At 34.2% G+C, this 53,077-nt stretch overlaps 2 protein-coding genes across 2 annotated transcripts; both read right to left on the reverse strand.

The window, feature by feature from the left end:
• Window positions 1-4,150: 4,150 nt before the first annotated feature.
• LOC133182711 (TALPID3 protein-like) lies at window positions 4,151-24,111 on the reverse strand. The gene is made up of 21 exons (XM_061317560.1): window positions 24,000-24,111; window positions 17,064-17,278; window positions 15,713-15,785; window positions 15,249-15,509; window positions 14,730-14,895; window positions 14,426-14,533; window positions 13,993-14,210; window positions 13,003-13,218; window positions 12,208-12,422; window positions 11,358-11,500; window positions 10,577-10,803; window positions 10,085-10,331; window positions 9,712-9,869; window positions 9,385-9,584; window positions 8,248-8,468; window positions 7,859-7,947; window positions 7,511-7,694; window positions 6,554-7,150; window positions 5,907-6,080; window positions 5,622-5,747; window positions 4,151-5,222 (listed from the first exon to the last, which is right to left on the reverse strand). The coding sequence occupies exons 1-21, from the start codon at window positions 24,060-24,062 to the stop codon at window positions 4,906-4,908; spliced, it is 4,218 nt and encodes a 1,405-aa protein (XP_061173544.1). The 5' UTR covers window positions 24,063-24,111; the 3' UTR covers window positions 4,151-4,905.
• Window positions 24,112-44,904: 20,793 nt separating this feature from the next.
• On the reverse strand, window positions 44,905-47,575 carry LOC133182355 (probable E3 ubiquitin-protein ligase IRF2BPL). Its single transcript, XM_061317168.1, has one exon. It carries the CDS (start codon window positions 46,732-46,734, stop codon window positions 44,929-44,931), a length of 1,806 nt encoding a protein of 601 aa, XP_061173152.1. The 5' UTR covers window positions 46,735-47,575; the 3' UTR covers window positions 44,905-44,928.
• Between the last annotated feature and the right edge of the window lie 5,502 nt (window positions 47,576-53,077).

Consider the following 53,077-nt stretch of genomic DNA (forward strand, 5'->3'; position numbering starts at 1 on the left):
TTTAATTCTACGTTAAAGTAAAAATAAATCTTTAACCCCCCTCCCACTTATTTGTCTCATGATTTATATCCATTGCCCACAGAAAATTTCACGAGAGTGGGCTCCTCAAACTCACCCATGTATTAGCAATATTATTCTTCCGTAATTAGAGTTAGAAATTTCAGCATACTAGTATCTTGCAGTTTTAAACTGGACAGTTTTATAAATGGAATAATATCGACTTATCTTAGTGTGAGTTATCTCTCATATCAGAGGGTCAATGAACCTTAATTTAATTACGTGTCTGTCACTGTAAAGTTGAAAGGTTAACTTAAAAAAAAATATGTACTTGTAGGTATATATACGGTAGTTGGCAAAACTAAAAACTTTTGAAAGATATTTTAATATCTAAATTCTGTCTATATTTCTTACCAAATTCCTGAGTATTTGGAAAGAAACTTACTTAACAATACTGAAATGAAAATAAAGTTTGTTGAAAAATATAATTTTTAAACTGGATGGATCTTCATCAATTAGCTCACAATTATTGCTTATATTACACAAAGAGTATCTGTGCTTCACAAATTACACAGTCACGAGTGAGTTTAAGAAAAAAAAGAAGCCCTTTCACAATATTTGGTCTGGTGTGCGCTCTTTTGAGAGATAAGCAGCAACTAAAACGCAGGTCCAATTTTCAATATAAATAATATAAAAGTCAAATTTAAAAGGCCTCTCACTTGAACATTGTGCATTCAGTTTCTGGAGTGTTCGTTTGGTGAACTAGGGGTTGATCAGATATAATGGGCATCACAAAAGACATGATTATAATATTTTCCCCCCGACTATTTGAAAGAAGTGGGAATTAAAAAAAAAATCAGCCCTTGAATCGTGCACATTTAAGCCCGTTTTTAAAACGTACTTATTTTGATGCTGAAACTAAGCTAGATTATAAGTTATCGGTTTCTTGACTTAATCATAGGGTCTTGCTCCTGGTGTGTAAAGAGTATTTATTAAAAAATATATATACGAACTACTAAAACGTGTTGTTTTAGTAGTTCGTACATATTTTGTTTTACTGAATATTTTTCACACACCAGGAGCAAGCTCTGTGACTTAATATTCACTTGAGTTTATAAAGTTGTCTTTTCAGAGAATGTAGAAATATATATGTAGTTTTTCACATTTTACGTAGGCACGTGATTTGATGTTCCATTAGGTGGAACTATTAGTATCGCAATTTTCGCGCTGTTTTGTCTTATTTGCAAGGGAATAGACTTCGGGATTACCAGAATATAATGAATAAGTGAATTGTTTTATTGGTAGAGATAAACACAGACAAATATCACAGTTTCCGCCTCTTTTATTGCGTAGATGTAAACTTTGTATTTCCCAAAGTAGCGACGTCAATTAATTATAATTATCGTATTCTGATTGGTAGATTTTCTCTCCTACTGCTTACTACTTCACGAACGATTGATTTCATAACAAGTAATTAGTTAGTGCAGATTAATAACCTAGTATACATCGAATTGAATGCACTGTCTTCGAATTGAGTAAATACTAAGAATGTACATTAAAATAACAATACGTTGCTAAGGACATACGCAACGTGGTTTGAACTTTATTGTCTTTTTCCCTGGAATTGAGGAGTTCCAACACTAAAAAGAACTCTTTGCTACATTTTAATGTCTATATATGCTATTATACACTTCTTCTAAAACAAGTTTGGATAAACAAAACATTTTGAATGTATGTTTAGTAATTTTTGTAAATTTTTCTTTGAATTATTCAAGAATTTTTATCAATTGATATCTTTTCAAAACCCCTGGTAATGCACGCTGCTATTTTTTCTACGAACATCTGATGGCACTATAATCTTAAATTAAGAATATCTTGAAAAATTATCAGTAGGTAAGGTACGTTGTGTATATCCTTAAATGGAAATCCCGAATCAATATTGCTTTCGTACTGTCCCTTACTTACTGTCGGTTGCTTATAGCTGGTTGCTCAATCACTGCTATTTGGTCAATATTAGTTGCTCGTTGCTAAATGTAGTCCGAAAAATCTGACGTTTTCCTGGCTTTTTTACGATTTTGATATTTTACGTGCTATCAAAATCGTGAAAAAGGCTGGAAAACGTCAGATATTTCGGACTACGCTAAATGCTACAAGGTGCCAGGGCACAAAGTGAGAACAGGCCCGTAGAACACGGGGAGGGGGGGGGGAGGAGGAGAGGGGCTCTTTTTCTGCGTGATGTTACAATTTCATAGCGTTCAATAGTTACGGAAGTATTGACGTCATGCTTTTAATAGTGCCACTAGCATAACTGGTGCCCTATCGCGATCTCTGTACTTGAAATATGAGCCAAAAAAAATACTTGTATTTAAACAAACGAACAAATATTGAGCTTTCGATTTGTGTATGATAAAGCTGGTTAAATACTCAAATCACACTTGTGCGCATTTTGGTGCATTACGTTAAAGCTAAACGTCCACTGGACAAATTACGTTGAACCTCCTAAATGTTAAATAAAATATTAATCAATCGAGTGAATTTAACAACCTGGTATTCATTCTGACCCTTTGGGTTAGCATATTATAAACATTTTATTACTTTTGTTATCGCTGAAAAAAGAATTTAACCCATGGAAAGACGGCTTGATCTTATTTTTGCATGTCATTTTAGACTGTAGACTTGTATTTTGCTATGGCTATAGTAAATTTTCCTTTAGATGCTGGCCCTCCTACTTTTTGTTGCTGTAAGGTCGAGCACTGGCAAATTCAAGGATGTGGACGGTCGATTAGTTTGTTTTTTGCTTGTCGGAGTTTTTTTTTTGTTTAACCCCCCTCTCACTTTTGAACCCGTTGCTACGGGCTTGGAGAAGGGGAATAGTGTTTTTTTAATGCTACATAAATTCAGGGGTGTGAGCTCCTCAAACCCACCCGTGTATTAGCAATACAGACTATACTATGACAATAACATAACGAGCAACTGGAAACTAGCAATTACTGAACCAGTAAATTTACTGCCCCAAGTACCCCGTCACTCTGTTGTGGACACTTGTAATCGGAGGTAATGGGGTAGTCAGCGAACTGTTAAACATCCAATTCGTTAATCATTTATCGGTTAAAAAATGCTGACTACACTGACAAACCCTTATCTATACCCAGACAGAGACAGACGCAGTTATCAATTTATCATTAAATATTTGTGCAAACCACACGGCCTTGAAGATAAGTATTTCCATGGCCAATAGCACTATCAAGTACAAGAACGTGTCCAGGTTGTACTACTGCCCTCCGACATTTCATGGTCAGAAAAATACACTCGTGGCCTTTTCCAGCGTGACCATACGGAAAGTGAATATTGCAGTGATCGCAGAGGGAAAGAGAGAGGAGTGAGGACGGAAGGGACCCCCCCCCTTTTTTTTTAAAAAGATTTGAGGAGGGGGTATCCACTGTTGTGCAGAGAGCTTTGCAGTGACATACCTTGGCAAGTACATGTATATGCCCAACAATCCAACTTTTCCAATCCTTCTTAAGGCCAGTGGGTTTTTAGCGTCATCAGCCCAAAGGAAGCAAAGTGCACCGTTTCCAAAACTCCTACTTTGGAGGGATTAAATTATGAGAAGAATTTAGTTTTATAGGAGAAAGAGGACGTACAATGGCTTTTTACAATGATTTTTTTTGGCATCCTCCCTTGGTTAATGTACAATGTATACTGAATCCAGGAAGGTTTATACTTGTATGCTATAATGCCAGTCAGACTTGTTTACCCAATAACCAGCCCCTACTAGTATTTAGAGTTGTGGGCCCCCCACCTGTTATACTTGAATACATAGACAATATGACACATCAAGGACAGGTCCAAGTGTATAGTTCTATAACAAGGGTCATGGTTGTTTACAGCAATTGTACCATGTGTGGACAAAAACATCAAGTGGCAAGGTGTAAAGGTCTTGTAGAGTCAAATCAACATGTTGTGTTGAACTTAAAAATGTTGTTCAAACTATACTTTGCTGCTAATGACATTAATTTGCTTCTACCAATTAATAAACAGCTTGGGAAGGGCTATCTTCTCACAACTCATATGTTACCTAATCTGGTTTACATAATGAGACATATTCCAAAATGAGGTTGAAGAGATATCGTAAAAATAGTCTGTTAAGAGATTAATTGTTTTATATTTATTATAAATGGTCCAAAGAACAACTAGTACACTGTTCTACAGGATAGTAACTTTACATGAGATAACTACTAATTGTACTGGGGTATCTTTCACCTACATGTATAGCTCAATCTTTAACAGGAAAAGGTCACATAATAACTTGATAACATGATAAGTCAAGTTAAATACAATTAAAATACTATTACAAGCAAACTTCAATATCTGGAAGTACTGTTGAAAAGCTACAAGATATTTGTATTTTTGAAATATTCAGAGTTAAAATTCTAATTGATGATTTGGTCAGAATCACACTTTTATTAAATATAAAAATTTGAGATACTGTGTTCAGTTGTGTACTGATGGTTGCTTCCTCCTTAATCACATTCAGCAATACATTACATGTATTATGATGTACATTTCTTACCACTACAAAAGAATCTAACCAATTAAAAAAAAAACATAAAACACAAAAAAAACCTCTACAGTCTGGACGGATAATAATTTACACACATCACAGAAATCTGAGTGATTTGATCAGATCTGAATTTTCATACGGATATAATTACATTTATCTGCATTAAATATAGGTAAACTTTCTAAAATGTACAAATAAATAAAGTACATTGTAATTTGTAAAATAATAAATCAGGATATACAAAAAATATTGAGACTCTAGCATAAAACAGAATATATTAAGCAATTTGCATTCTAATTTACTTTTATAAATATTAATTCAGATTCCAAACACACAAAATAGAATTAGAGAAATTCAGAATCATCCATTGAGGGCAAGGTCACAGACATCTTCAGTGAATCAGAATCTGCGAGTCGTCGGAGTTCCGATTCGCTGAATGAGTTTGCAGCACCTCCTTCAGATTCAAATGAGTATGTCATTCCTAGAGATTTCTTGTCCTTGCTGAGACGGGTGGGACTAAGCTGTCTCTGGGGGTGCTCAGGGGAGGGAACTCTCCCAGTGGAGGACTGACTGAAGGTCTGGGAAAGATACCCAGATTGTAACAATTCTTCCATGTTCATTTGGTCTGGTGTAAAGGCTCGAGTTCCCTTGTCACTCAAACCTACCAAATAATTGATAATTAGAAACAGGTTACTCATTGGTCTCCCTTATCTGTGTTGTTTATTTTTTTTGTATACTTTTAAGTTATTGAAATATGGTTAAAATATTCAACTCAGTTTTTTTATAGTTATGGCTTAAAAACATTTCTGTATAATGTCCATTGGTGTTATCCAATGTGTGCAGAATTACATCAATACTGCCAGAATAAGATGCAATATACATGTAAATAGTAAGAACATGACACAGAGATACTGACTGCACTTATTCATGATTATGTACAGTTCTTGACCTATGTTTGCTGTAAATTTTGGAAATATCTTCAATAAGTACACATTCCGTACACTGAGAATCTTTCTCTCTAAATACAGTGTATAGTGTCAGTGATAATCAAACATCTTACTCTGTGAGCCCCTCTGTTCATCAGACCCAGGCAGTGGGTATGTCCTTGGTCCTGTCATGGTGACCGATTTATCTGGTAACCCTGGGGACTTGGTGGCTTGTGGGGGTTTCTTCAAGGCAGATTTCACTGTTAAGAGATATTTTTATTTAATGCTTCAATCAAATTTTCAAAAAGAGTTTCATATGTTTCACACGAAAATCTTTCTTGGCACATTACACTATTCTGTGGTTTGCTTTTTTAACTTTATCATTCAACAGTCTATTTTTCTTCCAAAATGACTTTTACCTGGAGACCTTCGTCCACTGGTCAGGCTCCCTCCTAGGGACACACCCCCTGGAGTCATGGTTCTGGTGGGGGTCCTTCTACTGGGGGTACCATGAGGAGGGGTCCTTGTTGTTTTCTTGGTTGTAGTGGTTGTAGTTTCCACAATATATCTTTCAACATCTCTGCCTTCAGAATCTAAACATGGAAAGGGGGACAAATTTTACAATCTTGAAAACTATCATAAGTACTGGAGAGGTTATCTATAATTCAAATTTTCGTTTTGTCCAAAGAATTTAAAATTTTCTTGCACATACATGTGCAATTACTAAGCTTGTTCAAAATATCATAGAAGAGAGTTATTTTGGTGAATGATAATTTTACAGATTCAAGTCAAAAAGTACATGTATACCATGTTATAAATGAGTTAATGATTGAAAGAAATCAGAGTTTTAATATCATCCTAAATTTATTAAAAACTTGTTATTTTTGATAATAAATTGATTTATCTAGATTCAATTGTAGCATATCCAAAATAAGCATTCTACCATAATTACCTACCATATGATAGTTAATGTAGATGTTTTCACCTAAAAATGGTGCTTTATACATATTGTTTCATTTTTACAAAAAATCTTCTAAAAACATGCAATGTTTGGTGATAGTCTCACCCATTTCATATGAAACTCTCATGGGAGACTTTCTTCCACTTTCTAAACTAGATCTGAGAGGAGATCGCCTGCCCTGTTGGTCCCTCTGCGGGGAATATCTCCCATCTCGCTGGTCTCTGTGTGGGGAATATCTCCCATCTCGCTGGTCTCTCTGTGGGGAATACCGCCCATCTCGCTGGTCTCTCTGTGGGGAATACCACCCATCTCGCTGATCCCTTTGTTGCCAATCTCTGTGAGGGGCATCTCTTCCTCTTCTTTCATAGCCACCATACCCTCTCTCTGGAGATGCTCTTCCTTTGCTTGGAGATCTTCTACCTCCCTCATCATATTCATGTCCTCTGTGGGGAGATTTTCTTCCAGAAGTTTCACGATAACCAGGGGACACTCTTCCTCTACTTGGAGACTGTCTTCCTGTCTGGTCAGGAGACGGAGATCGCAATTGTCTGCCGTAGTCATATTTCCCATAATCCCGTTCTGGGGAGGCATATTTCCCATAATCCCTTTCAGGAGAGGCATGTTGTCTGCGGTGCTTCTTTGGGCGGACTTCTCCCATACTCCTGTCAACTGAGGCCCTCAACTGGTTTATACTGAGGTCACCTACATGTAGATTTAGGAATTCAAAATATTTCTGTGGTTAGTTATTCATAAAACAAAATAATTGAGATGAAATGCAATGGTGGTTCAGCAGGAAATTTAAGGGAAAAAATTTGACAAAAAATCTCAGTACTGTTGTAGATAAAGTCTTAACATGTATAAATAGACAGGTTACTGTTTATCTAAAGTAAAAAACTGTGGTGGTAATGTCCAAGTATCAAAGGTTAATAATAGAATTATTTCATTGCTCTTTTAACTACCACAGACACAGGAATGGATAAACTCGTAGGTAGTATAATTTTATAATGGAATGAATAAAAATAGTACACATTTATACACTACATTTAGATAATGTCCCCTTACCAGTGCTGGTGCCTGTGTAGTCCAGTATATCCGAGACCTGTGCTGATGTCATGTCCAGCTGTCCAGGGTGGATAGGACCATGCTGTAGTCTCGACAGTAACAAAAGTACAGGGTCCTTTTCTGGAGCAATGGCTGGGTTGTATTGGAATTCTCCCTCACTAATGGGAAATTCTGTCGACTCATCCTATTTCACAAAATACATGTATTAATTTCTACTCAATATAATCTCAAATTTTGCAGTAAGCAAGTACAACCCTGTGTATGATGATCCTTTACCTGTTCATTTTAAACACAAAAAGAAAAATGAATAGTTGAATTCAGATATGAAAACCATGTTCCCATACTCACAGGAATTTCTGAGGTATCTTTGAGTGTGCTTGCCATACTCTGTTCAGCTCTCAGCCTCAAAGCTTTCTGTAAGGCCCGCTGTCTTGTTACTGTAATGATAGATATCAATTACAATCAAAGCGATTGCAAAATCATTTGTTGAGGACATAGTACTTATATCCCCCCATTCTTTTTCACAAATTTTTTATCAATATAAGAAAATCCTAATAGTCCAAATTGTCACAACCCCCACTTTTAACGAGGCCGAGTCTAATTCGAGTGTGCATGACTTTGGTGGAGTTTGGATTGCAGGAGCATATGCATGGTTTTAAATATAAATTGTAAGAACAGAAATGGATGTAAAATTTCTCTTACAGAGGGAAGAGTAAATAAGCATTACAAGAACCTACCTTCATCTATGGGAAAGTCTGCCACTTCTCCCTCGCTCTTGTTAAGAAGCCACTGTCCCTCTGACACACTCTGGTTAATGGTGTCCGAGATTGATGACTCCGAGACGCTCTCTGTAAGTGAGGGGGCGGGGCTAGGCTGACGGACAGGTGATTTTTTTCTCTTGGGAGAAGGAGATCTTCTGTCCTCCTGAGTTACATTGCTCTCTGGTGGTTGCATAATCCTATAACATATACATGTATAAACATAATTATATTTAATTATTTTTAATTTTTCCAAGGAATATGAATGATATTTTCCTTTATACATCATTAGAAATCTTGGTCATCACAAACTAAATAGGTGTTCCCAGAAAATCCTTATATATCATTATCGTTCACAGTTAAATGCCTGACAATTTAAAAAGTTTATAAAACTTCTCTAACAATATGTATATCCCTGAAACATATATCCAGTTGCAATGTGGACATATTTGACCAACCTATACTTGCCCTAACAGGATACACTAAAACCAATGGATGTTTGAAAATCCAACCAATGTCTCAGTAAATTTTTATGTTATAAATTTCTGTGTCCTTCAAATGACCTTGATTTATTGTCATGACACACTCTCCAACTGGTATTCAAAACAACTGTCATGACTCAAAAAATGAGCTTCAATAATGTTTCTCTACTACATTATTCAGAACCAACTTCCAGTTCATGTGACCTTGACCTTGTCAAAATGCCCTGAAGTCAGGGTCATGACTAACTTAACTTCCTGCTATGTATGAGGTATTTGTGCATGCAATTATGAATGCATTGACCAGATGAGAATTTTCAATCCTTCGTTAAATGATCTTTCTGAAAGAACATGAACATTAACAAGATTAAAAGTTGCACACAAAGAGAAAGACAGATGGAGAGACCAAAATGAATCTTCCTTTTGATCTTAGAGCTGAAAAAGCAAGTGTGCACTATTTTTCAAGAGCAAACAAACCCTATTTTTACCAACCTTCATTGAATATACATCTTAGTATCTTGCCAACTTACATAAATCTTAGAGCCAAAAAGCAAGTGTGCACTATTTTTCAAGAGCAAACAAACCCTATGTTGACCAACCTTCATTGAATATACATCTTAGTATCTTGCCAACTTACATAGGTGCTGGTTGGTCTGGTTCCATTTCATCCCTGTATTCTGGGTTTTCCTCTGGGCGGGGTGACTCTGGGTTTCCCCATGGCTGTGGATTTTTATCTGTCTCCTCAGTAACCTCCTCTGGTTTCTTAACAGCAGTCTCCTCCTGGACCATCTTGGGAGGTTCCACTTGCTTAACCTCAACAGGGGGAGATTCCACAGCCTAGAATGGTAAAGTTATAAAATCAATTCAATGATCTAATATTTTACACAGCATAAGTGTATAACACTTTCAGTACTACAAAATTAAACAATATCACCCATTCTTAATACCTCTGAGCTCTACCTACCTTAGAGGGAGATTCCACGGGTCTTGGAGTGGGTGGGGGAGGGGATATTGGCTTGATCTCTTGAGGGGGCTCCTCTTCAGGGATTGGAGTTGGTACAGGGGTTTCAATTTCATGCACTTCTGCTACTGACTCAGTAGTCACAGGGACAACCAATTTTTCTGTGAATTAAAATAGAATAAATACATCACTATGTTCTGTGATTTATGTCATTTCGATCCTGCCATATATGTTATTCATAACAATGACTTACATTTAACAAATAATCAGACATTGCTACTCATATTCTTTGTAATGTAATCTCAGTATGAAATCAAAATCAGTTTAAAATTCAGCACACAGCTGAATTGTTTTTTTTTATTGATAGCTGACGTACGTCTCAGGATTCTGAGCTCTTCACTGAGATCCAAAGATTCTGATATTTCTGACTCGGCCTCTTGCTGTGGTGGAAGTCTTACAGGCTGTGGGGGTGGTTCCACTCTCACCATCTCTTGCCTTGGGGAAGGTAGAGGGGAGAGCTCTGGTGTTACTGGAGGAGATACAACCCTGGTTGGAGAGGCTATGGGGGTGGCTTTTGGGGTAGGCTGGGGTGTCTCTATCTGGTCTGGGCTATACAAATACTCCTGTAAATAGAAAAATATCCATTAATTAACAGGTTTTAATACAAAAATGTTTATTGATATACAAGTTAATGCTTTAAGAAAATCAAATATATTAGTTATTCAGAACCATACATTCTTTAAACTGTTATATCAAGTTTAAGAAATAAAGGATTCCTTTCATATTCACAGTTTGCAATGTTTTTTTTGGACAAAATGTTCTGATATTTTCAAATTCTGTCAAAGACAGATATCACCTTTGTACTTACCCTTGGGGATGGTTCTGTGGTTCCCATTTTGTCCTCATCTACAGTGGCTGATAATTTGGGAACGACTCTCTGTTCTGTCTCCTTCTCATCCGATGGTCGCTGTCCCAACGCGGTGACCACTTTCTCCACCAGGACCTCACGGATCAAACTGTTGACAAGGTCAGTGTTCACTGGCTGACCAACGTCCACAAATAACTGCATGCCAGCTCTGCCAATCGAGTCCATCACTAACAGGTAATAAAAAGAGCTCTTTAAACAACATATGCATTTTTACAAAGTTTATGTTGAACTTTACTGTACTGTCTCTTAGGGAGCTTCAGGTAGTTATTTTGTAAAGTTTTCTGCACTATACAATGCCAATTCAAGTATTATTTTATTTTTTTCTATAATATATAGGTCCCACCCACAGCCAAGTTTATAAAAATTCTGAATTCAAGTTTTTACCCAATAGTTCCTTTCCACTGTGGGAACAGAATTCAAACTATTTCCAAATCTTAAGATCATACAACTACCGATACATTAAAAAAAAGTAAAGGTGCAGCATTGCAAAGAAAGGCTTATTAAAGAACAGTTTTAGAAAGAAATTCAACATTCAAATTTCATGATTCTTTTAAAATTTGGGCAAAGGAAAAAAGAAAAATTACATTTATTCTGTATCATCATCATCATTGTACAACAGCAAAATAAAATAATTCTGCAGGCTCAGCTAAGTTTTTTAAAAAAAAGAATTGCACGTTTGTTATAGCATATCATGGTGAAAGCATGAGAATCCGTCACTCACCAAACATAGACTGTTCCTTGTCCTCCACCTCACTCTGTATGGAGTCCTCATCCACAAAATGTGGAAGACCAGGAGGAGGTTCCTCTTCCACCTCAGTTGGACAGAGCTCAGAAATCATCTTTGCCAGCAACTCCTGCTGGAGCCTGTAAATACATGTAAGTACATATTTGATGACAACAATATTGCTTTGTAAAATCCTTATAAAGTCTATGCTGCTTATATATCAATTACATGATATAATTATTAAATATATTTGGCTGAACAATTTTATGTTGTATACCGTATTTCCTACTTCTTTGGAAGAAAACCTAAATCCTACCGTAAAACATGCTTATAACGAAGTGCCAGGGACGGACGATTTTCCTTCGTTATAAGCATAATTCGTTATATCCATAGCTAACAATATATTTCAAACTTACGGGGAATGAAAATCACTTTGCTGTAAGCGTCGATTTGTTATTAGCATGTTTGCTGTAAGCATGTTTTACTGTATAAATTTATGTGAAAAAATTCTCCTGATTTCCTGCAATAATTCTGAGGAAAAGATTTATTATTCTTCTTCAGAGCAATACAGTCAGTCTGATCGTTCTAGAGCTGTCATGTGAAGGAAGACAATTCTTGATGTCTACCTCACAACCAGGGTGACAACTGTGTTGTTCCCCTTTAGAAGACAATAAAATGTCAAGATAACTCAGACATTTTAATAATTATAAATGTGGGAATGGTAAACAATAAATTCTAATGCAAGCACCCCTGGGGTGACAACCCTACTCAGACCTGATAATTTGTGATGGCTCCCTTCTAAACAGTCGATAATTGTATAGTGCTACATCTTTAGACTCTGACTTACCATTCTTCAGCCCTCTTCTCCAGATCATCCCTTCTTCGAATGTCTTCTGCTAAAACATCAGACACAACTGGGGCATTGTAATCCAACAGCCTTTGCTGGGGGAACACAGGTTGTCTGGACTCAATTGGGGGTGGGGAGGGAGGGTGGTACCCTGGCAGGGCAATGCCAGGAGCATCCTCTGGGTTCAAGTCTCCAGAAACATCAGTGAGGGTCTCCTATAAGAATTAATTCTCAATCCATTAAAGGTAACCAATAAGTGTAGTGATCAGTAAGCATGTACTAAAGTTAGGATGTTGAATGATATTGTTAGATGACCTATCAATTTATCTTCTGGCAACTAACCTGTAACAATGTAAACTATTCAAACTAGAATTGACTTTCTAAGCAAGCAAAATCTTAAACTAGTCATACTACTGTTTATCTCTCTGAATAAATACATAAACCCAATAAATGCCCAGTCATGTAGATTTCATATTGAAAGCAATTTTGTATGTCAATAACTTACTCACAGCATCTGTATATTTTATTTAGTATTCAAACTACTTTGATTTAATGCTTACTATTCCCTAACAACCTCTTTGTAATTACATGTATTTAAAATCAATTATAACCTCCCCACAATTTCCAGTTTTGCAAGCACACTATCAGCTGTAGTAGGGGTGAGAAAAATAATCAAAATTTATTCATCCAAAGTCCTTTGAGAGGGACATTACAAGATTTGGAAAACATATGAATATGACAGAATCTATCAACAGGTTGAACTCTAATTAACAACTCTATAATTGTTCTTCAAACCTCATCTTCCTCTCTGTGGAAAGTGACCTCTAGCCTGCTTTTGCTGGGGGACCTCAGCTGTACCTCCCCATGTTGTGTGGAGGCTCGACTCAGACTCACATTGTCTTTCTCTGGGGACAAGGACCGGAGTTTGTCTGGTGATGGAGATCTTGGGCGGGATTTTGGAATCGGTGAAGTTTCTGATATGTCAGTGTCTATATCTACACTAGGTAGAACCTGTTAAAATAGAAATTATATTACATGTGCATATTTTGTTTCGATTTGCTAATCATCATACAGAGTAGCTTACTGTACCAAAAATAAAATACAAATGGATATACATGTAAATGCATTAAGTTTCTTTGTGAATAACAGTGACTCCATTTTAATTTTTGCATTAATTTTATCATTGTTGCTGTGACAGAAAGGTCTGTATGAAATCTAATACCAGTATTAACTGTCTAAGAATTATCCGAAATCTTAAACAGGTAATTTTTTCTCTTGTATTTAAAACATCATAACTTTACTGTGGGCATTTTTGATTAAAAGCATGGAATTTAAAATCTTACCGCTAGTTCTGAACAGGTAAGAAGAGATTCTCATATTAACTTCATAAAAAAAATGGGTAAAAATTTCAATTTGGCTCAACTTTTATCATTACAATCTGTACTTAGTTAAACCATAATTAATTTTCAGTGAAAGTTTTTAATTAATGGCACACAATTCAGATCTAGTGAGACAAATGGCTTAATGTGAATTACATGTACACTATATACTGTAAATGCATATATTTGGCATGTACAATATTTGACAGAAATTAATTTTTCAAGTTAGCATAGATCTGATTTAGTGCTCTCTGTATGTGCTAGATATAAACACATAATATATAAGACATTTAGTGATGTTTTTGATTTTACGAAAACTACTAAATGTAATACGTTTACAGTATGACCTGGTCCCCCATTTTCAAAGTGAGAGTATATTAATCATTTAAATTAATTTTTTTCATACCTGTTTGCTAAGTTCAGGTTCTGGAGGCTTCCTAAGGTCATCCACTACTGGAACAGATACGACAGCAACATTCTTCAGGGCTGACACTGGAGGCTGGGAGGCAGGGGTAGAGGTAGTGAGGGGCCCAGGAGGAGGTGGGGCAGAGTAGGTTAGTCCACTGTCTATTCGAGGACCACCAAGGGGCACTGCCATGGGTACCAACTGTCCTGGTATGGGAGCTGATTACAAAGAATTTATTTGGTCACTCAAATTAACATAAGTGTGCATTTATCAGTTATATTTCTTACATAAAATCTTCAAGCAGTTTCAATAATACCAAATAATGAAATGAGGAGGAAAGAAAATATAGAATTATGGTGGTCACATCCAAAAATTTTCAAAGATAGAACATGTTACTGTCAGGTTTGATTTTAAAATTTTTCCACAAACATACCATGCTCTGCTGAGGTAACAGGGATGTATGTACCATGGGTAGGACTGAAGTAAAACTGTTTTATCCCTGGGGTAGTCTGGGTCTTAGATGACTTGACCAAATGAGCAGCTTAAAATAACAATGAAAACCATAATCAGAATCCACATATGTATCAATGAACATCCTCATATTATCAATGTAAAACTTGTGCTTACTAATTCTTGTTCAAAAGGCCTTTGCTATCTGTGAAGTGTTGTTTCAATTAAAATTTTCTTTGTTGCCACTAGTTCTAAGCCAACTCTTTTTGTCCTTATTTACAACTTACTGGACATATCAGGTGCCCCAGCAGGCCTGTCTGGCTTTGGTTTGGGTACATTCTGGTAATGTAGGTATGGATCTTTGACTGTGGTTCTCTTGTTTTGATAAGAGGCTTTCCCATAAACTTTAGTCATGTATTCCTCATCCTCAAAGACAGACCTTATCTTTGGCTGCTGTAAAAGAAAAGCCCCGTGTACCATAATGCTCACCTGAATCATACTGGCATTATCTAACAATTAATCAAAAAATAAATCCCCTACAGTGACCAAGATTTAGCTCTAAGGTCATAACTCATTTTTTTGTAATTAAATGATCCCATTTTTTTTTTCAAAGCTGTAGAAAGACAATAATTGGCTGACCCAGACACCATCAGCAAATCTCAGTGGCTAATTATTAATCATCTATATATGTCTCATTCAGGACCTTTTAATACATACAATGTTCAAAATGAAAGAAACTGATTATATATATATATATTACTGTACCCTTAATTTTACTCCTTTGCAAAACTTTTCCCTTAAATTACCTTTGCAGTGGGTGGTTTAAATATTGTAGTGGTTGATGGTTTAATTTCTTTCCCTTTCACAGCCTTACTGGGTGGTGGACCAAAGCTAGGACCCTTAATTTTGCTGAGCCCAGTGTCAATCTTTGCCCCCACTCTGCCCCTTGCTGTAGCCCTCTGGGTGTATGGGGCAGATTTTTGCTGTCCAATGGTGTTGGGCTTGATCAGAACTGGGGCTTCCTTTTTCTGTAGTTCAGCCAAAATCACATCATCTGTAACTTCTCTCTGATAAATATAGAGCAAAAAATAGAGTTTCTTCAGATAAGCTGAAAATAAAACTTTACATTACATGTAGAGTTATAAATAAAAACATTTTATGCAATGTTGTTATTTTACATACACATATTTGGATGATATACAGATACACCATAGTTTCTTATGATTCATCACCTTCACAATAAATATAACTGTACATATCATATACAGACCTCCACCTGGGAATGCAGAAGAGCTATCTTTTTGTCTACCATTTTCCTGATTCTCAGCATATCTGCATTATTCCTTTGGTGAAAGAAAAATTGAAAACAATGATTGCTACTTAAATAATAGCGATGTTTATTTAGAATCGCATAATCATTTACTGGATTTTTTTTTTCTCAAAAAAAAAAACAAAAACAAAATTGAGGTCTAGTACCTCAAGAACATTAACTCCATCAGGCTTACTATTATTGAATCATTTTGATCAAGTGAATGTTCTAAAGCTGACAAAATAGGATATTATTATCTATATATTGTTTAAAAACAACTTGAAGAAACTGACTTGACAGGTGTCATCAACACATTTTAAATATATATTAAACTGATCTTTCTAATTTTTCCTTGAAGGTGTACACATGTCAATAACAATCAACTGCTTATATAAAATGCCTATAAATTAATTTATTCAAACTCTGGCCCCCTGTGCAAAACAATGCCTTATATACTGCAATAATAAATCAGAATTCACATTTGAATTATAATTAAAAAAAATACTGTAAACCAACTATTACTCGCGTCATCTTTTATTTGCGATTCGTCAGTTTGAAATCAATCCGTGACAATTAATTTTTGCGACTGAGGAAACATTCTTTACAAATACATAGCAAAATATTTGGTTCACAGCGATTAATATTCGCGAGTTTAAGTAGGTTGCGAAACTTGTTGATATTTCTCCCACACAATAAAAGTTGGTTTACAGTATGTGAATCCTGACTGATTTATTATGTATTGGATGTTACCATACTGAAGAACTCTTAAATATCTAATGCAAATACAGTGTACAATGTATTTGGTTGAAAGAAATCTTTTGAAGAAAATAATGAATCAATCACTGGCTATGTTGCTGCTACAGAAGGTTTCCTGCTATGGGTAATGAAAAGCTAGCTATGTTACAGCTAAAGAAGGTTTCCTGCTATGGGTAATGAAAAGATAGCTATGCTACAGCTACAGAAGCTTTCCTGCTATGAGTAATGAAAAGCTAGCTATGTTACAGTTACAGAAGGTTTCCTGCTATGGGTAATGAAAAGATAGCTATGCTACAGCTACAGAAGCTTTCCTGCTATGAGTAATGAAAAACTAGCTATGTTACAGCTACAGAAGGTTTCCGCTATGGGTAATGAAAAGCTAGCTAGGTTACAGCTACAGAATGTTGCTTGCTATGGCTAATGAAAAGCTAGTTATGTTACAGCTAGAAAAGGTTTCCTGCTATGAGTAATGAAAAGCTGCATGTAGCTATGTTACAGCTACAGAAGATTTCCTGGCAATTCCTGTTGAGGTAACAAGAAGTTTCAGTGCTCATACCCCTCTTGGTAAAGATTCTCCATCAAGGCATAGACCTCGGCCTCCTGCCTTGTCCTAAACACAGCCTCCAGATTGGCCTCCAATGTGACTCTGTTCTCCTTCACTTGCTGGAGGATCTGGGCAGCATCCCAGTAACTAGAAGGGACCGGTACCTCATGTTTACCAGGGCCTGGCATGGACTTGTATGGACTCCTCAGTTCCTTCTGTGGGGGTAGCTATCAAAAAGGAATTTTTAGTTGTAAAAGTAAGATTATTCACAAGCCAGCTGTGGATATAAACCACACATAATATAAAACAAATATTAGGCCACTCCATGTAAAAATAAAGGGTTCTAAACAAACCAATTACAACTTAGTATTATATGTAAAGTAATGCGAAACCTTAGATTTGTGGATTACATTATGGAAAGAAAGATGAGTGTTTAAAAAAGTTCATCATTTGGGGGGCGGGGGGACTTTATGATAGGATATCATCCAAAGTCACTTCAATTCAGAAATGCAGTCTTAAGAAAATATATTCATGACCATGACATCATAAAATGATAATGACCTTCTGTCATTTAATACTGAAAAATTCACACCATTTTTCATTAAAAGGAAATAAATTTTCTGAATGTATTTTAAAAGTAAAAAAACATCATGTGTCAGATCTTCTTTGAATGCAACATTCTAGGTGGATTAGGTAACCAGGTCTCTGATGAGACTGTAGCTCTACTAGTGAGTACTTGCGAGTACTTGGTGTACATGTATCTTAGTATAGTCTACTTGTGTACCAAGTCTTACTGAAATCTGACTGAAAATGTAGGAGTAGCATTTGAAAGAATTTTACAGAAATTTAAATTTTTATATTTGGCAAAACTGAATTATGCATCTTAGTGTAGTCTGCTTGTGTACCAAGTCTTACTGAAATTGGACAAAAACTGCAGCATTTTTAAAAGGATTTCAGAGAGATTAATTTTTAGAAACCATGGCAACACTGGTTGTAAAAATCAAAATCCATCATAAAAATTATGTATCTTTGTATAGTGTGCCAGTGCACCAAGTCTTCTTGAAATTGGACCAGAACTGTAAGAGGAGTAGGGTAGTAACCATGGCAACACCATTTGTAGAAATAAAAAACAGTAAAAAAGAGAATTATGTATCTTAATATAGTATAATTGTGTTATAATCTGAAGTCTTACTTACATCTGACCAAAACTGTAGAATTATGTATCTTTAGTATAAGTGTACTTCTGCACCAAGTCTTATTGAAATTGGACCTTAACTGTAGGAGTAGTGTCTTGAAAAATTATTTACAGACAGACATTCAGACGACAGACATCTTACTATCACATAAACTCTTTTGGTCTCTGAGCAGTAGAGCAAAAATTTTGCCTGCACAACTGAATTTGGATCAAAGAGCTTGAAAATTCACTCAAAAAATATTTTTCAAAAAAAACAGAGCTTTCATTGTTTTGTTTTTTTTAAAGATACAATTATACCACTGAAAGGAGACCAAAACCCTGTGCAGATTATGTCATCTGAGTGAATAGACACAATGTTATGAATAGGATGTAATATTTTTCCTCTAATAATGCCTGCACTGAATGAATGACAACTTGATTCCCTGCATTGATGCAGACTTCCTCCAGATGTAAGCGGTAGAACCACAGAGAACTTCCTCAGCTACTGTAGTGTTTGGCATGTGGCACGTGACCAGGTGTAATTTCGATGCTGTTCTCATTTTCTGGGTGCAGCCTCTGGTTTGTATAACTGTGCAAAGCACTTTAACAACAAACAAGTTCACTTATTCATTACACATATTGTTAAAATGTTCATAATTTTAAGTACTTGGCCTTAAGAGGTATACTTGAAAAGGATTGTTTGAATAATGTACGAAGAAAATCCAGATAAATAGTTACATGTACTGGTACATTGTATATACAGTATATGTATCAAATTAAAATCATGTTTCTATACATTGGTTGTGTATAAAAAGGCACGAATCTCGCCTGTACGTGTTTTGTAAATGAAACATGATATCATGCCAAGTTATTGGAAAATAGTCCAGAGAAACGATCACAGATATTTGATAGTCTTAACAGTTGAAATTGAAAACACATCACCTCACTATCAGATAAGATGATAGTGAAATATCAGTCTCTTGAACTTACTTTCCAAATTATTCAGTTCATTGATAAAAACCATCATTTCCGACTCAATAACTGTGTCTATAATTAGTGAGGAAAGTGACTGAAGTGAAAAGATATTTTACATATACAAAGAAAATCTAACTGGACATGACAACCAATCAAATTACATAAAAATGAATGCAAAGAGAAAGAATCGATCTTCTGCTTCACCATGCTGTTTAATCTCCTAATAAACATGTCAGTCAACATCTAGTGGAATCAGACCTTTTATAGCAGAATAATACATTATCTGAATGTTTTAAAAGCAGGTTAAAAATCAGTATATATCCAATCACTATGTTTAATAGGAGCCTGCAGCACCTGGTGCATGAAAACTTATATAAGAAAATCAATATTCATTGATGTTTTCACCATGATATAATCAGATATACTTTCCAACCTTTAAGAATCAAGAGGAAGTTACATCTTTAAATTCATGGAAATTTTAAAAAATTGCTTTTCAATTTTCAAAAATCATAATGTTCCAATATTATTAGTCATTGAGCATTCTTTTTTCATATAACCGCATTAACATTATACCCTGTCAAAATTAGTATACATACTCCCTCTCATGACTCACTGACAGATATATCTCGAAGAAATGTTTCAGTAGTATGACCCAACTCTAGTTCTCCAGAAAGTTTTAATTAATTACGGTATCAATCAATATCTGCTATGAAGAAGCAGCTGATCTATAGCTTACTACTAATGAAAATTTGGGATGGATGAACACACATTGTCATTCAAAGTCTTTCAAAATTTTAGAATAATGATGACATATCTGCATCTAGTAATGATGCAAATATTCTAGTATGTTAGATATATCAAAATAAAACAACTATTCCTTCCTTTTTGGAAGCCAACTTTGCTTTAAAAGAAAGCAGCAGGATCGAGTACCGGTAAAAACAACACAAAATTACAATAATTATGTTCAGTAAATTCAGGATTTAATACTTCAGTTGGTCCACATGCACCTGGTTAAATATCCCAACTAACTTATTCTGCAATATTTAATGTACATCATACATGTATGTATGTCATATCTCATTGTTGGTTCACTTTAAATTTTTGACAACATTGATTAGTTACTATTATGGGCAGGACATTGATTTATGTTAACCTCGGTTTACTCAGTGGACCAGCCCTTAGTATGCTCTGAGCATGACTTCTGTGTGTGCATTTTTGTGAAAAACTCTTGCTTTTTAAATTCTGAAAATCTATGTTTTTATTTCACAGTTAAAGAACTAGGGACATTTTTGATGGTGTATCCTGCATTTAACCAAGCATCCTAAAAATGCTAGCTGAGGGTTTCTGATCCGCTACTCTCCTCACAAACCCTTGGCCTATGGTGTTAAAAAAAAGTTGGAATTTTTTTCTCGAGTTGTGATTGGAGTTGATTGATATCTTTCAACAAATCAACAATTGCTCTTCGTAATTCTTTTTGTAGATGATGATATATGCTTTCGAGATACATCGTGAGTTAGTAAACAAAGATCTGTAAGATAACATGTCATTCTATAAATAGCTATGGCATCATCCAATCTTAAGTTGATGTGCAAATAATTTGATCAGAAATCTATATTGCAGATGTAGATTTGCACCCTAAATAACAAACATTGCTCGATCCCGTCTCGTTAGTTATTCTCTAAACACTTTAATTTTTAAATCTGCTTTCTATTTCTGTCAATGATGCAATCTGTGCATTAGATCACATGATGTAAATATGCAGTCCCGACTTTGACAGAACCATAGGCCACGGGTTTGTGAGGAGAGTATCAGAAACCCTTGGCTAGCAATGATGTTAACCAAGAAGTTTTAATAAAACCATTCTAATAATAGCTAATGATAGCATCATAAATCTGAAGGTCCAAGTCATGTTATTGCAAATATTGAAATAAGTTACTACACACTGTTCACCATTTCAGGCCTTATGATCATTAAACAACTGAAAATACATGTCACTAAAAATGCGGCACCTAAGTCAACTGGCTCTAGTTGAATCATCCAAGCAAGTTTGGTCCAGATAAGCAGCTACCAAGTAATGGACAAGAGCCATTTATGCAGAGAATGTGTCAGTTGCAGGACATGAAGCAACCAAGGTAGCATTCATTGTTGCATCATTCATGCAAATATGGTCAAGGTAGGGCTGACAGTAACTAACTTGAGAATGGACCTGCATCTGGCCAAGGCCATTCATCCAGAAAAAAAGGGTCAGATGCAATATCCAAAGCATGACTTGTAGTAAGCATCCCAGAATGCATCATCCATGCAGGTTTGGTCACCACTGGGCTTATATATAGTTGCTAGGGAATGGACTTTTACCAGAGACAACAATGGGGGTATAGAATATGCTCTCCTTTACTTCTTTGAGGTCATATGAACTTATAGTTATATGAGTGTCTTCTGTTATATCATATAGTTTTTATCAGTAGTCTATTAAACATTGTTGTTAGATTTTTATTTAACATATTAATGATTCTTCATGTTTTGTACAATTAAGCAGTACTTAATAACATCAAAAAGTACTACCATAATATAAGACACCATAAATAGCATCAGTCAGAGCATTAAAAAGACCTCCTATCTCAAATTAAATGCTTCCTATCCTTTTCCAGGAAATATTTCCCTAACTCTGAAGTGTACTAGTGAATTATACTTTATGTAAATGACTTTCATTAAGCTAAAAGCCTACTCTCCATTTTGATTCGCCTTTTATGCGATATTAACGGTATGTAAGTTTCATAGATCTATTTGAGTAAAATTACATGAAAAAGGTTATATACTGTTTAATGACCATTAAAACACTTTAATAGATCTACAAGACATCCTTGAATTTTAAACAACACTGTACCATCCAGTTTGAAGACTTATTGCTGGAAGATAAAGGTTGAGGTGCAGTGGCAGATTACTTATAATTTTAAAAACAAGAAGCCCAAAGGCCTTAACAGTCACCTGAGTATAATACAACCCTTTAAAAGAGCCATAGAATCATAATTTAATAAGAATATAATAATAAAACAAAATAACTGATAAAGATATGTTGCCCAATAACGAAAGAAAAAGGATGATCAAGGACCTTCCATCATTTTGCAAAAATGTGAATAGAAAAAAAAGTTTAGTTTTGGGGTCTTTAGCATGATTATCAAACATCAGTACGTGCTCATTCAATATGTTTACTTATGTTCCAATCAACTTATCGCCCATAGACTTCAAAACAAGACAATTAAAGAAAAAGTATTGATGTTTGCATATTTTCACAAAGTACTTGCATTAGCCTTGTTCTTGTGAGGATCTATACATTCCTGTGTAAAATGTAACAGTGGTCTCCCCTTGATCCCAGTAATCCTCAATACATTAAACTCTAGAATCTTTATGTATTACATGAGGAAGCTATCATATCAATATGACATATTTTAACTCTATTTTGTACATTTTAACAATGCACAACAATGTGTTATTGATGAACACTCTTGTCACCTGGCCCTGGATTGTTTTAACAAAGTCTAATATCACTGCTGTATATGTGGGTGTAATGAATCCCTACGTACTAGATTGATCAATATCATTCTGTATATATGCTGAAAAATGCAGCAAGCATTAGTGTTACATCTAAAGATAATACAGGAATAGTCAAATTGTTTGCCTGCTACCCACACAAATCCAGAATAGAACATGTTAAACCAATAGTGTCTGTTTCACCTAAGGCATACTTTTTATTTCCTTGTCTAGAGGGTGGTAGGTGGAAAGGACTTTTAATTCTAGGAATATTCTACAGACAGAGAATGATGACCCTATTTTACTTATATAACTTTCAAATATGTGTACATAAAGGGAAAAAAAATAGCTATGTGATTCTGTGACAAGAATCAAATTTGATGATATTATGCTTTCATGAAAATTAGCTGAATCTGACTTGTTAACAAGAGGCCCATGGGTCACAACACTCACCTGAGTCACCTTGGCATTCCTTTTCTTCAGAACATAGTCCCACCCAAGCTCCTAGGGCCATGATTTGAACAAACTTGAATGTACACTACATTTATGAAAAGATTTTTTCTTTGGTTCTCATTTGCCAGACATTTTCCCATAAAGTTGGTAATGCTATAGAGGGAAAACAGTACTTTTTGCTGCTTGACCCCAGATTGAAGGGAAATAACTCTTGTATTACGGTAATTTGAAAGTCGTCTATGGAATGCAGATGATTTGAACTTTTGTTGGATTTAAAATATCCTTTAGTTATTTTAAAATTCATTTGTATCATATATTGATTGATTTTTATGATCATAAAATAATAAAATCAGTTGACATTTTTATTGCTTTATGAGTAAAATCATGGAGTGTAAATATTGTAGGGAGTCTATAGAACAGCCCACTTCAGTAATAAAAATAGACAATTTTCAGCTGTTTTAGGTAATAAACAACATTTAGAACTGCAGAAGATAAAACATTGATATAGTCTAAATAAGTATAACATTTTGAAGTTGTATATTCTAATAATTATTATTGATTAGGAGGAGGGATACATTTAACAGGAAGAGTGGGGATGAAGGGCAATTATATAATTTTAATTCATGTGCCTGTATTTATACCTATACTTAGAACCAGGTAGGGTTATACTGACTGTGAAATAAAAATATATTATCTCTTTTTTGGTGTCTATGAGGATAACCATGAAAGCATTCTTTCATAAAGCCACTTATGCAAAATACTATCACATCTCCCAGTGTCCTTATCATCTCTTAGACCCTTATTTCTTAAATACATACCAAGTAAGGATCCAGTGGGGACGGTCCATGAAGTTGCTCCATCTTCATTTTATCATGTTTCATATCCTAGTTAAATTATAAAGAATATCAATGAGAGTTCTACAATAAGAAGTTTTAAGAAATATTTCACAATTTAATATCTTGTCATTTATACTGTGTATAGATCTACATAATGTAAAAACTAAATAAATAACTGAACATGTAGAAAATGATATATAAACCAGTATAAGATTCCACTATTATTTAACAAATTATAACAAAATGAAGCACATGAGAGTTTGAGTGCATTATCTGTAACAGCTGTTAATTTCATCATGACAGGGGTTTTATTCTGTTTTGATATCAATATACTGTAAACTAACTTTTACTTGCGTGCAAGAAATATCTGAGAGTTTCGCAACCTACTTCAACTCGCGAATATTAATTGCCGCAAATCATTTATTTTGCTTTGACTTTGTAGAGGATGATTCATTAGTCACGAAAATTACTTGTTATGGATTGATTTCAAACTGATGAATTGCGAATAAATGATGATGCGAATAATAGTTGGTTTTCTGTATATGAAAACAAAATGTGTTCCTAAAACATTTTATTCATGGTCATTTCATTTTCAGTTTCTTCTCTAAATATCACTTTAACCTAAAGAGAAGCTTTTTTGTATGAGACTGGAAGAATTTTTAGAATCAAAAGCTTTTCTTTAAGAGGTCTTTTTTTTTTAATTTGTCCAGCACCTGAATTGAGATTGGCTTTATAAGATACCATTTGCTTACGTCATTTCAAAAGCTATACTGAGCATTGACCTTACGGGAGTGAAATCTACTATCTGTTTCTTCTTTAATTATTGGGGGAACACAGACATTACCATCCTATAAGCTCTTCAATACATATTTAAATGACACAGATTAATGCTATAGTTGAAACTCGAAGTCAGCTGATATTAAATTCTAACCATGTCATTTGAAAACATTTCTGACAAGGAAAAGTACAAAAATAAATCAGGGTCAACTTTTTATAGACTAGCTGCCCTCATAAATAAAGAGTGTTTTTAATGTGTATTTATTGAAAAACAATTTATGTGAACAACCTGCACTTTTTTTCCCTCCTGTTCTTTTAATACTTTTTCTCCATCCTAAAATAAAACAATCATTATAATTTAAAAAAAAGAAAGGTATAAAAAGATGAGACTTTGTTCACAGAACATAAAAGCCCAATACAGACCTCCTAAAAAACATGTACTTGCATTGTAAAATGTGGTGCAGAAATGTGAAGTTAAGGTCATATAGAAGGTCAAGGTCACAAGAAAATATCTTACCAACATATATATTTGAAATCATACAAAGAAATATATCCTTCACAATTCAAGAAATATGAGATTAAAACATCCAAAATCAGGAAACATGTCAAGAGTAAACAATGACACCTTTTCAATGTTATTAACCATATGTATTGATGCATGCGGTTAAAGAAAAATATCTTGCATAAAGAATACATTTTCCATTTCTCCACAGAGGGGCATTTAATATGCAATGCAATCTAGCATACTAAATATAGAAGTAATTTAGTTCATTTTTGAACAGCCAAATCACCAAATTTTTAAAAATGCTTGCTTTTTCATCTGTTTTTTGCAAAAACCCTTTTAAAGTAGGCAAGATACCTCAACTATTTTTTTGAGGGTGAAAGTTGGGGGGGGGGGGGGGGCTTGAAAGGACCAATAATATGGGTACTTTAACTCAATAAAGGGATTAAATTAAGAGTAGTGTCCCTTTTCAGTGACATAATCAGTAAACAACAAAAGTATGAGTGAATGACATTTGCACAGATGAGAAAATCATTTAATTTTAATTGATCTTGGTGGGTTTGTTAACTATTATTGGTCTTCAACAAAACAAAACACTTATTTTACTAACTTAAAGGTTTGTTACTGACTGTCCATAGAAATATTATGGTTTGTTCAAAGCTTCTCCTCATCACCTACCATGGACTTGCACAACCCATAAATTCTATGTACAGTCAGTAACAAACCTTGTTATTGATAGTGATTTAAAAAAAAAAATTATGACCTTTTGTATTATTTATTGAACTCTCCTCGTAAATAAAATTCGAGTTGTCTGCCTTGAGGATGTTGCGTTTAATGACCTACTGTGACTGCCATTTGAGTTTATGTACTTTATAGCCCTGGTAATGACACAAAATATATAAAGAAACTTGGTCAATTGTCAACAAAAGATACTTCATTAAAATTAATTCCATTTATCTATGCTTCAAAAATAACTTGCCCCAGGCAGTGTGCTGTTTTGTATTCCGACATGGTATTTGCATCTGACATAATTTGTACTGACGGGGCTGGGCATGATATTGTGATATATCTTTGATGAAAATGAGATCAAATATTAACCAAATATGACCTGACAATTGAAGCACATCTCAATAAATCAGTTCGTAATTGAATATTTGAATAAACTAGGTGTTTCCTTGTTTTAATTGATCAATAGTTAATTGGATTTTTAATGTTTAATTTAATCACATCACATGTTTTCTAGAATTGCATCCATACACAGGATAGGCTTGGGGTAAAAAGCTGAGTGGAGTGGAGTGGAGTGGAGTCTTGTGGAGTCATGGAGTGGAGTCTGTATCACAACAGTACAGACAGTTTGAGAACGAAACAATTTCTTTTGCATACAATCTCTCCCCTGCAATGTCATTTTGGCTTTGTGTAACATGAATGAAACAAGAAACAAAAGAAATCTATGCAGAATGACCTTTAAATGTCAAAGTGAAACAGAGAATCATCTTAAAACAAAGACTAGGTAATACATTAACAACATCTAAACTAAGCTCAGATATATGACCCTGCTCGCCTATCCAAAACAGACAAATCTAGTAAGAGGTGTTGACAGCTTCATAGGGTTTTTAAAGATAGAGAGTAAACAACTGCACTGCAGAACTGATGACAACAATTGAATTACAAGGGCACATATTTATTTGGTTTTAATTACTATTAAAGTGCAAGCTACCCTCTTTTTTGATATTTGAAGGTTACTATTTCTTCTAATTTGTTGTGTATTAATTTAACACACACATGTATCTCCCTTTTTCTGGTTAAATTAGGGAAAATGTTACAGAATCTAGGTGTATAGCCTAATGTATTTGTCAATTAGAAGTCTATCAAAGTTAAATGTCCAGGATTAATTATAAGACATAAAAAGGAAAATATTTATCGAAATATACTCAACAACTCGTTTTTTTTTGTTTTTTTTTTAAAGTACACACTGTGCGTTTTAAACAATGATGCATTATTTACTCTTAAAGTTTTTACCTAAAGTTTGTTTCTTGGGGAGGGGGCTGTGTTATAAATTTCACCAATATTTGAACAAAGAAAAGCTTATTTTATTGATCAGTGATTCAAAACAGAAATTATATATATGATAAGTAATATAACTACATTTTTAAAAAATATTACTGGTATTACATCCTTATTGTTGAGTTATTGCTTTCTTTGTACTTTGCTGATCAATGTCTATCAACAAGTACTTGTATCACTGATGCAGCTGTTTGATATAAACAATGGTGAAGACTTTTTGATAGAATTAATTTAATTGGAATATGGGAACTTTAAAAGAATGTCGATCCCCATAATGATGTGCTGAAATATATTTGGTTCCTCAGTTTTTAATAAAGACGACTCAAACAAGATGCTGTCAAAATGATTCTTTTAATAAAATAACATGGTTTGCTACGATGGACAAAATTTTCAATTTTTTTTTTATCTTTTATATCATTACATTAAATTTTTTTAAAATTTTGTTTTTGATGTTGCTGAGGCTGTAAATATTTTCCTTGGTGGGTACATTATATACCCTATTACTTGTATTATCCCCTCGCAACAGAGTTGAAGGGGATATAGTAACATGCTTTTGTGTGTGTTAGTTAGTGAGGGTGTTAGACGGAAGTGACGTAAATTGCGTCGGGACTGATGTCGAATAAAGATAATAAATGGATGCTCCGCTTTGCGGTACCCTTGATTAACTTAACTTTTATTTTTAAAAAATCCATACAACATTTACATTTTTGTTTTACAAAACTTAATATGAGTTACGACTAAGACCAAACACTTTAGATGATGTTATTTCTCATTTTGTGTAACTACATGTATATACGTATCTCCCTTTTTGGTGTGGGGGCAGGGGTGGTATCGGTAAATTGCAGGAAACACTACAGAAGCTTAGATGTAGAGTCATGGCAGTTGAAATTTAAAAAAATTATTCTTGTCACTGAACACAATTCCCCCTCCTTTCTTCTCTCATTTCTGTATGCCCCAGCTATAGCTGATGTCTGTGATCACTGATCAGACTCTTGGAAACTTCCTGATTTCAGAATAAATATGTTACAATTAGTCAGAAAATTGTTCATGTTGTATAAACCATATTGACAATGAAGTGAATAAATGACTGAGTAAATGAAAAAAAATCATGACCTTCAAATGTCAACTCATCAATGGGAAAAGCTTTTTGTTTTGGGTAACAGAGACTAAGTGACCCACATCCACTCCTATCCCAACAGGCGAGAAGTCTTGACAGATTTAATTACTGCACTAGAAATGCTTACTCAGTCATTGCTTGTAAAAACAAATTTGCTTTAAAATGAAGTGAACTAAATATAACTGGTTTTGCTTTTGTCAGAAAAAAAGAATCTAAATTTATAGCTGGGCATAGTTAACAATTTGGAATCTATATAAGAATTACAGTAAAAAATATAATCACACATTTAATACACAATAAATTTTTCAAGTTCGACAGTACCGGGTCACATACATATGTACCTATATACTATAGGTCTCTGTTGTAACCTAATAAAAATTTCATCATTATTCAGGAATGTCCTGGGTTATACTTTTAACAACAAACATGGGCTGTAGTGAAAAGAGCATTTAACAATGGCACCGCAAAGCGGAGCATCCCCTGCAAAGAGCATATCTATAAATCAAGACAGCATTCGACATCTCTACCAAAGCAAATTACACAAGGACAAACTTACAAACACACTAGAACACACACAAGCGAGTTACTATATCCCCTCCAACTCCGTTGCGAGGGGATAATAGCTGATAAGACATATAAGTAACTTATTTTGCAACACATCTTTACGATCAGATAATTGAGACCTGATTCTTCAATGGACGATAAAATCTCTGGATATTTCAAACCATGGGCATTTTTGTAGGAAACTTCTTAGACATTCTTTGAAACAGGGCAAATAATGCTTATAAGACATCTTGGGTCCGTTTCACAAAAGAACTTATGACTAAGACCAAAATATAATATTGAGATAACTTTCTTTTTAACATTGATTTGAAAATGATTTTAATCCTTTTAAAATTAATTTACATAGATATTTTTATGCAAGCAATTTTTAACAGAGTCATTGATTTTGCAAGATTATATTATCATCTAAAGTGTTTGGTCTTAGTAATAAGTTCTTTTGTAAAACATGCCCTTAAGTAGTAAATGTTGCAGGATTTTTTGAAAATAAAACTTATAGGTACCATATATACCCGCTAAGGTAAATACTGACAGCCTCAGCAACATCAAAAACAAAATAAAATGAATTTAATGTAATGATATTAAAAAAAAAACATTGAAAAATTTTGTCCGTTGCAGTCCATGTAACTTAATTATTTTAATAACTGAATGAAGTTGACAGCATCTTGCTCGAGTCTTCTTTATAAAACAATATTAATGAGTAACCAAATATATTTCAGCACATCATTATGGGGGTCGACATTCTTTTAAAGTTCTCATCCTCCAATTATATTAATTCTGTCAGGAAGTCTTCATTTTTGTTTATAACAAATAGCTGCATTAGTGATGCTTGTACTGGTTGATAGACTGCACGTGAAACATTGATCAGCAAAGTACAAAGAAAGCAATAACTCAACAGTAAGGATGTAATAAAATGTTTTAAATATATTTTAGTATTACTTATCATATATATAATTTCTGTTCTGAGTCACATTTATAAAATAAAAAGAGTTTCTTTGTTCAAATATTGGTGAAACTAATTATAGGTAGGAATTAACACTGCCCCCTCCCCAAGAAACAAAGGTAAAAATTTTAAGAGTTAATAATGCATCATCATTTAAAATGCACAATGTGTACTTCAAAAATATGAAAAATAACTACATGAGCTGTTGAGTTTATTTCCATAAATATTTTCCTTTTTATGTCTTATACTATTAATTAATCCTTGACATTTAACTTTGATAGACCCAATTGACAAATACATGTAGGCTATACACCTAGATTCTGTAGCATTTTCCCCAATTTAACCAGAAAAAGGTATATGTGTATGTTTACTTAATATAAACAAATCAAGGGAATGAGATACAGAAAAAAATAGTGACCTTCAAATATCAACAAAGAGGGTTGAATGCACTTTAAAAGTAAAACCTAAAAAAAAGGTAATTAAATTATGTGCCTTTGTAATTCAATTGTTGTCATCAGTTCTGCAGTGCAGTTGTTTACTCTCTATCTGTTTGATATTATAAAGCTGTCAACACCTCTTACTAGGTTTGTCTGTTTTGGATAGGTGAGCAGGGTCATATATCTGAGCTTAGTTTAGATGTTGTTAATGTATTACCTAGTCTTTGTTTTAAAAAAGCATTTCTGTTTGACATTTAAAGGTCAAAAGTTTTTTGGCTGCATAGATTTCTTTTGTTTCTTGTTTCATTCATGTTACACAAAGCCAAAATGACATTGCAGGGGAGAGATTGTATGCAAAAGAAATTGTTTTGTTCTCAAACTGTCTGTACTGTTATGATACAGACTCCACTCCATGACTCCACAAGACTCCACTCCACTCCACTCCACTCAGCTTTTTACCCCAAGCCCACAGGATATATGAAAAAAAAGATAAAATTATAACAGGGTCACCTTAATCTGAATTGTTCACATCCTAGACTTGAAAAATGCAAAAAAATGTTAGGAAAATGTTTACATCCTGTTAAAAGAAAAACCAAGAACTTTAAAACTACATAAACTACGATTTGTTTTCCTTTCATTGCTGTTTGTTTAATACCATGGATATGTCGAACTGATTTGGAAGTCCCAACCACTTTTTCTTTAAGAATTTTACCCTTGATATCTTGAATCCTTGGATATCTCAAAGTTTTTTCTCGTTCCCATTGAGTTCGAGATAACAAGGTTTGACTGTATATTACAAAATCATAATTCGGAGAATTCACTATAATAACTGTAACATACATTTTCTTGCACTGTTGTTCTTTAGACATGTAAAAACTTGACATTTTAGTAACAGATGCTGATCACCATACTTACAGAGACTTCCTGTTGTAGTCTGTCCTTGACCTCTGCAATGTCGTGGACGAGTTTCTCTGCTCGCTTTACGGCTGGTGACTTCTCCACACACTCTCCTCTCAATCTACAAAAAAATCAAAAACACTTTTTGTAATAGTTTACGCAAACCAAAATATGCTCAATGCAAATTTTTACTTTCAGTACATGTAGTGCCTCATTTTTGACAATATACCATAAAGACATATTGATGCACAAGTGCTTATTTTGGCCCATCTAAAATTTTGCCCACATACAGTGGCGCCTTGTTATTCCAGACGCCTCTGTCTCGAACAAAATCGTCCAGATATATGAACAAGTGTTAGAGTTCTCTGATCTTATAATTCAGACATCTCACAGTTATCTACATTCAGAAATGAACCAAAACATTCAAATGATCTTCTGGGGGCCTGATACTGACTTTGTGTGAGTAAGGAAAATGTAGGTGTGGTGTGCATCCCTAGATTCATAAGCCATGCAAGTTTGATCAAAGTAGGGCTTGTAATTACTTGGGAAACCTACTCCGAAAATTTGAATTTGTTCAATCATCCAGAAAATGTAGGTCAGATCAGCTTCTAAAGCAAGTATGATAGAGTGCAAGTTTGGTGCAGGTAGGTCTTATATTTAGAAATGATCTGCACCAAGAACTTCAGCCTGATCCATCATCTAGAAAGTATATGTCAGATACATATGAAATATTTCTGGAAGTCTGTATCCCTAGATGCCCATACTAATTGATCAGTCCTAAAATATCTTCTCATTAAATGAAGACTTGAGAAAGAAGCATTCTTTTACAAAATGTTTATCAATTCAGAGATTAGGGTCACAGTAAAAATGCATGTTGATATTCAGAATATTGTAACATGATTGATGCATACACAAAATTCAAAGATCATAGTTCTGATCTAACATAGGTAACATACTGCTGAGTTTATGTCCATCACTGCCATTTCAATGTCAAAGAGGGCTTAACATCAACTCTGATGCAAGTATTGAGAACTTCTATTCTTAGTAACATGTAATTTAGTTTGAATTAAAATGTTTAACATGAATAGGCCATTCACTACTGAGATAAATGTGTTTAATTTATCAATAATGAAGTTGGACATCAATGCTAAGTGAAGCTCATGCACATGGTGGATTACATATGATCTAATATTATGTTAGGTCATTCTCATTAAATTTCTAACTTAATTTAAAAAAGTCAGGTCAAGGCCACTTAACTCTAATTGCCTTTGAAACATACTTATATGATCAGAATAGGTCATGAATCCTCATAAGACATAATTTTGTTCATATTTACCAACTTCTGAGCCTACGGTCAATGCCAAATACAAACCCTTTTATGTTATAACCCCAGTAAAGTAAATGTCTTCTTTTATTTGTGAGTGTCATTAGAAGCTAAATAAATGGTCATCTTCAACAGAGACATTTTTCATTTAGACAATAGTTAAATCAAGGTCAAAGTTTAAAGTTGAACACGACTTGTAAATAGGCATACACCATTTTTTTTTGCTGTCTCACTTTTTTTTTTAGCACTGGGGTATACCCTTTGCATTCCTTACACCTGGCTGCTTTCTTATCATGGGTGCCTGCATGGAATGATTATCTTACAATATACTTTTGTTTACATTTTATTGCAGTTTATTTGTATTTGAGTTTGTACTGCAACCTGTGCAACTGATGTAATTTCTTTGGTATAAAAATAACTTTCTCTTCTGCCGTGAAAGAGGCACATAGTTACTCTTCACTACCGAAAGTTTTTCAATAGCTATGTAGAAAACACATAATTGAAGATGAATTACATTTTATTACCAGTTTTTAATTAAGATAAAGCAACCTAAGAATGGCAGATTCTAAAAAAAGTTTTAAATCTATTTAGCAATCCAAGTGTTGACTTTAAGAATCAGAGCAAAGCATGTCCAGAATTTTGAAATTCCTCAAAAAAGGTTATTTCAAAATGATTTTATGTAAATTAAAAATATCAATTACACTTTTCACTTAGAAACCACTTCATTTACCTGAATATTAACATTTTTGCACCAGTTAACTAAATGTGTGTTCATTCTTATTTCAGACTTTGAATTATGATGTTATTAAAAATCCTTTTTGAATGTAAAATACTTCTATAGCTACTACTCTAATTTTACCAAAAAATGCAGTTTTTAGAAAACTATACTTTTATTGCAAAAAAACAATGAATGCTGATTTTTTTTTAATTGAAAGCAAAGGTTCAACCCAAAACACTTCAAGGAGTTTGCTTGTATGACTTGAATCAAATCTGTTGTAAGCTCTGCTCTTGAATACTAATGAGTGTTTGCAGTCTGTCATTCTAAATCACTTGAACATGTCCTGCATGTAAATTGGAAGATCATTTTTCCATATGTGGTGTTTGATTGAAAACAAGGGAGTGCTTCTCATTCATCTGCTTCACATTTTTTCACGTACAATCCTGACAAATCACAATTCTTTTACATTATAAAACCATTGGTTCTATTGACTAGAATACAAAACACTAGTCAAAAAGTGTGAGATTTTGTTTCATTTTCTGTTTCATTTTGAACAAAATTGTTACAAATAAATCTCTTTCAACTAAATACTTTCTTGCCTTGTTATTCATATGTTCACTTACTTAAGATAAAAACATCAATTGACTGACATCTTCTGTCACTATCTTTTAAGGGGATGGCTCATAAATCACTTTTTCCTTACACTTCTTTCATTGAATTAAATATCTTTTGTATATATGCATTAAATGTTCATTAAAAAGTGGTAACTTGGTCAGGAAAGTGTCTTAATTATGTCTAAATAATTTTTTATTACCATTGAACAATTACATTTTTTTGTAAAGGTGTGCCAGCAACCAATTTTCATAAACATTTCCCGTGAAACTTAATGTTAAAAATTCACTTTATTTCATCAATATAAAATAATGCTTAATATGCATTTTTTAACAGAAATAAAATCACTTTTGAAAGACTGCCCTCCCTGTTACAGAAAATACCATGACTAAACAAGTTTGACTATGATACAGGTTGATGAGGTGTCAATTAAGAAGATATTGGTGCAAAGTTATAAAAGGTAAGCATTCATTATATTTATAGATTACTTAACTAAGACTAGCAGTAACCTTAACTGTCCAATACATTCTAACTCTGGAAAGAGTTGGGACAAATTACTAAAAGAATTTCATGTTTCTAACTATCCTCTCTATATAATACAGAGAAAAGCTGACATTTGATAAATGACTATGGAAATTGATATAAAAAAGCTGTATCTTCATTTTACCTCTAGAGTAAATCATAAATGTATATAAAAATTTATCTACCAAGAAATATGGTATGCAGGCCACAATAAAACTTGGGAATGGGGAGCTTGTGAAACATCCAAAACTGCTTTTTAAAAAAATCCTCATTATTTTATGTCCAGTTCCATGTCCAGTTCATCTTTCTGTCATGTCCAGTTTCTCATTATTCCATGTCCAGTTCCTTATTATGTCTAGTTCCTCACTTTGTCATGTCTAGTTCCTCATTATGTCATGTCCAGTTCCTCATTATGTAAAGTCTAGTTCCACATTTTTCATGTCTAATTCCTCATTATTTCATGTCAAGTTCTTCATTATGCCATGTCCAGTTCCTTATTATGCCATGTCTATTTCCTCATCATTTTTTTGGTTGTCATTTCCATTTCCTAGTTATTATTGCCTTCTAGTTCCTCATTCTGTCTTGTATAGTTCCTAATGCTGTCATACCCAGTTCCTTATTATTTCATGTCTTTTTCTTCATTCTGTCATGTCCAGTTCATAATTATTTCAAGTCTAGTTCCTCATTATTTCATTTTCAGTTCTTCCTAATGCCATGTCAAGTTCCTCATTATGTCATGTCAAGTTCCTTATTATGTTATCCCCAGTTCCTTATTATGTCAATTCCATTTTCTAAATATTGCCTGTCCATTGCCTCGTTATGTCCTGTCTTAATTTCCTCATTCTGTCATATGTAGTTCCTCATTCTGTCATGTCTAGTTCCTCATTATTTCATTTCTAGTTCCTCAATCTGTCATGTCCAGCAGTTGAACTTTGGAGTCTTGAACACCAATATTTTGAATACCATGAGTATGTCAAGTCATTTGGCAGTCCCAACCACTTTTCCTTGATGTATTTACCCCCAATATCATGAGTCCTCAAAATATTGAAAAATTTTTCTTGGTCCCATCAAGTTGGAGATAATGAGGTTTGACTGTACTTCATGTCTATATAGTTCCTCATAATTTCATTCCAGCTCCTCATTCCGTTATCTCCAGTTTCTCATTAGGTCATATTTAATTCCCTATTTTGTCATGTCTAGTTCCTCATCATGTCATGTCCAGTTCCTCATTTAACTGCCTGTCCAGTTCCTCATTATGTCATGTCCCGTTCCTCATTCTGTGATGTCCAGTTCCTCATTATAGTCATCTCTAGTTTTTTATCACGTTATGTCTAGTTTCTCATTACTACCTGTCAAGTTCCTCATTATGTCATGTCCAGTTCCTCATTATAATCATGTCCAGTTTTTTTGTCATGTTATATCTAATTTCTCATTACTACCTGTCCAGTTCCTCATTATGACATGTCCAGTTCCTTATTAAGTCATTTTCAATTCCTCATTATGGTAGACATAACATTCTTGTCATGTTATATCTAATTTCTCATTACTACCTGTCCAGTTCCTCATTATGACATGTCCAGTTCCTTATTAAGTCATTTTCAATTCCTCATTATGGTAGACATAACATTCTTTGACTTATCTTTTAACCTGGACAAGAATGTGTAACCTGCCTCTGCATACATACCTTAATAAAGTAATGCCACTTTAATTAATTTCTAATGAAATACACACATAAAATGTATGTTTATGCTGTCCTATTGATTGAAATCACAATTCATGGATTTATCAGTGTTTCTGAGGTACATTGTACATAAATTACAGATTTCTTTATCATTTTTGCGATCTTGTAAGGCCAATTGCTCTGGAAATGACCGACGTACAGAAGTAAAATCACTACGGCCTACCGAAATGAACTAATCTTACATAGTCAATTTAAATTTCATCTTCACAAAAAGTTTCTTCTTTCATCTCTTTTTCTTTAGAGGATGCATTAAAATTTTACATAATGAAAGAGCAGCATAATAAATGCATTAAACTTTCCAAAACAGCAAGAAGAATAATAAAGAAAGCACTGGGCATATTAAATAAGATTGTAATGTATCCCATTAAAGCAAGATTGTCTTTTCTGTCGATTCTTTTGCCGTGGGTGCACATTCAACAATCATCAAGCTGAGTTCTATCTCCATGTTGATTCCAAGTACAGTATATGCCAGGCAACAGATTAATTTTGATAAGTGTTGGCATGTAGCAACATTGGAATTCTCGGGAAATAATCTGTCACAAGCAAGCTAGTTATAGACTCTTAATATCAGCAAAAGATTTTGTGTGGCCCTCAGTTGTCCCTATCAACTTAGACTGTCTATTCCTAAAACAAATTCTTCATTATTTTTTATTTTGACATTCATGGAAATAATAATTAAATCAAAAATTATTTATATATGTAAGGAAAAATATATCTGATATTTTCAATTCTTTCAAATATCTAATTTGTGACTGTTTTAAATGTCAGAAACATGCATGAATTTTAAAATCACAGAATACCATACAAATCAACTGAAATCCTTAGCAAATTAAAACAGTATTACCTATAAGTACACAATTTCATGAAATTAGCACCATTCTCTGCTTCCCTTTCAGAAATAAGTATACTTAATTGATTAAACATACTGCACTCAATAAACTAACTGAAAAATCATTGTACATAAACAAGTATCTGTGACATTTTCTAATACGTTGTTTTGCACAAATATTTGTGTAGCATAAAAACAAATAATCATTCTATAAAACTTTTTTAATGGAGAGATAAAGTCAATGGAATAAAACGAAAAGGTCAAGTGCATGTGTCATGAAGGCCTCTTCCATCCCAATGACCCACCCAATGTTAAACTGGCCAACAGAACTATTCCTTGGGAAAACTCTGAAATCTAGATTAATAAAAAGCTAGACTTCAACAGACACAACAGATAAAACTTTCTAAAAAAATTTCCAATGTTAGATTTACAAGCAATCAATTTTTCTATCGTCTGACAGCTTTAGATATAATATGGCAGTGTGTGTTACACATAGGCCTGGGTTTCCACAGGAATGGGTCTTTAATTTCAACTTCTCTAAGGGTTGATAATGAATGTTTAATAATTATCTATTGATAAAATAAAATAAGAGAAGAAGAAATTTTTAAAAAATAATTTATCTAACAAAAGAAAACCAGCGACATCTTATGGCACAGGAACATTAACAATGATTCTTCAACATCTAATTGGCATGTTCAGCACACCCCATGGTGAGAAGTGAGGAGGGGGGAGTGATCCCCTTACATATCAAACAAAGGCACTGAAAAGTGGAGTATTTTCTACAAATGCATGGATTTCATTCTAAGAACCACAATCATCAAATATGGAATTAAATATGATCACATTATCAACACCTATCAATTGCCATGAATTAGTCATCTGACCTTTTTTTCTCTTGCCATTTAAGATTTCTAGATCAAGCATGAGAATAAGTGCTTACATAGCAATATGTTCTCTCTAATGGAAAAACCTATTGCCTTACTGCTTTAGCATACTGACCTGCAAGCAAACTACCCCTTTCCTTAGTTTGCCCTAATAGTCCCTCTTTAGCAGATATGACTGAAAGGTCAAAAGGTACTCCATGACTTTTTTTTCCCCAATACGAACTGTCTTGGACCTTGCACAAGTGACAGTTGGATTTGGACCTTATGCAACTAACATTTGGGTATGGACCTGAATTGGACTTCAGAACCTCTGGCCAAATAATAATTCTGTCATAAGCAAAAGGACTAAAATATTACACAAAATTTTGTATAGTGTGTCCATTACATTTTTTACCATTGCTGCCTTTGACCAAAATAGGAGACTTCTTTCTCTAGCAATCTACCAATTCTATAGCAAGAAACTGAAACACAGTAAAACTTGTCTAATCCAGGTGTTGTGTATTCCAAAGTCTTGCTGATAATGAGGTAAACTTTTAGTCCTTTTCAGTTAATTCCATTATTTAAAATGTTGTCTAATCCGGAATGTTATCTAATCTGGCCAATTTCTATGGAACCAGTGATGTCTGGATTAGATGAGATTTACTGTATAGTACTCTATGAATTGTCCACAACTTCATCTTTTTGACATCAAGAGGATAGTATTAATATACAATACATTTTCAATTTATGATCAACTTTTTTCCTTCCTGGATACTGAACCCTTCAACAATAAGGATATCAACTTTGGTGAAGAGCAATTTTAGCTTTCTATCATTATGCAAACAGGAGTCATGGATTTTACGTTTCTGGCTTGTTGCTCATGCAGACAATTTGACGGGTGGGTATAAAAAATATTTCAAAATGGATTTTTACCACATTCCCCTTGACTTTGAGCATAGTTGAACAAAGGACACATGGACAATGAATTTCTGAAATAATAGAGGGCTCACTGCTTATAATGATAAGGCAAACAGCTTGTCTGTCAAAGATTACAGAAAGTTTTTTCAAAAATAAGATGTACTGTTAAATTTTGACAAACTTGACAAACTTCCCCCTCCCCCCAAAATGTCAGATAAAAAAAAATTAAAATGGAATACATAATTGTAACTTAACCTAAACTCTAGACCCAAGAGTTGTGATATTTCATGATTTTGGTAGAGGAACAATATTAATTTTCTCATTAATCATATAATCAGTTTCATGTTTGCCATCTTGTAAGTGTCCAGGAAAAAACAAAAATTCAAAAAGAATTTTTTTTTAATTTGATGTTCTTCATTCTAGGCCTTAATGTGGGGTTTGTGGGATGATGGAGGTGCTGCTTAGGTGGCCTAAGTAACCATATTCAAATTAAGTATCTTGAATAAGGGCACATTTATACCTCTTTTTCCTCAAAATAAAAAGAACAAATGGAAGGAAAGCATATTGAAATAAATGAAATATGTGGAGATAACGAACAGTATTCGAGCTCAAAAGTCCATTAAACATTACAAAATAGGAGTAGAGCACACACGGACCTATAAGACATCAGAGGTGGAATCAGGTGCCATGAAGGAGTGAGCATCCCCTGCTGACCGGTCACACCTGCCGGGTGCTCCTTGTCATGATTGGGAAATAACGGAAAAATCAATCGACAATTCAGTGTGTAAATAATGGCCTAACAATTAGTATGAAAAAAGTCAGTCAGCATTTGACTTGATGAAAGATTGTATTTGCTGACAATGTCATTGTATCGACCATAGAACTTACAAAATGATGACTTTAAACGAGACTGCTGATATTCTTGTTTCATCAACTTGTTTGTCAATAACTTAACATAATAACAAAGCATATTGAAATAAAGCACTTTGATACTTCAAGTAAATATCAACAAACTTTTCATCGAATTTCATTAAAAAGAATTTTGCATCTTCATGAAGTATAAATCTGAATCAAGTTTCTTTTTTTCAATTCAAGGCAACTTTTAGGATCAGTATCAATTCAAAATAATACTTAATTAATGCCATCGACAGATTTATCAAGATTTATTTAAATGAAGCAGAACTGCAACAAGAGTAGCATTCTGATTAATGGAATAGTTCTATTTTTAATGGGGATGCCAATCAAATACAGAATTGCCAATGGGTTAACTGCAAGACGTTCCAACCGATTAAGTGGTTAATCGTATAAAATACACATTTTTTTGACATATTTTTTTAAGTAACTAGCTCTATTTACTGGTATACACAAAATAAAATTAAGAAAGATGTTAGTTATATTTTGTTTATGTTTGATCAGAACAGTATATAAGTTTATATTATTTCAAGTTCAATTGGCAAGAAAACAATGAAGAAAACCCAGCTCTCCATAGATACTCATATACAGTTGAACTTCAATATCTCAAATACCATGGATATGTCAAAGTGATTTGGAAGTCCCAACCCCTTTATATTCATTCAGTATTTTACCCTGGATATCTCAAATCCCCAGATATCTTGAAGTTTTTTCTTGGTCCCATTGAGTTCAAGATTACGAGGTTTGACTGCATCTCTATTCAATTCTCAATTAGAGAGTTTCAGTATGACTAAATCAAGCATTTGATTTGCTGGACCAGAGCCACTGTGAGTTCAAAATACATGTGTAAATGCCAAAGATATGTGTGGGATCCTAAATCCTGCAGAATCATTTCCTCTGTAACCCACAAGGAGATATACATGTATGTAGGAACCTCTCTAGCAGGTTGGAGTGAGGATTTCTATTCAAAAGAAAGGCTTAAGTAACTTTTTTTGCAGGCTATAAAAATGAAAAATAATGTTAATGGAATGGACTTACTCAAAAACTTTTTTTCTGTCCAATCATCCAGAAAATGTAAGATTTAGCTGGTATTGTGCAACCCTTGATGCATCATCTGTGCAAGTTTGGTCATGACAGGGCTTATAGTTATATAAGAATGATAATGTAACATAACATAATAAGAGTCTGGTACATGTGCATCCCTAGATGCATTATCCAAGTTTGGTCAACAAGAGCTTATAGTCACTCTGCTCCAAATACTTTATAATTTGCCTGAACATTCTTTGGCTGAAAATGCAGCATCTGAAACCTGACTGGTGACAAGGAAACACACTATATGCACTATGCAGGCAACTCTGGTTAATATAGGGCATAAATGTACTTCATGTGCAGATCTAGATCCCCCCCCCCCCCCCCCCCGGTACTTGTAAAGTTATTAAAAGTATATAATGAAACAAATAAACTAGAAATATGTCCATAGGACATGAATGCCCCGCCGAGGTTATATTAGTAATGCAACATGAAAATTTGTATTAGTGTATGAAATTTGATGAAAATATCTTGAATTGTTTCTTTAAAATTGAAATCTAAAAAGTTGGATACAGATGATAAATTCTCACCAAATTATGTATAAGTGCATAAGTTTACATAAATATATCTTAAATGATTTCTTTAAAACTTAGCAAAATGCAAATTTAAGAAATTTAAGGTCAAACATTTTTGATGCAGTTAAATAGTTCTCACAAAAACATATCAGCATATTCAGTTTGATAAAAATATTTTGAATGGTTTATTCAAAACAGAGCTAAACATTAACTAAAAATAAATGAAGTTAAGGTCAAAGGAAAAGTCAAGGTCAAAAAATGTTGATGCAGTTGAAAAGCTTACATCAGTATGTATTAACATATGAAGTTTGATAAAAATATTATGAATGGTTTCTTTAAAACTGAGTTAAACACAAATTGAGAAAAGTAAGGTCAAGATCAAATGAAAGGCCAAGGTAAAAATTGTTGATGCAGTTGAATAGCTTACATCAATATGTTTCAGCATATGAAGTTTGACACTAATTTAAGAATAGTGAGGTCAAGGTCAAAGGAAAGATCATGGTCAAAAAATGTTGATGCAGTTGAATAGGTCTCATCAGTATGTATCAGCATATGAAGTTTGATAACACTATCCTGAATGGTTTCCTTAAAACTGAGCTAAACACTAATTTAAGGAAAGTGAGGGCAAGGTCAAAGGCAATGTCAAGGTCAAAAAATGTTGATGCAGTTGAATAGCTCTCGTCATTATGTATCAGCAAATGAAGTTTGATAAAAATATCTTGAATGGTTTCTTGAAAACTGAGATAAACAATTAGTTTAAGAAAAGTGAGGTCAAGGTCAAAAGAAAGGTCAATGTCAAAAAATGTTGATGCAGTTGAAAAGCTTACATCAGTATGTATCAATATACAATGTATGAAGTTTTGATTACACTATCTTGAATGGTATCTTAAAAACTGAGCAAACACTAATTTAGGAAAAGTGAGGTCAACGTCAAAGGAAAGGTCAAGGTCAAAAAATGTTGATGCAGTTGCATAGCTCGCATCAATATCTATCAGTATATGAAGTTTGATAAAAATATCTTGGATAATTTCTTTGAAACTGAGCTTTGAACTGAGCTAACGCAAAGCGCGACGGAAGGACGGAAGACGGACATGACAAACACTATATGTCCCGACCATATTCATGGCAGGGCATAAAAATGACAATGGACCCCCTAGAAAATGTGCACCCCACCGTCATCACCACAAAATAGGTTTTACAATAGGAAATGGATTTTACATTCTTTTTAAAAAAAATCTTTTCTTGTCAAGAAATTGTCTGGGTTTTGATACGTTTGCAAAAGGAGTTTAGGTTGTTTGTTTGTTTTTTTTTTTTTTTTTGGCTTGTCCAAGAAATTTCCGGGTTTGAATGGAATTTTTTGACTGGGACGGACCCCCCCCCCCCTTGGATCCGCGCCTGTATATTTCGAAAGAAATCTTAAAAACTTTGTATGCCGATACCAACACCGACACCGTTATTACCTAAACTCCTCCGAATTCGTTGAGGTGAGCTAAAAATGTGACGTTAACGTTACACACTGGCGATGAATAAGTATCGAGAAGATCGAAAATATTCTTTAATTTGGAAAAAGATACGCTACTTTTGACTAAGTATTTTAACATCGAGTCAGATCAAGTAACCAGGTACTTCCCATTTTAGATATGCAAATTTAATGCAATTTTCGGATATGAAGTGCATATGCGACACTCATCATATTTTAAGATATGAGTGAGGTGTATATCTAGTAACTGGGTAAAATTCATATTCTAGACATCGATTTATGAATGCCACCCTCGTAAGACTAATGTTAACGCGTTAAAGGTACCCGGTATGTATCAACTATAGTGTGAATTCATCTTAAATTAACATTTGAAATACAAATAACAAAAGTTAACATATTTATCTTGAATTCTAAACTAATTTTGAAGAAAAAAAATTATTTTTATAAAAATAAGTGGGCCGCCGAGCGGCCTTATCGATATATGCTCTTTCATCAGGAAAAACTCTGAAAAAAATGAGCCTTTGACTCGGGTGAGCTAAATATCAATGCTAGCGTAAAAATATAATGTGAAGTGTACATGTATAATGAGTTAATAGCAATTCCTTTATTAATGACATAGAAACTTATAATAATCCACCACTGTAAAAGTTACCCCATCCATCAAATATTTTAATCGTCAAGGGACGTGACGACAAATTCGCGCTCCTCTGTTGACAAAATGTTATGACTCAGATTGTCCAAAATAAATATCGGTACTGTGCGTCACTACTCCGGCGAAGTGTACATCTGTGGCGAGATTGGTCTGCTAATCTCTATTAAAAGACATACAAATTCTTTTGTTCCTGTGGATTTTAAGAAATTTTTATTTTTGATATTGAATCGTTAATAAAATCTGTACTTTTCTTTAGGGAAGACCCCATTTTTCTTCCATTTCACTCGATTTTTTTTAAAAAATAAATGTTATTCTTACAATCTTCTACCGAGAAGTATTCTTACAATCTTCTACCGAGAAGTTCAAAGAGGCAGTGCCGCACGACTCATATGCACTAAACATTCATTGCTCATTTCCGATTCATAAAGAAGGTATTTTTTTCCGAAATACAAGTAAATCTGGAACCTTGTAATGAGAAAGGAAGGGTCGTCTCGACATCGCGGCTCGAGTAACTTCCTTTTATATAAACATGAAGCTTTTTTTGAGAAACTATGAAATGCATAACTAACTCTGACGGTTCAAGTAGGCTCTTAATATTGTTTAAATTGCAACAAAGAAAACGCGTCTCCTTGAAATAACAAACAATAATAAATATAGGATACTATTGCAAAATTCATGAAAAGGCCGTAGACGTTTCGTCAATGGACGGTTGTGCAGACGACATTTCACAAACACGTGAAGAATATTAATGTTTCTCATTTAATAAAATTGCAAATTAAATAAAACCAGAAGTCAGAATTTAATGCCATTGTAACTTTTTTGTATTCACGAATAATAAACATACATAACAATAACAAATTAAAAAACAAAACATCCATCACGACAAAAAGTACATGTGTATTCGTCGAAGTACTAACACGTGCTCTTCCATCATGTGTAATCGTGGAGGTACCATCACATATTTGAAAGTTGCAAATTGGACGCATTAAAAAGCTTGATAACAAAGACGTAATAAAATTTTATCAAATAAAACAAATTGATGTTGTGTAAATTGAACACGAAAAGTTCAGAAAAAGCTTTCATAAATTGTTGTTGACTTAAACGTAGGAAGCGTGTCAAAAAAGCCTATAAAAATGGGTAAATGTTTCTACATCAATCTGTGATACTGCACACACACTTCCAGTTACAATTCTTTCATGTTTCCACCCAATCAGCTCTTCCTTTGATCTATCAATTTCTAATCGTCCTTCACCTTTTTCAAAAACTTTTGTTTCCCTCAAACACTTGAAAAAGGCGATTCGTTTAATTCAAAAATCATCGATCGCAAACATCTTCCAGCATTCAAATCAAAGCTTGGACAATGTAAGTGGAGAGAAAATCATACCGTTTTGGGTTACGGTTTTTTTTCCTACTCAAAACTGCCTTTTTATCGTCTCAGTCACGTATCGCGCTCTTTTTTAATATTCATATCTGATCTTACATCACCTCCAAGTATTGTAGCGATTTCACCCTGCATGAAGGCCCATGGTACATTGGACCCAACTAAAGGACACTTTTTACCACTGGGACAATACACCTCTGAAGCGGCCCCTTGTAGCTTTATGCTATTCCTAGAGCACGGGAAACAGAACTTGTGCTCACTCACAGACGGACATTGAACAAAATGAGTGTCTTCAAGACGCTCGTGACAAAGTGTGCATTTTAAGGTCTCTGAACTCTGCACATTGGTTTCCAATAACGATGATGGCGTGCCAACTTTGATAGACATTGGTGGTCCTCGTCTTGCAGATGGCCCTTGTGAGCCACCCGGGGAATGGTGAGAGTTCCGGTTATTAGGTGAAACAGGACCGGAAGTAATATTATCAGTGACATTCATCAGTGCTGCCATTGGCGAAGGACCATTCATATTTGTGCCATCTGGCGGTGTAGGGGTATGGTTACTAGAGGGAGATGTTGATGAAGATCCCGCAGAGGCATACCCAGTTGAATTCATGGTCATTTTGAGTGCTTCTGATTGGCTTTGAATCCACTGCTGACGCTTTCTCTGTTCTCCTAAATCATTATCAGGTTCAGGGGAAGCTTTTCTTTTCTTAGATTGTCCCTCAAACGATCCATGAGAGCCCTGACTTCTGGTATGGACTAAAGGAACATGGGGTCTTGTATTTGGTGTCGGCAAGGGTGGTAAGCTAGGGTTGTGGTAAGGAGATGGAATTATTTCTGGTTTCACTGGCTCTTTAAAGAATCTAACAGTCTCAGATAAAAGTTCATTCAAAATTTTCCAGTCATTTGAACCATGCTTCATATCATACTCCAAATACTTGTAACCTGAAGATAACCCTTTCCCTACGTCTTTCATACTGTCTAAATGCATTTGTTTTACAACACTCGATGCGCTGTTGTAAATATTACCTGAACCAAGAGGGTACTCCATGAAAACTTTTAATTCAAAATCAACTCCATTTTTTGATGTGGAATCAAAAGCAAAAACGCGGCCAAGAAAATGATGATCTTTCTTAAAGCGGATTTCAAATGGCACTGCAGATGACAATGCTGCAATTGTTTCACGTACAATCTGTGGACGCTTAGCCATTTCTTCTGGAGACGTGAATTTGAAGATGTTATCTTCATGGTGACCGCTTGTTGACTCATCTTCATCATGATCTGCGCTACGTTTCTTCGTGTGCTGGAGAGTATGGCCACCCATTGATGTGACATTTGGGTTCGGTACATACCCGGGTCTTCCTTGTGGATGTGCGCAAAAGCGAGCATTGTGGTCCGGAAGATGATGTAACGGAAAAACTGCCGAAACTGCCCGGGCAGACGATATTGGAATGTTAGGCCCACGGTGGTGCTCCGGCAGTTGGTCTTCTACTCTTGCAGGAACAACTGCACTTGAGTGGTTTTGTGGCGGCGAGTTATAGTCAGTCATCATGTTTCTCGAGCGGCTATCGTACCGTTCTAAAGACGGGTGACCACGTGGGTGGTCCAATGAACCGTGCTGGTCAATTGCAGTCCTCTGGGGTGGCAGCCCATGGTGTTTCATAGACTGACGACTCTCGTGGAATCCATGTGACCTTTTCATACTCCGTGCACTCTCCAGCACCATTTCTATTCTATCTGCTCCTTCATAGTTGACACATCCTCGACACACGGGTTCGGAAAAGTCATGCAGCATTGCCCATGGCATGCGGGGTAAATCGCACAAGTAGCATTGCTGTCTCTGTGTTCGATGAGGCATCGACATTGTCTAAAATTTCACTAAATGGAATGTAAAAAAAAACAATGTATCCCAAGGCAAGTAACTTAGTTTTCTTTATACGTCAACACTCTATCACATCATACACACGAATGTCAACAAAACCGCCATCCACTTGAAAATCAACAATACAGAGCATTCTTGCGCATGCGGATTTCCCAATACTTAAAACTCAATCAGGCTTGCACAGTCGACAGTTACTCTACTGATAGACACATTATACTTCTCCCTGCACAATGCGTTGTTCACCGGAAAACCCATCCATAAAGCCCTTGCACGCAATTGTAATTGGATTCCAAATGTACTAGCGAGGAGATCCGATGGAGACATCAGGACAAAAATAATACAGCGTCACGCAAACTTACAAAATATCTCGGCTATTCATTCATCTCTAGGTGACTAAAGATCGCATAATTATCAAATCGGCTCAGGCGTATTTTGTTATGATATGCTTTAAATCAAAATGACACGTCTTCACCGAAGGTGGCTTTTATTTAAACTGCTCAAGACGGGCAATTTTCTTCCTAAACAACAGGCCAACACGCGATAACTGTTACATTCTATACCAACAATACCATGTCCCGGGATAGAAATTTACATGCAGTAATTGGTGTATTCGTGAATTATATGCCTCGACATGAAAATCGGAAAAATTGTGTTGATAAAAATGGAGAAAGTTCGTGCCGCAAACAAATTTCCTTGCACAGAATTAATTAAATCGCGTTCACTTGCGTGTCTTTATGTCATTTCACGTTCGTGACAGGAACGCGATTTCCAGATTCCCCCTGATATGAACTTGGAACACAGACAGGAACATCAATAACCTAGCATTAAAGTCAGAAAGGGGGTCCATATCTTGTAAAAAGAAACTGTATTCAAAACAGAAAATCAATACGAAAAAATCTATCGAAACGTGTGAGAACCTTGCCGTGTGTGTCCCAATTTTCTTCTCGCCATGGAAACAAATCGTTTCGATGTTCAAAATGACGTCACAGCCATAGATAATTGGTACTTAGCCAGTAGTTCTATTTTCATCAACCATCGATTTCCGCTGAGTTGAAGTTATTTTTTTTTTTAGATGTTTTACTGTTGCATCTCTTGTCTAATAAATTACAGATGTCGCAAGTTGAACTGTATCCGAGAAAAACAAGGTCATAGAAAATCAGTGAAGGTCATAAAACTATTTTTTTTAATTAAGTCCTTGTTTTCTTTTCGTTATGTCATTACCTGGAGAGGTGAAAAAAATCTATGCTTTGAAAACTGCAAACAGATTAAAATATATAAGATAGTATATTACTTCTGCGAATATATGGAAGCAATGACGTCATTGCTTCTTGGACAACGATTTTGGATTAGAGAATGATTTCTACTCTCACCACCTAAGTTCCAATTTACAGCAATTTATACATGTACTACATGTTCATCTCCACGAAGCAAATTTTATTGATAGATTTGAAATCTTACGACATCTGAATGATTCGGGTGACCTATACCGAAGGATGTCGTCGTGCGTGTCAAACTTTTTTTTCAAAAAATAAAAAAAAAAAACTTCTAAAATACTAGGGTGTATATATACATGTAATTCATAATCCAATCCATAAAAATCTTCAGTGTTTTAATTCTAAGTTTTAGATAAATATACATCATTTTAAGCAATAGGTCGTCTATACTGTGAAATTCAATTTTGTTAAATTAGAGAGGTTTAGTTGAAAAAAGGGTGGGTTAAATTAGCCATATTTTTTTTTTTAAATCATCTACATGCATGTACATCGTCAAAAACGGATATGTGTAAAACACGAAACAAGAAACAAGAAACGAGAAACAATAGAATGAGATTCAGCATACAATAACAAATGACCTTAAAATGTCAACAAAGAGGGACAGTTTGCGGTTTTGCTTTCATTTTGTTGCGTAACAGATGCAGAGTGAAATGAAATCATCTTACTGAAGTCAGATTTATCAGCGGGTCCCTATCTCACACAGAAAAAATATAAAATGTTGACAGATTTAATTAATAAAATACTATTATCTGAAAGAAATTCTTACTCAATTTTTGTTTATGATAATAAATTTGTCATCAAATGATCCTTTAGTGATAATAAACTACTTAAATGTATTTCCGCTGGGGTACTCTATAATGGTTCAAATTTCTATGTTAATATGTCAGAATTCTAACTATACTTCTGTCAAAAAAGAAGCAATTATTACAGATCATTACCTTTTTTACTACCATAATTCCATGAAAATATTTGTGATTTAGTAATTTTGGTAATATTATAGGTGAAATTTAATGTCGATGTTATAATAATAGGTTTCCTAATACTACATATGTATTTTATATTGAAATATATTATTAAATGTTTTGTTTATTCTTTGATTATATAACAATCAGATAGTAATATGAGGTGATATGTCTCTTACCAGTTATTAAATCATGTACTTGTCAGTTTGTTGATATCTAATTAAATCTGTCAAGACTAGAATAAGCTGTGCGGGCTCGCTGATAAATCTGACCTAAGTTAGATGTTTTAATTTCACTCATCTATTTTCTAACAAAATAAAATCAAGGCAAAAACTGCTTCTTGGTTGACATTTTGAGGTCATTGGTTACTTTTTTATTCCGTTGTTTCTCGTTTCTCGTTTCGTGTTTTACACATACCCGTAAAAAACTATATGCATAATAATTACGGTGGAAAGTACTAGTCAAACACCAATAGGGTGAGCTCAACATTCAGATTATTTGTAGGCTGTACAACGAATGGGGGCAATTTATGTATACTTTTTCATACATTTCTTTGTTGCTGGTGGGGTGTGTGTGTGTTTCTTTTGGTTGCTTTGAAAAACGATGCAACGTGCCTACTGAGTAATTGAACTTTCAGATCTCAGTGTGACCTCATGTAATTGTAGAAATCATCAATACTAGAATTTTTGAGATGTATGACTATCTATCATTACAAGCACTACATTTTAGCTCTTTGGTAAAAGAAAGGACTAAATTGTGGCGTTACGGTGCTAGGTTCTGGTACTACTGTAAAATTTTGGTTGAGAATTAGAAGTCGCTTATTAAAGGCGTAAAAAAGTGACCCAGAGGCCCGGTGCACAGGCCGATATATATTAAGGGTAAGTCTGGGATTACATTTATTTATGTGTTTGTTCTGAACATATTACTATGTAATGTATACGGCATATGCACGGGGAAAAAAGATTCCTAGATAAGTCGGCATCACGGTCACTTAGCACGGGGATTGGCGCGTCGCTGACAGATTGTGTCATTTTCGATAAGTCACGCAACTTCGCTTCCAAATACCACGAAAGACAGGCTTCGGGCACGGAAGACAATTAGCAACCCCATAGATCCACACGACAAGTAGTGGTACAGACGACACGAATGATAAGAAATTAATAAGTTTTCCAGCATGCAATTCGATCACCCTTCGACATGCAAGTTGCATATTTAAATACATATGCACTGTTTACAATGATATCAGTGAAGCCTGGTATCAAATGTATGGCATATTGTCATGCAAATAGAAGATAAAAGTAGGACATTAAAATAAACATTTAAAAGGACAATACAGTGATTAAAAATGGAGAGTCCTTCTGTGAACACACAGTTATGAAAATGTATGTTGACGTTTGACATGAATAAATGAAACATTGAAATTTCTTAGCTTTTAAATTATATGTGAACTCGAAAGTTTCTTATAAAATTGTACGCAATGAAGCTGTTTTTCTATAGAGGTAACTTTGTCATTTTCAGAGTATAACTTTCAACAGGCTGACAGACGAAGCATCAAAAATAACTGTACACTGTCCAAGACGTCTGACAAAAGCAGAACTATATTATCAGATAAAGCAACGACTGTGGATATTTTTAGTGAGCTTTCTTGTCAAAGCTCGCATGCCGTGGATTATTTAAGTACTGTAGGTGTTGAAGACTAATTTGATTTCCCCTCATGGTGAATCACTGTGGATCGAGATATGATACAGATATTTTAAGCAAATGTGTAGAAGACATTACAGGGGGACCACTTCCTTTTACTAATTAGGTCAAGGAGATCCTTCAGTACTTATAAAAACATATTCTTTGAAATTGATTATTCATGAATTCAGAACACGTCCCAATTCTGTGACAAAACGTTTTCCTGAGACCCCCTGCTACGCTGTAGATAAGCATGGAGGCTCAAAATAACAGGAAGTGGCCACAATTTCACTCCCGGCAGTAACATTTACATTAAGAGAAGACCCAATTATACCCCATACGCAATATCATAACACCGCTGTAAGGTTCACAGTAATTTTATGGGTTAATGTGAAACATTGCAATATAATTGGTGCGTCAAATGACACATACAAACCATAATTTCAGTATTCACGATTCGTATGAATTTAACTACAGTACCTGTCTTAAATTGTTTAAAACCATATCCAGTATATTTCATGCGCATTATTAGAACAAATAACAGCATGATACTTAATACTTTATATAATAATATTGGTATACATGTATTTCTTTCACACAGTTGGCTTCTCTATAAGCGCCAAGATTCTACCCCATACTATCTTTCCTGACGACGAGTTGCCTTACTATTACATAAGTTCAAATAAAAAAAAATACAGTAAAACTCCTGAGAAAAGTTTTTTTTTGTCTAAAAAACCTCATTGTCAAAAGTATTTGGAGGTACAGGACCCCCACCCCCTTTTACTATGTTTTCATACATACTGTAGCAGCAAAACACACTACAGACACCAATAAAAATTGTAACTGTCTAAAAATAATGGGTACGTGTAAAACACGAAACGACATTTTAAGGTCATTAGGTGTTTTATGCTGAATCTGACATTCCATTGTTTCTCGTTTCGCATTTCTTGTTTCTCGTTTCAGATCCTTCCCTACAGAACAACATTAGTTTTTATTTCGTTGTTTGCCTGCTTTTGTTGCTGTTTATTTGTTTGTTTGTTTTTTTTTTATTTCTTTTTTGTTCCTTTGTGCAAGGATGTATTTTCCCTGATAAAACAGTTTAAAGTGAAAACAAATTAAAATGCAGCAGAATATTAAGCATCAACTGTTGAATACTAAAGAGTTATTTTGTCTTTTCGTCTTCAAATGAGATGTTCTTCACTCTACATATCCATATAATACCAATAAAGCCAGAAGGACAATACTAAAACCACCGTGAAGTGCTAATATTTCATCCAATTTATTTTTATTTTTTCTTGCAATCACAAACTCCAATAAATAAGGGGTTATAAATATTTGGTACTCTGACACATTCATACATGTATAAGTCTAGTAGTAATTAGAGCATGTCCCCCATGAGAAGAAAGAAAATAGTACTCACTACAAACAAGAATGATTAGTCATGCAGTCTGTCTATCATTATTGGGGATTAACAGGGATAAAATGCCAAGGGTTAAGAAGTCATTGTAAGGAGAAATCATTATTGTGAAAATAAGGGGATCACAAAAGGACCCCCTCAGACAAATATTCATGATGAAACAAATCACACACACCCACATGTACAAGGAAATAGATTAGTCATGTATATATTACATACTTTGATAACAGAGCAATGAGAAGATTTAAACCAGTTTGAACTTTATCAAAACACAATTCTATAGGGAAAAACCCCCCAGAAAAATGTTTTTAAAAAATGCAATCAAGTTTCAAAAGAATATATATATATATATATATATATATATATATATATATATATATATATATATATATATATATATATATATATAACTGAAGAAAGTATGCAATTACATTATTCGTTGGATTTTCCAAGAACTGAACTTTTTCAATACTACATACTGGTACAGAAGAACTCATTTGTTTTTTATGAATTGATAACCCTTTTTTCATGAAAATGTCTTCATTATGATATTAATGTCAGACAAGTACTCTGTTAATTGCAGGAAGCTATTGAAGTGTGTACATGAGGCAAGGATTTTTTTTTTGTCTTTTGTTGTAGAATTCTAGAAAATTCAAGATAACATCTGCACCCTAACAATGCTGTAATGCTGATAGAAATGCGTAAAATGAGATCTTATGCAATACATCGATTTTTACATAAATCATGCAAAGTTTAATGCCATTTTATGTAAAGCAGTCCATTATAATCCCTTGAATTACAGAAAATTAATATTTGTAAATTTATATGATTATGATTATTCAATCATGTATTTTTTGAAAAATTGTTGCTTTTCGTCTTATGAACAAATTCCTTCAATCCTAGATAAGTGTAAATAAATAATTTCTTTCTTTTCTTGGTGACTTTTCTAACAAATTTTGAGGCAATTTACTTCTTGTCTAAGGAGGGGGGGG

This window comes from Saccostrea echinata, unplaced genomic scaffold, assembly GCF_033153115.1.
Source record: "Saccostrea echinata isolate AGI-Se365-2 ecotype Australia unplaced genomic scaffold, CSIRO_AGI_Sech_v1 ptg000009l, whole genome shotgun sequence".
Taxonomy (NCBI): domain Eukaryota; kingdom Metazoa; phylum Mollusca; class Bivalvia; order Ostreida; family Ostreidae; genus Saccostrea; species Saccostrea echinata.

Excerpts from the sequence above, each read along its gene's own strand:
- LOC133182711 (XM_061317560.1), bottom strand. The coding sequence starts at position 24,062 with ATGAAACATGATAAAATGAAGATGGAGCAACTTCATGGACCGTCCCCA. Across the intron at positions 10,332-10,576 it reads CCACAGAACCATCCCCAAGG|GAGTATTTGTATAGCCCAGA; the intron begins GTAAGTACAAAG and ends TTCTATTTACAG. Across the intron at positions 7,948-8,247 it reads AGACTTTCCCATAGATGAAG|TAACAAGACAGCGGGCCTTA; the intron begins GTAGGTTCTTGT and ends CTATCATTACAG.
- LOC133182355 (XM_061317168.1), bottom strand. The coding sequence starts at position 46,734 with ATGTCGATGCCTCATCGAACACAGAGACAGCAATGCTACTTGTGCGAT.